The sequence below is a fragment of the Cervus elaphus genome, chromosome X (genome assembly GCF_910594005.1).
Source record: "Cervus elaphus chromosome X, mCerEla1.1, whole genome shotgun sequence".
Classification (NCBI taxonomy): Eukaryota; Metazoa; Chordata; class Mammalia; order Artiodactyla; family Cervidae; genus Cervus; species Cervus elaphus.
The window spans coordinates 58617340-58689238 of NC_057848.1; the positions used below are offsets into that span (position 1 = coordinate 58617340).

The window sequence follows — 71899 nt, forward strand, 5'->3', positions numbered from 1 at the left end:
GCACTGATGTAAAGGTGAGCTTTGTGTCCAAATGGAATAAGGATTCATATACCAGCAGTAACATCCTGAAATTTAAAGGGTAATTGTATACTGTAAATAATTAGTACAACATTTTTCATTAATTTACAGGAATCCAGACATAACATTCTGCTCACTTGCTTTGGAAATCAACTTGTTAGTGCAAATGCTCCCCTACTTTACCTTATATCAAAGACACGAGCACTGATTGACATAAAATAAATGTGTGTTCAAATCCCTTCACATTGAGGATTCAATTTAAGCCACATTTCTTCATCTGTAAAGTGAAGATCATAATTGCTCCCATCCCAGAGTTTGTCAAGAAAATGTTGATAGTAAAGGATATCACTTCAGTGTTAATGTTTGCTGACAGATTTCAAGCCCTGCTACTACCCCTTCCCCTTCTTCCTACATGTGTGGGCAAGCTGATAAGAGTACCTGAGTATTCCCTCCTTTTTTATGTGTCTATTTTTTATTAGTTATTATTTAGCATTTTGTGTACATGGATTATGCATTCATTGTGGAGTATATTTCCCAATTCCTCCCTCTTATTACAAATTTTTTTAATACATATCAATTCTTTTTCAAATTCTTTCCCCATTTAGGTTGTAACATAATATCGGACAGTTTCCTGTGCTATACAGTAGGTCCTTGTTGGTTATCTATTTTAAATATAGCAGTGTGTACATGTCCATCCAAAACTCCCAGTCTCTCTCTCCCCTATCCTTCCCCCTTGGTAAGCATAAATTCATTCTTTAAGTCTGTGAGTCTGTTTCTGTTTTGTAAATAAGTTCATTTGTATCATTTTTTTAAGATTCTGCATATAAGCAATATACAATATTTGTCTTTCTCTTTCTGACTTACTTCACTCAGTATGACAATCTCTAGGTCCATCCATATTGCTGTAAGTGGCATTATTTCATTATTTTTTATTGCTGAGTAATATTCCATTGTATATATGGACCATATCATCTTAAAGAAGATTTGGGACACATATTCCCTCCTTTGATGCAAGCCAGAAGCTCAAACCATGCCAGCCTCATCCAGTGGTAGCAAAATCCCTCACCCCAGCTCCATCTCCTAGGCCCAATAAAGCCCCAAAGTCAATTTTCTTTCCATGTTCACTCACGCCATTTTCAGATCTGCCTACGGAGCCTGCCCTACTCTCTCAAGAAAGCTTCAATATGTGAGTAGTAATCCTGTTACTAGTGCTTTAATGCATGTATGGCATCATCAGGCTTGAGATCTAAACCAAATTTGGGGTTGATCAGGATAGAGTGGACCCTGGAAGTATCCAGTAGCTATTCAAAAAACAAAACATTGGATGGTGAGGACAAAAAATTAAAATAGAGGTCCATAGTTTTAACCAATTTGAAATCTAAAATTTACTAAAAGAATTTTTATTCAACAAAAGATTAAATTATACTAATTGGCTTTTGTACCTCTACAATATAGGTTCTAAATTAACTTTAGGATCTGTTCATATGCACCAATTGGCAAAGCTTCATAGCCTTAATCAGCACCAGGCTTAGGAAACAAACACAGTTATACCTGGGTGTCTTCACTAAATTTTAAAAAGGAACCTATTAAAAATAATAATAATAATAATAAAAAATAAAAAGGAACCTATTATACTCTTAGGAGAGAGTTACCAAACACAAAAATAGAGGACAAAAACTATGCCTCACTGTAACCATCAGAACTGTTGCCTTGCATAAATTCCCCCATAGCCCATTACCCTAAAATATGCTCTGATTTAATGAAAAATAAAGTCTTTGACACAATTGGCTCTATAAAATGGAAGACCTTGAACCTTCAATCCCACATAAATAGTTAATACAGTCCAATACAAATTAAAACAGGGTGTTAGGGGTTGAATTCCACCCCCCACCAAAATATGTGGAAATGCTGACCCTCTGTGTCTGTAATTTCCTGCCAGTTGTATACAGCCAGGTGCAAATTATAAGTTAAATGTACAAGGACATAAGTGTACCTTGCCCTGGGATCATCCTCACACACAGTTACTAGAATGAGCCATTATGCAGACCCGGAGCTCCTAGAATGCCAGGGCGACCTGAGGAAAGGACCTTTTATAGCTTTTGTGAAGCCTCCTAGTGGTCTGCCCCCAAATTCAACTGAGTACATTGACTAGCAACCGTGCCATGAAAGGGAAGACAGAAGCAAAAGTTTCAGAGACTGATTAGTACTAGGTGTGACCCAACAATGATGACTGGAATTAATCAGTTTGATCACATTAATTCCTTTTTAAGTAAAAGTCTAAATCCATATTTAACACAGAGGAAAATATTAATGTTCCTTTGGTAAGTATAATCGAGTCTAATATTTCTTAAAATATTAGTTATAACTTAAAATTTTAGAACAAGCTTATTTAGTATTGGAGAGATGTTGTTGCAAATGAAAGCACTAACCAAATCAGTACCATTCAGTCATTACAGGATATACCTTTTGGAGATGCTTTCCAGGCATAGTAAATATTACATATGATCAAGTAATTAATATGCAATTAGAAGCTTCTTACCTATTACCTTTTTCTTCTCTGCCTTCTTTACAATTGGTCTTATAGTGGATTTCACAAGGCCTGGAATATGGCCCACCCAGATCTACCTGATGTTTATCTACTTAAAATCTGCATTTTTAAACAGACCTTAATCATCAAAGTAATTCCTTCTTTGATTATGCAAACTATTTGTGTTCATAGATTGAAAGATTTATTGATAGAATGACAATACTACACAAAGCAATCTATAAACTCAGTATGATCTCTATCAAAATTTCAACAGTCCTTTTTGCAGAAACAGAAAAGCCAACCCTAAAATTCCTATGGAATTGCAAGACATGCCGATAATCAAAACAACATGGAAAAGGAGGAACAATGTTGGAGGACCCCCACTTTCTGATTTTTTCAAAATTTGTCATAAAGCTATAGTAATCAAATCAGTATGAAACAGATCTCCAGTCCAGGTTGGATGCATGAGACAAGTGCTCAGGGCTGGTACACTGGGATGACCCAGAGGGATGGGATGGGGAGGGAGGTGGGAGGGGGGTTCAGGATGGGGAACACATGTAAATCCATGGCTGATTCATGTCAATGTATGGCAAAAACCACTACAATATTGTAAAGTAATTAGCCTCCAACTAATATAAATAAATGAAAAAAAATCAGTATGGTACTGGCATAAAGACAGACATATAGACAAATGAAATAAAATTGAGAGTTCAGAAACAAGCCCATACATCTACTGTCAAATGATTCTTGACAAGGGTGTCAGAATCATTCGATGAGGAAAAATAGGCTCTTCAAAAAATAGTGTTGGGACAATTGTATATCCACATGAAAAAGTCTGAAGTTGGTCCCCTACCTTACAATACAACCAAAAATTAACTCCAAGTGGATCAAAGACCTAAATGTTAGAGCTAAAACATAAAAATTCTGAGGAAAACATAGGTCAAATCTTCATGACCTTGTGTTTGACAATGGTTTTTAGATATAGCACCAAAATTATAAGCAATTAAAGAAAAAAATAGGACTTCATGAAAGTAAAAGCTTTTGTGCAAGAAAGTGATGCATTTCTCCAGAATGGGAAAAAATATTTGCAAATCACATATAGGATAAGGTTCAAGCATCCAGAATATATAAATAACTATTATTTATTATATATAGACTATATAAAAATAACTATTACATATAATAACAGAATATATAAATAATAAATAATAAACAGAATATATAAATAACAAACTGCAAAAAGGCAAACAACCCAATTAAAAATTGGCAAATGGCTCAAACAGACATTTCTTCAAAGAATATATACATATGGCCAACAAACACATGAAAAGATGCTCAATCATTAGTCATTGGGGAAATCTAATCAAAACCACAATAATATGTACTACCTCACATCCACTAGAATGGCCATAATGAAAAACAAATGGACATTAACAAGACTTGGTGAAGATGTGGAGAAATTGGAACCCTTGTATTTGGATGGTGAGAATGTAAAATGGTGCATATGCTGTGGAGTTTGCTCAAAAAGTTAAAAATACAACTACCATGTGGCCAAGGAATTCTCTTCTTAGGTACATACCTAAAAGAATTGGTATTTTCAATTATTTTGAGGAGTCTGCCAGCCTCCTCTGTCCATGGGATTCTCCAGGCAAGAATATTGGAGTGGGTAGCCATTCCTTTCTCCAGGGGATTTTCCCGACCCAGGGATCGAACCCGGGTCTCCTTCATTGTAAGCTGATTCTTTACCATCTGAGCCACTAGGGAATCCCTATTTTGAAAAGAGGCATCCAGACAAATACGTGTACATGAATCTTCCTATGGTACTATTCACAATAGCCAAAAGATCAAAATACCCCTAATGTCCTTCAGTGAAAGAATGGATACAAAATATGCCTGTCTATTCAATGGATTCCAACAGCACTAATAAAGAGGCTTCTTTGGCTCCTCAAACACTTTTCACTCTGGGGTGGGGTACCATGGTGAGGTCAGGGCAGGGGAGGGTGGTTGGAGGCTTGAGGAGAAGGGAAGGTGGGAACGGAATACTGTCCTTTGGGTCTCCCCAGATAAGTTTTAGGAAGAAAAAGATATGAAACTAAGGATTTGGAAATAGATTCTTTATTTATTTTTGGCCGCACTAGGTGAAATCTTAGTTCCCTATTCAGGGATCAAATCCTCACACCCTGCATTAGGAGTGCAGAGTCTTGACCACTGGACCACCAAGGAGGCCCCAGAAATAGATTCCTTTAAAACTATCTGTGCCCCAGTCTCCCTTGGGCAGTCTGTGGGTGCCCCCCAGGCATAGTGAACGTTGGTTTGAAGCCTGTTGGACTAAAGGACTCATCAGAGGTAGCTCCTCAGACAGCATCTCCAAGAGGCCTCCCTGGGCCTCGAGTACCCAGGCTTCTGCTGACTGGCAGGGGCTAGGGAACTGCAGCACCCCCAACTTCCAGAGAGTGCTCTCCTTTATCAGAGGATTTTGGACCTGCCTGTGCAAGGATATTGTTGCTCTTTAGTCACTGAGCTGTGTCCGAGTCTTTGTAACCCCATGGGTTGTAACCCACCAGGCTCCTTTGTCCATGGGATTTCCCAGGCAATAATACTGAAGTGGGTTTCCATGCCCTCCTCCAGGGGATCTTCCTGACCCAGGGATCGAACCTGTGTCTCTTATGTCTCCTGCATTGGCAGGCAAATTCTTTACCACTGAGCCACCTGGGAAGCAACAACAAAACAGACCATCGCTAAAAACGAATTCTTAGTCTCATGGGAGATAGCCAAGAGATCACCTTTTGAAAGTGATGACACTTCCTGAGATGCCACTGCCAGGGTGAAGGTACTGTGATGTGTGGAGAGAGGGACCTTAGGCTCAAGGCTTGGGGCTTGGGAGACTCTATTCCAATCCCCCCTCTGCCTCAAAACCCTGGAAAGGAAACCACCTAAGCTCCAGTTGCCTATTCTGTAAAACCAGGGGAATGGTTTCCCTGGGTTTTCCAAGGGCCCTTCAGCCCTAATGCACTACAAGACTTGAGGAGTCAGGGACACAGCTTTAAGTAACTGCAGCAGTAATTGTGCCTAAAGGCTCAGGGGTCACGAAGACTTTCAATAACCCCAAAAAGTTACCGCCTAGCTTCTCAGAGAAATACTCACATACTCAGAATTTTGAAAGTCCTTTGAACTCATCCATGGACCACAGATAAAGAAGCCTTGATTCCCAGACTTGTCAAAGACCACTGAAGGGAAGATATATTGTTTTCGTGCTGATCTATCCCGCGGGGATGCCGGCTCCCAGAGAGGCCCTGGCCAGCACAATGGGCAGAAAGGCTTTGGCAAGGGAGGGGCGGGTCTTTGTACAAGGACCATTAGGAGCCTGGGCCTGAGTAGGCCTGTGTCCACTGAGCCTGAAGACCTGAGAATTTTCTCCATTGTTGTGAATTTTCAGAAAGGTTTCACCCGCTGTGTCAGGATCTGTGGGAGTTAAGGGCTGGACAAAGCAGAATATGATCCACATAGACTGCCCCCTGCTGTTACATTTCTCTCAGCTCACATTCCTGCTTACCTGTTTTAAGAAGGGCCTTTTTTGAACTTTTGTCTTGGGGTATAGCCAATGAACATTGTTGTGATAGTTTCAGGTGCATAGCCCAGGGACTCAGCCATACGTATGCACATGTATCCATTCTCCCCCAAACTCCCCTGCCATCCAGGCTGCCACACCGCATTGAGTAGAGTTCCCGGTGCTCTACAGTAGGTCCTTGTTGGTTATCCATTTTAAATACAGCAGTGTGTACATGTCCATCCAAAACTCCCTAACTATTCCTTAAAAGCAAACAATCGAGTTAAGATGGCTATTTTTCAGTCTTGGTAAGGAATTAGATGTTTCCCTTTAGGTTTACTTTTTACATACACACACACAAAATGCGCAGATAGTTTGTGCCTGTACCACCTCAACTTTATGTGAGAACCTGCACTGGCTCCAGCATGGGGAATGCCCAAAAAGTATGGTGCTGATACTTCAGTGAATGGGGCATAAGGTTAAGAAGAAAACCCAGAATAACACCCGTTACGGAAGCTAAAGGGCCTCCCCAAGAGAGGCCTGGGGGTGGCAGACATATGGGTACTACCTGAAGAGAACACTGTCAGCCATGAGATCTGTCACCAAACTCAAGTTCCTCTGAGGTGTCTGCAGCCCAGGGTTTGGAGTCAGTTCTTTCCTGTCGCCCCCGGTCACACATCAGAGCCTAAGGATGGATGAGGGAAACCTCTCTTGGCATTTCCTGGCTCTTTCTCTCCACTTCACCTGAAATGCCAACCCTGGAGCAGAACTGCTTCCCAGAGCTTGCCTGGCCTCCTCCCTCCCTCCTTCCCCCAGGTGATCTGGAAGATCAAGAGGTGACAGGTGCTCACCACCGCTCCTTTCCTCCTCATGTGCTCATGACTGTTGATCCTCAGGAGGATGGCCCTTTCTCCCCTTCACTTTGTCCACAGCTGCATCCCTCACCTGGCCCATGATGGTAGGAAGGAGCAGGTGGCACAGAGGGAGGGAAGAAGGCAAAGACAGTGACAGGAATGGATGGCCTTCACCACTACTATGTCTGGCCACCCAGCCTGGGACAGGCTTTTGTAGGGAGTCCCCTCCTTCAAATTAGGAATAGCTTCCCTCCATCCCACCCCAACAGGGTCATCATGGTGACCAACAACCTAACATCTCATGTTTTTAAAAAACTGGAGAGAAGAGGTAGCAAAGAGAGCATTTGAATCTGACAACGACAAGACCATAATTTCATTTTTCTTTTCTCCCTGCCCATTCTCAGTCGCTGTGCCCATTCCTCTGGGGACAGAGGGACAGTTTACATTCACAATTGGTGGTGGCTGAAGCAGGCGTGGCCATGGCCAAGACAGCAAGGCAGTGATGGAGGAAGAGGCTGCTGGAATGGGAGAAGGGCTGGAAAGGACCCCCCACAGGCTCTTTGGTAGCAGCCACGTCACTGTTTTCTGGGCAGAAGTTGAAGAGACATGTCTTGCATGAACTGGCCTGCACATGAGGACAGGTCCTGGTACCTTGGTCACAGCGGGCAGTGGCACTCTGCTCCCTGAGCCCTTGACTCCCAACCTCAGGCATCACAAATACAGAGATTGGAGGGCAAAAGACCACTGCCTGCTGCTATCCTGGCTCCATTCTCAGCCCATCTTTTCCCTGACATCCCTCACTTGCTATGAGTCAGAGCACAGTGGTGGAAATGGGAGCCCACAGCCCTCACCCCTGGGTCTGGTCATCTTTCATCTCTTCAGTGCCGTCTCTGCCTGTGGGATCTTAAGTGGCCTCTCCATTTTGTCCCCTGAATGAATATCCAGCCTGCATCTCCAGTGCCCTGGATTTTGTATGTCTCCATTGTCCTCAGAAAAGCATCGGAGTGCTCGCCTCTTTAGCCACATGCCAGGGAGGTGGCTAGTGAGTATGAAGCAGAATGACATCTCTCCTTCATTCCATCCTGCCATTTCTTCCCTTAGCGCCCACTTCTTTTTCTGAGATGGTGAGGGCTGATATGAGTGGTCAAGATGCATGGGGAAGGGGGCCCTGCAAGGCCATGGCAGAGGGTTGAAAGGCAAGAATACGTACTAATGAGACAGCCAGGAGACCCAACTTCTACATTCTGTTCCACTAGGACAAGAACGTCCTTTCTTCCTGGAGCAGTGGGGTATCTGAACTGGGAACCAGGAATCCCCAATCCTCTTCCTGTTTCTATTTACATCTAAAAGGTCTTCCTGCCATTTATGCCTTAAAAAAAAAAAAAGACTGACCTCTATAGCAGGTGAGAAGTTGCTATATAACACAGAGCCCAGCCAGGTGCTCTGTGATAACCTAGAGGGGAGGGGTGGGGGAGGGGAGGGAGGCTCAAGAGGGAGGTGAAATATGTACACTTATGTCTGATTTGCATTGTTGTACAGCAGAATCCAATAGAACATTGTAAAGTGATTTTCCTCCAATTAAAAAAAAAATAACCTCTAAAAGAAGACCCATGTTTCCTGTTTTTAACCTCTCCTGGGAATGTCAGTATAGACGAAAACCTGCAATAGGAACTCTGAAGCTGCAAGTGTTGTGAGTGGGGACAGCAGCTTTGGGAAGATAGAGTGCCCTTTTGCCAACCTGTTCTCAGGAACTTTGGTGAATGGGCAAAAACTGCTGGCTCCATCCACACAGTACTTCCTTCAATTTTTGAGTCCATCTCTTCTTTCTAAACGCTACACATGGACTCTCCTGGCTGTCCAGTGGTTAGGACGCCACGCTTCCACTGCAGGGGACACAGGTTTGATCCCTGGTCCGGGAACTAAAATCCCAACATGAACAAACCAGTTTCTGTCTGACCTGGCTTTCAGTGAGCCATCACTTTTAAGTCACAGGCCTCACCCTGCTCTGACTGGACATCCCCTCCTAGCATCCAATGTTCACGAAGGCTACAAGACCATGAGGCCACAGGGTTCTCCTTACCATTCTGAATAAATCAGTTTGCAAAATCTCCAGATCTTCCTGCAAAGCATCCACACGTATGAAGCAATGCCTCAACAGGCATACAAGTTGGCCTCCTGTTAGGTCCTGGAGCAGGGTGGCATCAACTTGAAAGTCTTCAGTCCATATAATGAAAGTTAAAAAAAAAGAAGGCCACTCACATGGCCTATGCCTTCTACAGAGACAAGTACTTGGATGAGATTCCAGGCTGCCCCCTTCATCATTTCAGTCTAAATACCTCAGTGTTGAAGGCTCAGCAGGAAGAAAGGTATCAAGTGCTTCCAAGGCCCCTAGGCCTTTGCTTAATGCTAGAATTCCTTGACAGAAAACACTGCAGTAGTGGGTGCTCAGGGGAGAGGCAACTAGAATGGGGGTACTTCTCCCAGGGCAAACACTGAAACTTCTCTGTTTCAGGATACAGTTTCCTGAACCCTGGGCTTAGGTTATTCATGTAGATAGGATGATAGCCACGGATACTGCCTCAAACTTAGTAATTCATTCTGAGCTCCCTTCAGAGAAACTGAATACTCTTATGATCCATCTTTCCTGTGAAAGAATGGGAGTAGGATTCCCCGCCATCATTATTTGCTGAGTGCCTGATACCTGAAGAATTTAGATCATGGAGGATGGGGAGGCTGAGTAACCAGACAGATACAAACAGGTAACTTCAGATATACAAGAATGATTCCATTCTTTTATTTATAAAGAGTTTTCCAGGTATTGGTGGTAGGCACTGAAGATACAATGCTGCATAAAAGAGAGAGTTTAGATTCCTTTTTGTGAAACATCCCGTATGCCCCTCCTAAAAACATTGTTGATGACAGATTCCTATCATTGGCTACCTCAACATTATGCATTCTTTCATCACATCCAGGATCTAGCTCTAAATGGTGACTTTCCTCAGACTGGAGACACTGGACATGATTCCCTTTTCCCATGGAGTTTCTGGTGTCTAAGAAGGCTTGACCGCCTGCTAAAATTTCTCCTGCATATGCTACAAGTATAAGGCTGCTCACCTGTATGGGTTCTCTGGTGTTTAATAAGGTGGGAGTTCTGAATGAATCTTTTCCCACATTCATAACATTTAAAGGGCTTCTCTCCAGTGTGAATTCTTAGGTGTGTGTGTAGATTTGTGTTATGACTAAAGCTTTTTCCACACCATGAGCATCTATATGGTTTAATTCCTTGGTGTGCCAATAAGTGCTTATTAAGATCTGAACTCCATCTAAACCGCTTATCACATTGTTGACATTTATAGGGCTTCTCTTCAGTGTGAATTCTCTGATGTTTAATAAGGTCAGAGCTAACTCTAAAGCTTTTTCCACATTCCTGACATTTAAAAGGTTTCTCTCCCGCATAGCCCTTCCCATGAAGATCCACAGGTTTTGGAAGCTCTTGTTTACAAGTTTTAAGTTTCTTTCTTTTCCTCCCTGGAAAAGCACGATGTCGTTTCCGTACCCTGCATGTACCACCGTGATTTTCATTGCCCTCTGTTGTCTGAGCAACTTTCATTCTGGCCTTTCTTAATACTTTGCATCCTGATGGTTGTATTTCTGATGTAGAGAGAGATACAGGTTGGTCATTTCCAGTGTCATTTTTGAGCTTTAACCCTGTTGGAATAAACAGAAGAATCAGCCATCTCTTCCCCAGAATAAGAAAACTGTAGACATGGAAAGAAAAATCAATGCTGACAGCTTTTAAAAAATACAGGAACAAGGGATTTTTGGTCAAATCTGGACAAAATGACACAGACCCATTTCTCCCTGGTCCTCCTTGCTGGGCACAACAACAAATCCATTCAAGAATGCAAGATACAATGAACAGAGAATTCTAAAAAGTGGTAAGAGGAAGGCAAAATGGTTTGGGACCCCAGGACTAGAAGAGTAACACAGTAGGTATCTTACATCCCCACATCCAAAAATGTAGGCAACCCAGATCTAGTGTTTTCTAAATCTCAACTGAGCAACAGAACGCTACCTGAATAGGCTTACTCCATCCCCAATCTGAAATGGGAAACCTTCTGACAACATCAGAACTCCAGTCAGAGACATCAGATTTGTCATGCAGAACTAGCAAGACAGACCTCGCTAACCAGCCACTAGCAGCCTGCCCCAGGAAGCTTCTTCATCCCTATGAGTCAGAGATTCCCACTGAGAGACACTCTAGCCTAAGTAAAGATCTTCCTCATTCCTCACTCTTGGTGGCAACATGAGCAGGAGCACATGGGAATCCCAGCAGTACCACACAAATCAAGGAGACCAAAATAATACCATAAAAGCTCTGAAAATTAAGCTGTCACAAGACAAATATTCTACAAAGTAGGAAAGAACTTACATGCTAAACTAAAACAGAGTGACTGCCCATTAAAACATTTAAATAGGACCCAGACTCTAACATAATAGACAAAATGATCAGGATACAAAAAAATAAGTCACACAGCACACCTACAACCAAAAAAAAAAATCACAACTTGAGTGAGCAAAGACAATCTGACAAAAATGGAATCAGATTGGTAATCAAAACCAGAAAGACAATAGAAAAATCTAAAATATATGGAAACAAATGGAAATATACTTCTAAATAATCCATGATTCAAAGAGAAAGTCTCAAGGGAAATGTAAAAATACATAATTAAATGAAAATGAAATTATAATATATCAAAATATGTGGAATGCAGCTATAGGAATGCTCAGAGGAAAATATATAATCCTAAAGGCATACAACAGAAAAGAGGAAAGCTCTCAAATAAATAATCTAAGTTTCTACCTCAAAAAACTAGAAAAAAAGGAAAATAAAAGTTGAAGAAAGGAATAATAAAGATCACAGCAGAAATTAAACAAAAAACTTGCCCCTCAAAAAATTAATGAAATTGATAAACCTGTATTAACTTAGGCAAAAATGAAAGAAGATGCAAACCATCCATATCAGGAAGGAAATTGGGTCTATCACTACACATTCTGCAGCAATTAAAGAGATAATAAGGGAATACTATAACCAACTTATGTTCACAAAGTTTAAAAGTTAGGGGAAAATGGGTGAATTTCTCAAAATCTACAAACTACCAGAATTCAACCAGTGTGAAATAGATAATCTGAATAGCACTCTGAAAATTAAAAATTGAATTCATAATTAAAAAGCTGCCAAAACAGACATCTCCAGGTTCATATAGTGTTACTGGAGGATTCTACAAAATATCTATACAATTAACACTACTTTTGTATCATCTCTTCCAGAAAAGAAAAAGTAATATTACCCAAATCATTTCATAAGGCCAGTAATTACCCTGATAACAAAATCACACAAAGACAGTACTAAAAAAGAAAACTACAGACTAACATCTCCCATGAACTTCAACACAAAAATCCTCAACAAAATATTGGCAATCTGAATGTAACAATATGTAAGCATTATATACCATGATCACATAGGATTTCGATATTTGAAATCAATCAACATAATCCACCATATATCAACAAGCTTTGAAAGATCATAATCCCATTAACTGACACAGAAAAGTATTTGACAAACCCTACATCCATTAATGATAAAAAAAAAAACTCAAGAGGGACTTCCCTGGTGGACCAGTGGCTAAGACTCCACATTCCCAATACAAGGGGCCCAGGTTCAATTTCTGGTCAGGGAACTAGATTCTGAAATGACACTAAGAATTTGCATGCCACAACTAAGAGTTCACATGCTTCAACTAAAGATCCCGAGTGCTTCAACGAAGACCCAGCACAGCCAAAAATAAATAAAAACACTAGGAAAGTTAGGAATTATATCAACTTGATAAAGTATCAATAAAAACCCTGCACTACATCCCGATGTTCATCGCAGCACTGTTTATAATAGCCAGGACATGGAAGCATCCTAGATGCCCATCAGCAGACGAATGGATAAGGAAGCTGTGGTACATATACACCATGGAATACTACTCAGCCATTAAAAAGAATTCATTTGAATCAGTTCTAATGAGATGGATGAAACTAGAGCCCATTATACAGAGTGAAGTAAGCCAGAAAGATAAAGACCATTACAGTATACTAACACATATATATGGAATTTAGAAAGATGGTAATGATAACCCTATACGCAAAACAGAAAAAGAGACACAAATGTACAGAACAGAATTTTGCACTCTATGGGAGAAGGTGAGGGTGGGATGTTTCAAGAGAACAGCATCAAAACATGTATATTATCTAGGGTGAAACAGATCACCAGCCCAGGTTGGATGCATGAGACAAGTGCTCGGGCCTGGTGCACTGGGAAGACCCAGAGGGAGCGGGTAGAGAGGGAGGTGGGAGGGGGGATCGGGATGGGGAATACATGTAAATCCATGGCTAATTCAAGTCAATGTATGACAAAAACCACTACAATATTGTTAAGTAATTAGCCTCCAACTAATAAAAATAAATGGAAAAAAAAAAAAAACCCTGCACTAACATCACATGTAATAGTGAAAGACGTAACGTTTCCATGATAAAATTGGGAAGAAGGCAAGGATGTTTGCTCTCACGATTCCTATTCAACACTGTACCAGAAGTTGGAGCTATTGCAACAAGGTAAAAAAATAAATAAATAAAAAGCACTATAGATTATGTGACTATGTATAATAATCCCAAGAAATTTACCAAAAAAAAAACCTTCTTAGAACTAATAAGCAAGTTCAGTAGGGTCACAGGATAAAATAAAACATAAAATTAGAGGCATACCTATACAAAAACAGTGAACATTTGTTTTAACATAAATTTAAAATAATACCATTTACAGTTGTGCCAATGAAAATTAAATGCTTCTGCATATACTTGGCAAACATGCAGAGGATCCGCACACTGAAAATTATAAAAAGTAGATGAACAACTATACTCCAACAAAAACATAAATAAAATAAATTTTTTTCTCTATCAAAAAGTTGGTGATGGGACTTCCCTGGTGGTCCAGTGGTTAAGAATCCACCTTCCAATGCAGGGAACTCAGGTTTGATCCCTGGTTGGGGAACTAAAATCCCACATGCCCCTGGGCAATGAAGCTAGTAGCTGCAACTAGAGCCCTCGAGCTGTAACTGGAGAAGCCTGCACACCACAATAAAGACCCAGTGCAGCCAAAATAAATAAATAAATAAAATTTTTTAAATGATGAAAGAAATCAAAGAAAACTTGAACAAACATACTGTGTTCATTGTTTGGAAAAATCAACACAGTAAAGGTATCAATCCTCCTCAAATTAACATATAGTTTAATGTAATTTCTAGCAAAATTCCAAAAAAGTTTCTTATAGGTAAGCTTATTCTAAAATTTACATGGAAAGGGAGAGGCCCTAGCATAGCTTAAAATAAAATTTATCTTGACAAAAGAATAAAGTAGGAAAAAAGACTCTGATTTAGGCTTTCTATATTGTATAGCTACAGTAATCAAGACAGTGTGATATTGGCAGAGGGACAGACACATAACTCGATGGAACAAAACAGATATACAAGTATGCCCAACTGATTTTGACAAAAGTGCAAAAGCAATTCAATGGAGGAAGGCCAGCTTTTTCAATAAACAAGGCTGAAGCAACTGGACCTACACAGGCAAAAAAACAAATGAGCTTCAACCTAAATTTCGTATCTTATATAGAATCGACTCAGTATGAATCACGGACTTAAATGCAAATTTAAAAAACTTTTAGGAAAAACATAGAAAATTTTAGGAATCTATGGCTAGCCCTGATACCAAAAATAACATCGGTAAAAAAACAAATGAAAAATTGGGCATCAAAATAAAAAACTTTGTGGAAACCCATGGGAAGAGGATAAAAAGAAAAATATACAGACTTGGGGAAACTACTTGCAAACCATATATCCAAGAAAGCACTACAATCTATAAAAGAACTCTCAAAATTCAACAGTTAAAAAACAACCTAATGAAAACCATGGCAAAGGCCGTTTCACTGAAGATAATATAAAGATGGCAAATAAGCACATGAAAAACTACAATATCATTAGCTATTAGCGAAATGCTAGTCCAAGCCACAATGAGATAACATTACACACTTAACAGAAGGCCAAAAAAAAATTTTAATGGTAATAATATTAAACAATGGCAAGAATGTAGAGAAACTGGATCACATCCATTGCTGGCTAGGAAGGTAAAATGATGCAGTCACTCTGAAAAACAGTTTAGCATTAAACATCTAATTACCATATGAAACAGCAATTTCACTCTTTCACTCTCTATCCCAGAGGAATGAAAATTTACTGTCTCTACACAAAATTCTGTACAGGATTCATGGCAGCTTTATTTGCAATAGCCCAAGACTGAAGACAGCAAAAATATCTTTCAATGGATGAATGGTTAAACAAATTGTGGTTTATCAATATTATGGAACACTTCTCAGCAGTAAAAATGAATGAACTACTGATACACACAATAACTTAGATGAATTTCCAGGGAATTACTGTGAAGGAGAAAAGTTAATCTCCCAAAGCTACGTGACTCTAATCATATATTTCTGAAATGGAAAAATTTAAAAACTGTAAGCAGATCAGTGGTTGGCATAGGTTGGTGATGAGGTAGGGTGTGGGAGGGAAGTGTGTGTTGTTATATTGATAAAAGGGCAACAGGAAGGATCCTTGTGGTAATGTATCTTGATTGGTGTGGTGAATATACAAACCTCCACATGTGATAAAACCTTATAGAACTAAATACATACACACTCACAAATGAATACAAGGAAAAATGGAAATATGAATAAAGTCAGTGGACTGTACCCATTTTATTATCCTGGTTGTGACATTATATACTTTTGCAAAAGTTATCATTGAGGGAAAATGGGTAAAGTGTATATGGGTTCTTTGTATTACATTTTAAATATGCATGTGAATCTACAAATAACTCAATAAAGAGGTTAATTTTTAAAAATATATAGGAACAAAATCTTAAAAATGTTAAGCCCTTATAAAGGCTCCTATTAAGGAATTTTCTCCTCTTCCTATATGTACATTTACCTCAAAGAGACTCTCCAAGAATGTCCTTGAACTCTTAGGGACGTTGGGTCTATGGTTCTTGCCCTTGTGCTAAACATATCACTTTAAGTTTAGGGTGCAATGATAATGCTCTGAGAATAAAACTTGGAGGTCATGGACTGCCATCTAAATTCCAGACTAGTTTCAGAAAAAGCGAATAACTCTTTATACTTTTATTTACTCCAAACATTTAAATGGGTGGAATCTTAAACTCAGTTATCTTCTTTATATTCTACTATGGCTGTGGGTGGATGTGCAATGAGGAAACTAGGAACTAAACTTAAGGACACATGGAAATGTCGTGGGACTAGGAGTCCTGTGGTATTCCAGCAGACCTAGTTAGAGATGAGGCAGCTGAGACCAGGATGTAAGAGCAGAAGAGGTTGAGACATGGTTGTATTCAGGACCTATTTTGAAGACAGAGCTAAGAGTACTTGCTGACTGATTGGCTGGGGGCGGGGGGGATGGGTAGGGTATAACAAAAGGCCTGGAAAAAAGGATAACTGAGAGGTTTGGGGCCTGAACAACTGGGTAACGTGTGCTTTCTACTGACATGGAAAAGATCTGGAAAGAGTGGGCTTGCAGGGTAGGGCAAGAGTATGATAGATCAAGCAGTCTACTTAGGAGAAAGATGTGTATTTGTAAAAAGCTCTCCAGGTGATCTGCATCTGCCTTCCCTTTCCCTCACACCATCAAGCTGAGAACCAACCCACTGCTGGGACACTGGGACACTCTCACAGGGGTGCATTTTCCATGAACTGAGGATGTAACAGATTGCTCAATTGCTATACAAAGGAAAAGAAGACTCTTTACCTAGAGAGGTGACAGTCTTATAGATTTCCTGCATTACATCAATGTAGAGGGTCTTCTGATTAGGGTCCATTATTTGCCATTCTTCCTTGGAAAAAGACAAGGCCACATCTTCAAATGTCAACTGCGTCTAAAGAAGAGAGTAAGTTATAGTTCAGTACTCGCTACAACAGAAGCCGTCCTATCACTCATCTCTGAATTACATGGGAGGCCAGTTACCAAAAAAGTTAAGAGAAGATTCAAGGGAAAAAAAGTGAGATGACAGAAAAGGTGCCAAAGAGATCAGTACACAGCTTGGGAGGTGCCCCAATCCCACAGCGCCAATCCTAGCTGCCTAAGGAACATCTGGGGCTAATGTGCCTCAGAGCACCTGCTGTGCAAGGTAGGATCATGGGCAGCAGAGAAAAGCAGACAAGGCCACATTCAGGCTGCCTGAAAAAGCTTGTAAAGTACAGCTCACCTGAGACTCAGGCAAGGTGAGCTCAGATGCCGTCTTCCAGCTTGGGGTGCTTTTCTGCTCACAAAAGGTTAGACTCTCTTCAGCAGGCACAGCTGTGGGAGAGAAAGAGCCAGAAAAAAAATATATATTTTCTGTTTATGAATACCCCAAAACAACTTCTACAGTTTAGGACTCCTTCAGTAAAGACAGCTCACCTTCACATGTGTGTGTGCGCACGCATGAGCGCACACTCGCACATGTACACCAAAAGTGGCCTTCTCCTTGTAAATTAGAACCAAAAAGCCACCACTCCATAGAATTGGTTTCCAGTTTTCATTAAATTAAATAGGGCTTCCCTGCTGGCTCAGAGGTTAAAGCGTTTGCCTGCAATGTGGGAGACCTGGGTTCGATCCCTGGGTTGGGAAGATCCCCTGGAGAAGGAAATGGCAACCCACTCCAGTATTCTTGCCTGGAGAATCCCATGGACGGAGGAGCCTGCTGGGTCCATGGGGTCGCAAACAGTCGGACATGACTGAGCGACTTCACTTTCACTGCTTCCATTAAATAAAAGGAAATCCATTGTTTTTCCTGTCATTAAAGAAACTGTTGACTGAGCTGGGCAAGCATTAGGGGTGTTTGAAAATTAAAACCTCGGGTCCTCCAGTGTATGGTGGGAAACATGGGAGATTTCATTACTTTTTTCCTGGTGTATAATTCTCTTCCCATTCTGCCATTGACAGCCCATTTCTGATCCCAATTTCTCCTCTAACTTCTAACGGTGAGATGACCCCGCTTGTCCCTGCTCTACCTTCTTCTCTCTTCTCATATTTCTATAGAGAAAGGTCCACATTATGAATACCAGCGTTCTGTGGTTTGGATGCTTCTGTACCCCAGAAGGACCTTCACCTTCACCCACCACTGACCTACTGTACTCCCACTAGAAAGATATCCTAACTGAAAGCATGACTGGGCACCTGGAAAATTCCCATGACATGCTACCTGAACCAATTACTATCACAGCTCCCAAGAGAAGATAATTACGATGAAACTCCTTACCTCTTTCATACACAGGCTGGGTTTCTTTGTGAGTATTCCAGCCCGGATCTTGCAGTATCTGGTATATATTCCAACATTCTTTCTGAAACAAACCCGTTGGTTGGGGCTCTGCTGGCTTCCACTTAAAGCCTGGGGCCACTGCTGTTTCTTCCAAGAGCTCTGTGTCCTTTCCCAGTTCATGGGCTGTGACCTAGAAATAATCCCCATCCTCATTAGCAAAGAACTTTTGGTTTTGGGGTGGTGATGGAAGAACAAACAAGAGTAGAGTCCAGGTTTGGGGAGTGTGTAAGGAAGTAATTTTTAAAAATGAAGAGATATTGTGCCATGATTTTCTCACAAGGAACTGTACACATGATCGGGGAAAATCAGATTAAAATGAGAGAAGCTATGATTGTTGCTGGCCTCTACACCTCCTCGGACAGCCACGGCTCACGCCAAGAGCAGGGTAGGGGCAGGCTGCCTGTTCTCTCACTGCCTCCACTCTCTTGCTTTCTAGACCTGGATCCTTGATTTAGGGGGCTTTTATTTTCTAGTTTTCTCTAAAGAATAGGAAAATGAATTAAAAAGGGTTTTCTGTCAGTTAGATTTTCCAATCCTCCCACGTCAAGTGAACAATTTCATGGAGAAAGGGGATGCAGCAGAGGAAAAAAATGGGGGAAGAGCTGGATTCAACTTTCCTCCATACACTTCAGGTGTATAAGACACTTGTGCTCCTCAAGGTGGGCTCTCAAGGAGACAAAGTATGCTGCCACCTCCCCAGGGCAGACCTGGTTACCCACTCACCAGCAAGGCCAAGGCAAAGCATGAAGGAAGGCCATGGAGGCTCTTTTCTCCTGGCCCTTAGATGTGTGTTCCCAGCCCAGAGAGCACCACCCCTCAGCATTCAGATTTTCTCCATTTCTCTGTTAGCTTTTTTCTTCTTTCCGACCCTTGTTTCCCTTTTCTCTTTCCATTTCTTCTCTTTCTTTGCAGTCTCCCCAGAAAGGTTTGATCTATACTTTGGCTGCTACCCTCTCCTGCCTTTGACCTTTAGAACCCTGCATTCAAAGTTTTTTTCCTCCCTTCCTAGCATTATCTTGCCTTTTATTTCTTGGCTGCTAAGTCCTGTCTCCTTGGCCATGCTAGGCCAGGCCCACCACCTTCAATTCACCCTGGCCCTAAAGAGGGCAAAATGCATTTTTTTTCTAGGGCCAGGAAAAGACTCTCCGGAACTCCCAAACCTGGAAGCTGTCACTGCAAGTCTGTGATTTCAGACTGCACTTAGTTATTCTAAAGGAACAACAGTAGAGTGACTTAATCCATCTCATTCTCCAATTACTGCCCCCCACTTTCACCCTCTTTCACAGTGTACATGTAAGGAATCTTTCTGCTCACCTCATTGCTTATTCCACCAGATTCTCTCTGAAAGCGGTCTACCAGGGCCACAGCCTCTTTGACGCTCTGTGGATGATACTTCTGCACCCAGTTCTGGATATGACTGGGCAGAACGTCCAGGAACTGCTCCAGCACCAGCAATTCCAAGATTTGCTCTTTTGAGTGGATCTCTGGCCTCAGCCACTGACAGCATAATTCCTGCAGTTGGCTGACAGCCTCACACGGTCCAGGTGCATCATGATAACAGAAGCTCCGGAAGTGCTGGCGAGCACTCTCAGGACTAAGACTGCCCATCTGTGGGCTGGATTTCTTACTCTGACTGGAACTCTCTTTCACAGACCTCTTAGTCCCCTGCAAAACCTCCACATGTGGGTACAAGCATGCATTCGCCTTCACATGGCTCATCATTATTTGCTCTAGGAACTGTTTTTCTCCTACGTGTGACATCCTCTTGGGGCCACCTGATAACTGAGGCCTTGTCAGGCTTGGTACAAAACCAATGAGTGGATCTTCTCCCCAAGGGCACTGAGAGAGGGGAGGAAAAAAAAAGTACACATCAAGAAGAAAGCCACATGACACACATTTACTATTTATAGTTATCAGAGAAGGAGGAACAGAAAGTTATCAGAAAAGAAGGAACAGAAAGCAACTGTTCTGCCTCCTCTTTAAAATTAACTGCCACTTCTGAAGACTCAAGACTCAGGACATGTCTTCACCCTTTCCTTTGTTACCCAACTTTGAAACAAATTTACAGCTCTGGAAAGACAAATGTTAGTTCATCACTTTTTCTTTAAGGTTGATGGATGAAAAAACTTGCATGCATTTGCTAAAAGAAGCTTTGATGTTATCCAATACTTAATCCGTGTACTTCCTGTCCCACCTTTACAAACAGGGGTATTTTACTTTCTCTACATTTTAATAGATCATTCCAGTTTCTTATCTTCCATGAGATGAGGGACAACTTCTCTGTCCCTTCATCTTCTTATGCAGACTGATTCCTTTGCTTTATGGAACATCTATATTCTGTTTTCCATCATATTAATACTGGAAGGGAAACTGAGACACCCAGATCAGAAAAGAATTAGAGAAAAAGTAACCTTATTCCTTTCAGCAAGTTTCCCCCCACTAAGCTATCAGATGGCATCAACATTGCTTCTTTGGCACCTCCTGGGAACACTTATAATGGTCACTGTGCCCCTTTCTACCTATGTATGAAAATTTCTGCTCACTTTACTAGAAAAACTGACAGCTGGCTTTGTTTACAAGATATCCAAACGTCACACTGTTTAAAAAAAAAAAGGAGAAATAGTGACGATTAAGGTTCTTCAGAGACAAGAAAGGTCCTAGAAAAGGTAACCCTTGTCTTGACTTTACATTTCCTCAGGGTCATAGAGATTTTTAAGCAAGGCTGATGATGGCCTTGAGAGTCTGATTTTCTCAGAGGTTACCCAAGAAAAACAACAACAAAGCTCTTTCAAGGAAGCCACAGGTATTCAAACAAATGGTTGGTTCCTGCTGCCTATCTAGGCTCAGGAGGTACAGGGACACTTCCTGCATTTCTCTGTCAGCAGAAACTAATGTCTTGGAGGCTGAAATGACCCCTTTCTCGGAGCTTCCCTGATAGCTCAGTTAGTAAAGAATCCGCCTGCAATGCAGGAGACCCCAGTTCGATTCCTAGGCCGGGAAGATCTGCTGGAGAAGGGAAACGCTACCCACTCCAGTATTCTGGCCTGAAGAATTCCATGGGCTGTATTCGAAAAGAGTTGGACACAACTGAGCGACTTTCACTTTCACCAGTAATATGCTCATAAGCCAGCAGAAACGGGCAAGTTTCGCTGGGTGCACTGGTAGGCCTTATTGCCCTATGCCCCACCTACACCTTCTCGGTCGAAAGTACCAAAAGCTCTCAACACACCAGCAGCTTCCGAGTCTACTTCAGCAGCATCCCTGGGTTTTATTTGCACACACTGTACAAAAGTTTGCTTCCGGAGGTTAGATGTGGCTGTAGGTGGCCTTGAGTACCGGCCTCCTCAAGAACAGGTCCCGCCGGTTCTCAGACCGACCCGCCGCCCGGCAAAGAAGCCACAGCGAAAACGAAAAGGCTGCGCCCCGGCTAACTTCCGCCCTTCCCCCCATCCTCGCTCACCGCAACGCAGCTGGCACGTGAGGTATTTCTAAGGGTATCTCTCGGTATCTCTCGGGGGTCTCCTGACCAAACCCAGAAGGAAAATCAGGTTCTCGATTACCTCCACCCAGCTCTGGCTTCCGTGGACACCACTTCCCTCTTTCTGGGCTCGGCTATGAAGTCACCACACCTCACGCCGTCGCGGGGAAGAAGGCAGGTCCGGATTCCCGCGCCCCCGGGGATGATGTCGGGAAGGCGCCAGGCCCCGGGAGCGCACGGGCCTTGGAAGTTCAGTTCCCGGCGCGATGCCTCTAGCGCCTTGAGACCGTGCCCCGGCTCGCCATTTTGGGGTCTCGTGCTGTGGGCCGGGCGCCGGCCGGAAAAGGAAGAATGCGCTTCCGGTGGCTACGTGACAGCCACGCCCATCACCGCCCTCCCTCCACCTGCGGAGTCGCAGACGCGCGAGTCCGGAACTGTCTCGCAGGTCCGCCCCATCCTGGGTTCAGCCCCGGATGCAAAAAAAAAAAAAAAGACAGTTCAGATCACCGAGTCTCGGGTTCACCGGAGTCCTAGCGGTGCCGTAAAGGAGGCTGTCTCCTGCGAGCGTTGTTGCCGGCTGACGCCCAGCGCCGTAATCTCGGACCCCCCGACTTACTGCGTATCTTATGTCCAGATTACTACTACATCACGTTCCAACCGCCGGTGGCCTTTTCTACCGGGAAGTTCCCCTGGTTAGGACCCCTATCTCCGAAAGTCGTCACTAGGCTTGTCCCAGGACTCGAGTTAAGAGGCTTTTGGTCCTCCTGGCCAGACCCCTCGCTGGATCAGGAGCCTCAGTCCCTGATATTTTAAAAATCCTTTTCTGGTTTGCAGGCACGTGCTTCCCAACTGTTATTATTTATTCTTGTTAGGTAGGTTTTAACCTCATGGTGTCCCTTCCATTTATATTTCTCTTCGACATATAAAGAAATTCAGGTATAGGACGTGGCGTCTGCAGAGTCACGTGGATTACAGGTGGCAGATTTTAGACTGGTTTAGGTCTCCTGTTGTCATACCCCATGCTTTGGCTACTATATTGTGCTTCCCTGAAGGACAGGAATCTTGTTTCATCTTATACTTACAGGATCTTACACATCCTGTAGTGCTTAGCATAGTTCTTTGGAGAAGGCATCTTTCTAAGAACCCGGATATCTCGGGTTTCAGTGTCTCCAAATTTTCGTTGTTTACCTAGTATTGAGTCATTTGGACAAAGGTTATCTATAAGAATCGAAGAGGAGAAACTATGTGTAGCTCAGTTGTACAGTGGAGATAAAACTGACGTCAGTGTGAAAAATCAGTGTGAGAAACTACCCTTGCAAGGATACCAGAGATCTGCATGACAAAGAGGAAAATAAACAAGGAGCGCGTGTCCGCCTTTTAACTTGCAAACTAAGATTACGCTCAAAAGACAAGGTTAATCCTTATTTGCAGAGCAAAGCTGCCCAAAAGTGTGAGAGGACACAGTGCATTATCTGTGATTGTAAAAGTAGTAAAGATGTTTGCTTCACCAGGGAGTCGTTTTCAGAGTGATTCTTTCAAAGCTGTGTTCCTGAGGTCAGGCGTTTTCAACCGAATGTTTTATGACAATGGAAAAGAAATCAGAGTATTGTTGCTTCTGGATAATTCCCAGGGTTACCTTTCAGCTGAGTCAATAACCAATGAGGATGGTCAGAGAAAGGCATTTTCTTTTTCTCTTCTTTTTCCTCTTTGTTAAATAGTAAGATTTTTAAACCATGTGAAATTTAATATTAATCTGCACAAAGTTATTCCTTATAATTGTCTTCAATAGAAATTCGATTATACAGTTAGCCATTTAGAATGAATATGGAAATAAGTATAATGATCTCTTCAGTTTTCCTTATAACCTACTATGGCTTATATGCTTCAAAGAAAAGAAAAAAAAAATTTTAAATGACTATAAACTGCAGGAAGACAGGTTTTAATTCACTTAAATTTCATTATATATTATTAATATGATTAGTGGTTTAAGCATACATTGACCCATGTTTTCTGTTATAAAACTCTACATAATTAAAGGTTTATAATTTACTTATAATTTAAATCCATAACACCCAGATCCCATCCATAGTTATGTTTTGGCTAATACATTTGAAACACTAAGTGAAAAAAGAGAAACTATGTAAAATCTGTGTAAAAATGATTTTCTTTCCTCTAAACACTTCAACTTTCAGTCATCCAAGGAATCAAGATTCAATCCTGAGCAGCAAACAACTTTATAGGTGGAAGCAAGAATACTGGAGTGGGTTACCATGTCCTCTTCCAGGGGATCTTCCTGACCCAGGGATGGAACCCGTGTGTCTTACATCTCCTGCATTGGCAGACGGGTTCTTTACCACTAGTGAAAGCTTACCAGAAGGGGGGCTGAATTGGGGACTAGGTGAAGACCCCTGTTGGAATGCCTTTTTAGTGCCTAAGAGCAATTATATGGGCCTCCTCTTTGCTCCAGCTTGAAGGGAAACATTCCAAGTAGGAGCAACATCAGTTTGGTGACATCACAAGATCTGTATGGGGGCTATTACAGTGGCTGCAGTGGGGAGAGGGTACATGCTTCTGAGACTCACCATTCACATCAATTACCATCTTACCCAGAGAGAACAGCATGCTCACTAGTTCCAGTTTTGTTCCCTGTGACTTCTGCACTGATGTTCTGCAGAACCGTGCTGGTCACCCTAACTTTGCCTCACTCTAGCAGGAACTGCCCAACACCCCCACAGTATCTGAACATGTATTGTGGCCCTCATGTAGTAGGCAAAAGGAACACTTCACGTAGGAAGGTGTCAGATTACCTACCACCTTTCTTACCTTAACAAGGGGAGAACTTCAATTCCAGCCTGGAGACCCCTCCCCCTGTCACCCACCACCTCTCATCAATGCCCAGATTACTGAGCCCAGAGTCCCACTCGGTACCTGGTGTGATGCCCACGCAGAGCCACATCTTCACCCATCGTGCTTGTAGTCATCACAAATAATAACATCTGCAAGTGGGACCTTTTTCAACATACATATCTTACTGAAAAACATAATTATTTTACAAATTCCTCTACCAACTGGGTTTGTCTCCTCCAAGACACTTGGGAAAGGGCTTGCATGTATCTTTTCAAGCTAGCATTTTTCTTTTTCTTTTTTGATATGTTCCCAGGAGTGGAATTGCTGGATCGTATGGTAACTCTATTTTTTTGTTTATTTCTGAGGAACATCCATATTGTTTTCCATAGTGACTGCACCAATTACATTTCCACCAGTGGTGTGGGAAGGTTCATATTTCTTCACATTTCTGTCAATACTTGCTATAGCTCATCTTTTTCATAATGGCCATTCTAACAAGTGTGAGGTGATATCACATTATCATTTTGGTTTACATTTCCCTGATGGTTAACAGCATAGTGCATTTTTTTCCTTTTTATTTATGTTTTAATTAAAAGATAACTGCTTTACAGAATTTTGTTGTTTTCTGTCAAACCTCAAAATGAATCAGCCATAGGTATATATATGTCCCCTACTTCTTGAACCTCCCTCCTATCTCCCTCCCCATCCCATCCCTCTAGGCTGTGGGTCTCAAACAGAGAGCCTGTTTGATTTCCCTGAAACATACAGCAAATTCCCATTGGATATCTATTTTACATATGGTACTTTAAGTTTCCATGTTACTCTCTCCATACATTTCAGCCTCTCCTCCCCTTTCCCTGTGTCCATTAGTCTGTTCTCTGTCTGTTTCTCCACTGCTGTCCTGCAAATAAATTCTTTGTTACCATCGTTCTAGATTTCATTTATATGCATTCAGTTCAATTGCTCAGTCGTGTCCGACTCTTTGCGATCCCATGGACTACAGCACGCCAGGCTTCCCTGTCCATCATCAAATCCTGGAGCTTACTCAAATTCGTGTCCATCGAGTCGGTGATGCCATCCAACTATCTCATCCTCTGTCATCCCCTTCTCCTCCCACCTTCAATCTTTCCCAGCATCAGGGTGTTTTCCAATGAGTCAGTTTTTGCACTGGGTGGACAAAGTATTGGAGTTTCAGCTTCAGCATCAGGCAATGAATATTCAGGACTGACTTCCTTTAGGATGGACTGGTTGAATCTCCTTCCAGTCCAAGAGACTCTGAAGAGTCTCCTCCAACACCACAGTTTAAAAGCATCAATTCTTCAGTGCTCAGCTTTCTTTATAGTCCAACTCTCACATCCATACATGACTACTGGAAAAACAATAGCCTTGACTAGACAGACCTTTGTTGGCAAAGGAATGTCTCTGCTTTTTAATATGCTGTCTAGGTTGGTCATAGCTTTTCTTCCAAGGACCAAGTGTCTTTTAATTTCATGGCTGCAGTCACCATCTGCAGTGATTTTGGAGCCCAAGAAAATAAAGTCTGTCACTGTGTCCATTGTTTCCCCATCTATTTGCCATGAAGTGATGGGACCAGATGCCATGAGCTTGGTTTCCTGAATGTTGAGTTTTAAGCCAGCTTTTTCACTCTCCTCTTTCACTTTTATCAAGAGGCTCTTTAGTTCTTCCTCGCCCTCTGCCATAAGGGTGGTGTCATCTGCATATCTAAGGTTATTGATATTTCTCCCAGCAATCTTGATTCCAGCTTGTGCTTCATCCAGCCTGGCATTTCTCATGATGTACTCTGCATATAAGTTAAATAAGCAAGGTGACAATATACAGCCTTGACATACTCCTTTCCTCATTTGGAACCAGTCTATTATTCCATGTACAGTTCTAACTGTTGCTTCTTGACCTTGACATTTTTGATATATGTGTTAGTGTATGACATTTATCTTTCTTTTTCTACTTACTTCACTCTGATAGGCTCTAGTTTCATCCACCTCTTTAGAACTAACTAAAATGCATACCTTTTATGGCTGAGTAATATTCCATTGTGTATATATACCACAACTTCTTTATCCATTCATCTGTCAATGGACATCTAGGTTTATTACGTGTTCTAGCTATTGTAAATAGTGCTGCAATGAACAGTGGGGTACATGTGTCTTTTTCAATTTTGGTTTCCTCAGGGTGTATGCCTATGAGTGGGATTGCTTGGTCATATGGTGGTTTTATTCCTAGTTTTTTAAGTAATCTCCATAACATCTTCCATAGTGGCTGTATCAATTTACATTCCCACCAACAGCACAAGAGGGTTCCTTTTTCTCCACATTTATTGTTTGTAGACTTTTTGATGATGGCCATTCTGACTGGTGTGAGGTGATATCTCATTGTAGTTTTGATGTGCATTTCTCTAATAATAAGCAATAGTGAGCATCTTCTCATGTGTTTATTAGCCATCTGTATATCTTTGGAGAAATGTCTGTTTAGGTCTTTTCCCCACTTTTTGATTGGGGTGTTTATTTTTCTGGCATTGAGTTGTATGAGCTGCTTGTATATTTTGGAAATTAATCCTCTGCCAGTTGTTTCATTTGCTATTATTTTCTCCCATTCTGAGGGTTTTCTTTTCACCTTGCTTATAGTTTCCTTTGCTGTGCAAAAGCTTTCAAGTTTAATTAGGTCTCACTTGTTTACTTTTGTTTTTATTTCTATTACTCTAGGAGGTGGATCATAGTAGATCTTGCTTTGATTTATGTCATCAAGTGTTCTGCCTATGATTTCCTCTAAGAGTTTTATAGTTTCTGATCTTACATGTAGGTCTTTAATCCTTTTTGAGTTTATCTTTGTGTATGGTGTTAGGAAGTGTTCTAATTTCATTCTTTTACATGTAGCTGTCCAGTTTTCCCAGCACTGTTTACTGAAGAGGCTATCTTTGCCCCATTGTATATTTTTACCTGCTTTGTCAAAAATAAGGTATGGATAGATGCATGAGTTTATTTCTGGACTTTCTGTCTTTTTCCATTGGTCTATATTTCTGTTTTTGTGCCAGTACCATGCTGTCTTGATGACTGTAACTTTGTAGTATTGTCTGAAGTCAGGAAGGTTGATTCCTACTGCTCCATTTTTCTTTCTCAAGACTGCTTTGGGTTTTCAGGGTCATTTGTGTTTCCATATAAACTGTGAAATTTTTGTTCTAGTTCTGTGAAAAATGCCATTAGTAATTTGATAGGGATCACATTGAATATGTTATATTGCATTTGGTAGTATAATCATTTTCACAATATTGATTATTCCTACCCAGGAACATGGAATATCTCTCCATCTGTTTTTTATCTTTGATTTCTTTCATCAGTGTCTTATAATTTTCTGTATACAGGATACAGTTCTTTTGTCTCCTTAGGTAGGTTTATTCCTATATATTTTATTCTTTTTGTTGCAATGGTGAATAGGATTGATTCCTTAATTTCTTTTCCTGATTTTTCATTGTTAGTGTATAGAGATGCAAGTGATTTCTGTGTATTGATTTTGCATCCTGCAACTTTGCTAAATTCACAGATTAGCTCTAGTAATTTTCTGATAGTATCTTTAGGGTTTTCTATGTATAGTATGTCATCTGCAAACAGTGAGAGCTTTACTTCTTCTTATCCAATCTGGATTCCTTTTATTTCTTTTTCTTCTCTGATTGCTGTAGCTAGGACTTCCAAAACTATCTTGAATAATAGTGGTGAGAGCATCTTTTAATGTACCTGTTGGCCATCTGGGTTTCCCTGGTGGCTCAGAAGTAAAGAATCTGCCTGCAATGTGGGAGACCTGGGTTTGATCCTTAGGTTGGGAAGATCTGCTGGAGAAGGGAATGGCAACCCACTCCAGTATTCTTGCCTGGAGAAGTCCATGGACAGAGAAGCCTGGCCAGCTACAGTGCATGGAGTCTGCAAAGAGTCAGACACAACTGAGCAACTAACACTGGTCATCTGTATGTCTTTGGGAAAATTTCTATTCAAATCCTCTGCCCAGTTTTAATGGCACTATTCACTTTTCTGCTCTTGAGTTGTATGAGGTTTTTATATATTCTATTTCTTCCTTCAGGTGATCTTCCTTACCCAGGGGTCAAACCTGGGTCTCCTGAGTTGCAGGCAGATTCTTTACCATCTGAGCCACCAGGGAAGTTCATATATATATATATGGATATTAGCCCCTTATCAGATATATGACATGCAAGTATTTTCACCCATTTAGTAGTTGCCTTTTCATTTCATTGATGGTTTCCTTTGCTGGGCAGAGGCCTTTTAGTTTAATATAGCCTCACTTGCTTATTTTTTGCTTTTGTTCCTTTACTTTTAGTGTCAGAACCTCCTGACTTCTTCTGTGACCATGCATAGGACCATACCAATCACTCTAATTCTGCCTTACCTTAGCAGGGTCAGGAGATTTCCTTAAACATTCTTATAGTCCTCAAATATGTATGTGTGGCTTTTGTGTTGTGGCCCAAAGGATAATTTCTCATAGGGATCTATTTATTTACCTTCTATTTATTTACCTAATCTCTTTCTTTCCTTAATGAATTGTTAAGCCTCAGAAATCACCAGTTATGCAGGGCAGCTTGAGAGACCTGGTATCTCACAGTGGGGCATTTAGTCTTCTAGTATCAGGGAGGCAATAAAAAGATGAAGAGAGCATGCACTTCCTCTAGTATATGCCAGGAAGACTCTCATCTATTGACTTGACATAGGCTTCTTACAGCCACCTGATATGCAATATAGCACCATCATGCACCACACCACATGGCCTAGTACACTCACTTGCATCAGCTGGAGTCACCCGCAAAGGTTTCTTTTCCTATAGGGTTGTGATTATTCATGGACCTTGAAACTCAAAACATTATTCCTGCATGTGGGATGTCTGAATTATCTCACAAGCTGATAAAATGGATGAATACAACAGATCCAAAAATTGCTTATTTAGTGTTATTCATAAGGCTTTCCAGTTCACCTTTTGAAAGCAATTTCCTGTACATACTCATATAGGATATATAGGATTGATTTTGAATTAATTGCATGGTGGTAGGAAAGAGAAAGGGGCAGAGATCAATTCTGATTGACTATGGGTTGATACTTTTTTTTTTTTAAATATTTATTCATTTATTTGGCTGCACCAGGTCTTAGCTGCAGCATGTGGGGTCTAGTTCCCTGATCAGGGATCGAACCTGGGCCCCTTGCATTGGGAGCTCAGAGTCCTAACCACTGGGCCAGCAGGGAAGTCCCCTATGGGTTGATACTTATTGCTCATAGATGATGAGAATATGCAGTTTCTCTGTATTATTTTTCAACTTCCATGTGTTTTGATCATTGTCATGAAGTTTGTGAAATGCAATCTGTTTGGTGAGAAACAGCAAGTTCAGGCCCTTCTGCACATGAAGTGCTCTTTTAAGCTCATTATTCTCCAGAGAGCAAGAAAACAAACCTCACAGTGCACAATGTGCATCAGCGAGAAGGGGTCAGAGGTGCTCTGGAGATGCAGTTTAATCCTAAACTTGGAGATTTGTTCAAAGATATTGAGAGAAGAATGGAATGGCTATATTTATGGTTTCCTTGAAGCACATTATCTAGGAGAAGGAGGGTGAACACTGGCATTGGTTGGGGTGGGGCTGAAAACCTGGGAATGGGTAGACAGTGACAGGAAACTTGTAGAGAGTCAACAGCAAAATAAGTTGTATCTAAACCAAAGCAAGGCTGATAGGGGGATGGATTCAAGAAACAACAGGAAGTAGAGTCTTACTAACAGGATGCATGGGGGAGAAGGACACAGCCAATTCAGAGACGACTCCTGATTTTGGATACCACACAAGATAGGGAACCAAAAAAGAAAAGAAGGGTATTTTGGGTTTTTAGAAAAGACAAATTCAACTTGGAACAGTTTGACTATGAACACTTGAGTGTGCCAAAAGCAGCTAGATCTCTGATTAGAATCTGCTTGGTTACCACTAAGGGTTGGTTCTTGATATTGCAGGGTAATGAACTCATTTTTGCAAGAGTCAAAAATTAAGATATACTCACCAGAGACTGATATACAAGCTAGAATGCCAATCAGCTTTCACGATGAGAACTACAGTGGGAACTATAATGGCCAGGGTAAAATACCAACATGAATTAGAAAGCAGAAGATATTCTTGAGGGAAAGTGATGCTAGAACAGATGTATTTTAACTGGGGACCTCAGAAGCCCCAGGTGAAAAATAATAGTCTACAGTTCCATAAATTTTCCAGAGGAAAACAATGTGGCTGACTTTGCAGGTTTAAGTCCTCTGTGGCATAAAAGGCTGAGAAAATCCGTATGCTCCATGGAACACACAGGTGATGGAAAAGCATAGATAGAGATTGGTGGAGGCAGAGGGCAGAACCGAGTGAGGGCAGGAATCTAGCGGAGCTCTCAGCCTTCAGTTATTCTTCCAGCGGCCCCCCTCCCCGCACCCGGGAGGAGACGCAATAGTACCAACTGGCTTGCTCCTGTGGCTGCGGGAGGCCAAAGGTTCAGGTACACCAAAGAGGCAGCAGGGGAAGGCTGTGAGGAGGGTTTCAGCTGTAGTACACCCTGAAAGTCACAGGGTGGCTTTGTCTTTTCCAAATCCAGGGAAAGGTTGATGAATAGAATCCCTTCCATTTCCTGTGTTCTTTATTTTCTTCCTTTGGATCTCGGCTATCCACTCTGTGCAGCTGAGGGCAGGCAGATGAGAATTGGGTGAAGGAGCTACAGATGAGGCGGAAGGAGTGAGTTGTTTCCGGATGGTGCGCAGTGGAGGCGCCCTCGCAGCCGGGTTCACACAGAAGCCGCCACCCACCGAACCCGTCCCAGGATGAGCCAGGCCCTTACCCACGCTCGCGGCCGCATTGGACCCACGACAGTCGCCAGGTGGGTGCTATCCACGCCAATTTGACCAGTCACGAAGCTGCGGCTCAGAGAGGCCGAGTGGCCTGCCCTGGTTAAGTGGTGGAGCTGCTGTGTCTAAATAGAGTTTATGCCCTTGACCCTGACTGGGTGCTGCGTTTTGACGTCCTGAGACTAAGAAGCTCTTCTGACCAGCTCAGAATCAAGCCGATCACTAACGAAGACGGGTCCTCATGGATAGACCGCTTCTGCGTGTCAGCCACTGTGCTCAAGTGTCCACTGATGGATGTGATGTGGATTGCCAACACAACACCCCCAGGGTTTTCTGATGTAATTCAAAGAATTCACCAGTAGACGGCGCAGCTCCACTGGGTTTTCGAGTTATACGAGGCTCTGCACCCTCACGTTGACATATATTCCTCCCACTCCCTTCGTGTGTCCCAAGGCCTCTCTTCTCTTTCTTACCTTGCCCTTATCAAAACTGGTTGTGCAGGGATGACTGTCCCTGTCGCTGAGGGCCTTGGCAACACACCTTTAGGGCTTTCTGATGTAGTTCAAGGAATCAACCAGCAGATGGCGCTGTTCCACTCAAAAAATCGGAAGAATGTAATCGGTTCCTAGGTTATTTTGGCTGTGCTGGGTCTTTTCTCTGGCTACAGCGAGCCAGGGCTACTCTTGGTAGCAGTACGCGGGCTTTTCATTGCCGTGGCTTCTCTTGTTTAGGAGCACAGGCTCTAGAGCCAGAAGGCTTCAATAGTTGTGGCTCCCTGGCTTCGTTGCTCTGTGGCAAGTGGGATCTTCCTGACCAGAGATGGAAGCCTTGTGCAGTGAACTGGCAGGCTGATTCTCAACCACTGAACCATCAAGGGAGCCCTGGAAGGTGAAATCTTAACTACTGGATCACCAAGGAAGTCTCACAAGTCATGGATTTAGATGCAAGGACATATGACAGGGGCTAAGTTGCAGAAACAAGGCATGAACCAGTCCTCTGGGATCATAGGGGAATCTGCCACAGGGTGCAACTGATCACAATAGTGCAGAAAAGCCTGAGCTGAAAGTCAGGAAACCTGGATGCTAATCTTGACTCTCACACCCATTAGTTTTTTGGTTTTGGGTACATCACTGTAAGTCTTTTTTTAGTTCATTTAAAATACAGTTTACTTATGTCAACCTCTCAACTCTCAAGATACCAGGGAGTAGTGCTTTTCAAACTCTAATGTGCGCTGGAATCACCAGTTATTATGAAAGTGTAAGTCCTAATTCAATAGGTCTGTGGTGGAGGCCTCAGAGTGACAAGTTCCCAGGTGATACTGATGCTGCTGGTCCCTGGACCACACTTTGAGTAGCAGGCTAGCGTACACTACAGAAGTGGCTCAAGGGCTCTCACTGCTGCTATGGATGGAAGTCCAGAGGCAGGACTCTAGTCACCAGCCCCTCCCCAGCTTCAGCAAGAACAGCTTGTCTTTTGATGTCCTGAGACTGAGCAGCTCTTCTGACCAGCTCTGAATCAAGCTGATCACTAACCAAGACGGGGTCTTGTGTACAGACCACTTCCACGAGTCAGTCACCGTGCTCAGTGTTCAGTGATTGATGTGTTTTGGTTCACATGTTCCTCAGAGAACCACAGAATTACTCACCATCTCACAGATGAAGTGAATGACAGAGAATCTGAATGTGCTCAGTCGCTGAGTCCTGTCTGACTCTTTATGACCCCATGGACCATAGCCTGCCAGGCTCCTCTGTCCATGAAATTCTCCAGGCAAGAATACTGGAGTGGGTAGTCATTCCCTTCTCCAGGGGATTTTCCTGACCCAGGGATTGAACCCGCCTCTCAAGTGGGTTTCAAGCAGATTTTTTACCACTCAGCCACCAGGGAAGCCCAGAGAGTCTGAAGAACCTGGACAAAGTGACTCCGCTCAAGAGTCTGGGTTCAAACCCAGCTAGTTTCCCCTCCCAAGTCTGCTCCAAGCACCATGTGCCTGGTGTACAAAAGGTACTGACAATTCCCAGTACTGCTGGTGTTCTGAAAAGTCCCTGGTGACTTAAGGGGGTACCCTGTGTCCCAGATGTATTTGCAAATTTTGTGGTATGCATAGAAATCTGAAGCACATAGTCAGTTCATACATTCTTATTTGCTCAAGATCTTGCACCTCCTATAACTCGAAAACCTGTATATCTTATCCTCATGGTTTGTTCATTACAGAAAGCAAATTCTGCCAAAACTTGGTGAAGACTTCATGCTCCAGTCCAAGGCTGGCTGGTGTTGGTGGATCCCTTGAACTATATCAGAAAACCCTGTGGGAACTGTGTGACCAAGAACTTCATTGACAGAAGCAGTCATCCATATGCAGTCAGTTTTGCTTTTTAAATTGATTCATGGTATTTTAATTGATTGTACAGCTGATTTACAATATTGTGTTAGTTTTAGGAGAGCACAGCAAAGTGATTTGGTTTTATATATGTATATTCTTTTTAAAATTTTTCTAAGTCATTAGAAAATAGTGAATATAGTTCCCTATGCTTTACAGTAAATCCTTGTTTATTTTATATATAGTAGTGGGTATATGTTAATACCATACTCCTAATTTATCAAAGGTTTAATTTCCAAAATATACAAATAAATCAGGAAACTCAATATAAAAAAAAATGAAAAAATGGGCAGAAGAGCTAAACAGACATTTCTCAAAAAAAAAAAAAAAAAAAAAGGACATACAGATGGCCAACAGGCACATGCTAAGGGGATGAGAAGAGAGGTCTTGGGGCACAGAAAGTGAGTGGGAGGAATGGGTGTCAAAATGAGGTTGTAGAGCCTCTGCTTTAGCCATATCACTGGGATTCCCAGGGTGACAGAGACTGGCTTTCTGTTAAATTTGACCTTGTGGAAAGGGCACCCAGCAGGGCAAGGTCAAACTGCAGTATTTTGCAGGTGGCATATAAATGGAGAGTTGCCATCATCATCATGAAGTCATAGAAAATAAGAAAACAGAAACATAGAGAAAATAGTCTACTGGTCTCAAAACATCAAAAAGAATTGAGATGTTACTTCCTTGGGGCCTGCACTACTGTGCCTGTAGGCCAGGAAACAGGTGCAGTGAGGCACAGTGCCACACGCACATCCCCATAGCTGGTGATCTATAGAGCTGGAACCCCACCTGGCCTTTGATTCCTGGGCTGGGGCTCTGCCCTCTGTACTCCTGGGTGCAAAATCCTGTTGTAGAGAGAGGTAGGAAAAGCAGGATGGAGAACACTCTACAGGGTCTGGGTTAAGGATGTGCACAATATCTGAATAAGAAATGCTTTAAAAAGTGCTCAGATCTGCCATGGGATTCACCTGGAAACAACTTTAGATAAGACTTTCCAGAAAAATTGCCTCGGGAACATCGATGGAATTATCTTCCAGTTGTGTCTGGTGCATTCATTGGAATTCCTGCCACATGTGTCCTGACATTTATTTTTAATGTACACCATGTAAAAACGCAATCTTTGGCTGCCAGTCTCTGGGAACTGGGAAGGTCACCTATGGCTCTGCTGGTCTGGGTGGCCAGGCTGCTCTGAGTTAACCTTGGACCTGGAGCTGGTCATAGCAACGACACCCCAGATTACTTTCTGGGTACATGAGGGGTCGCATTCCTCCTGACTGAACCCTCCCATGAGTCCTGCACCTATTCTGCTCTCACATGGTCTGTGTGGGCTCCTCTGACTGGTCCATGGGTTTGGTGCTCAGGGCCTACTTTGGGGTCAGGCATGGAGAGGAGCCGAGGAAATATGTCTTGCCAAATGAGCAGCTGAGGGTCTCTGAAGAATCGCCTTCCCTGAGGCCCTCTGGGTGCCACTGTGACCCCATTATCAGGATGAATGTTAATGAGCTACAGGGGATGTGTGGCATAAATTGGGATGTGGGAGGCAGGGGAAGGAGGGGTTCCTGAGGAGACCTTTGATTTCTGGGTAAGGGGTGTTGTGGGTGGATGAGCAGTGGCGGTTGCTGCAGATGGACCCTGTGGTGGCCACAGAGAGGGAGGGCTGTCATGGCAGCCACTGAGGGAAGGCTCGAGAAAGGCTTGGTGACCAGGCAAGGGAGAAGCTTGACTGAGGTAGCCTTGGGGACTGCTCTGCAGAAGAGGCAGAGGCTCCCAGGTTCAGCCTGGTTCCCAGTGCTGAGGTGGAACACAGCCTCAAGATAGTCAGGAGCTTCTGCCACTGTCAGCGGAGCAGTGGGGAGTGAGATTGTCTCTGAGTGCGCAGGGTTGGGGGGATACCCAGTGCCTTGGTGGGGAGCTGTGGCCCATGGAGGTCTACTGTTTGTGGAGGTTGGGAAGCTCAGTCGTAGGCCCCAGGAGGCTCTCTGGCCAGAGGGGAAGCCCCACCATGCTGGCTTCCATGGTTAGGCACTGGCTGGGCATCTTCCTCCTGCCTGGTTAGGTGTGGGGGGCAGCAGAAGGGCTGGAATGGGCCTCCCTGGAGGGTCTGGGCAAGTGGGTGCAGGGAGCTGAGAGCTGGATGGGGTGCAGGGTACAGGCTCAGAAGCAGTCTCAGGCCCAGGACAATCATGGCTGCCAAGAAGGAGACCCAGAGGCAGCGAGAACACTGGACCGGAAGTCACAGGCTGTGCCTGGGCCCAGATGCTGAGTGAGCCCTTAGCCCAGGGTGGTGGAAGTGAAGGAGCAGAGCAGGAGGCAGCATGAAAGACACAGCCGGAGAGGTCTGGCTGAGGCTAAGGAGGGAGAGCAGACGGAATCATCTCTTGGGGAGCCGAGGGTGCCCAGATCAGGGTTGGGGAGGCTGTGTGCTCTTCCTCCCTGCCTGGGTAGGTGGGTGCAGGTGTGGAGGTGGGGTCTGAGCTGGATCCTGGTCTAAGGGTGGGCAGAGTCAGGAGACAGACAGGGAGGATGGGAAGCAGAGAATGAGTCCCTCCAGTGGGGTGACAGGACCCTCAGGGAATGTCGGGGCCAGGCCTTAAGATCTGCCAGTAGCTCAGAGCCTTGGTCCTGTCGTGGGACTCTCTGCTTAAGCACAGGTCTCAGCCACCCCACGACCTGACGTTTCTGTTTCTGTGAGCAGAAGAGGGCCCTACCTTCCTTCCTCTGAGGTGGGTGCTGAGCTCCTCTGCAGGCCTCCCTCCCCCAGCCTCTGACCACCACCCCTCCTCCCTCTGCAGCAGTCTCAGAGCCTCCACCCCGGGCCCTGTGACAGGACAGCTTGAGCCTAAAGTGGAGGGAAGGGAAGCTGGTTTCTGGTCCCCAAGGTTGATCTTCTCCAAAACTGGGCACCAACCTGGCTGTCAGGGAAGTGATGGGTCCCTGCCACCTGCTGCTGCAGAGGGGCCTCCGGGTGACACAAAAGGATCTGCAGATGGTCCATTTCACCTCACCTACCCCACCCCATCCTTGGGGTTCAACTGAATTAAGTGGTTTCTAACACCAGGCTTTAAAATAAAGGAAACGCTTAGCTGTCTGGTTATTCAAATAGTTTGTGAATGGGACAAACTGGGACAATTGCCACATCGTAGGCCAGGCCTATGCTGCTGACTTCTCATCATGGAGGCAGCGCTCTAAGTCAAGTCCTGTCTCAGAGCACCTTCTGAACAGGCCACCATCCCTGCCATGACCTCACCCACTTATAGCCCTCAGGACGCTCACCTCCCCCAGCTTCTGGCCACCAGAGTACAGTGAGCTCACCACCAGCCCCTCTCCTCCAAAGGGGCACCACACCAGAAACAGGAGGGCTCCAGTTTTTAGTTTATTCAATTCAAGGGATTTTTTTATTAACTTAGACACAAGATTTGACAACACTGGAAACAAGAACATTTCTCTGACCAGACTGCGCTTACTGGTGCAGAGTTCATCACACACAGAAAAGGAAAAGTTGTCTTATTCAAGTCAGTGATTGTATAGAAGCTCCACTGCCTGAAAAACAGACTGCAAATAAAGTGCATAGAGAATAGCAAGGGCTCAGTCGGGAGATGAGGAAGAGGTGGGAGAGCAGAAGCAACAAACTACTCAAGATCAAAATGGTAAGAAAAGCAGTTGCAGGAACACGTGCTGAGGACGTGTCCCTGACCTTCCCACAGCCAATGTCTTTGGGGGCAGACAGCCCCCAGCCAGAGCCCCACAAGGAGGGGGGGATTCTCTGCAGGTGGCAAGGGGTCTCTGAGCCCAAGGCCCCTGAATCTCCAACATACTTTCTCCACTTTGGGAAGCAGCCTCCCAGGGCCCAGGCAGCTCCAACAGAGCTGCAAGCCCGGGAAGGACAGGGAGCCCATCCTGCACTGCACACCTGCTAAATAGTTCTGCACGCTCTGCAGCGCGTGGTCACTCGTGTGTGCACAAGCAATTACACACTTGTGCACAGACACACACCCATTCACAAATGCACACTGATACATGTATTCACACTCACACACACCCCCGCACATTCACACATAAACATCTGTGCATTCATGCATCTGCACTCATACCCACACACTCATCCACACACACACCCACACACTCACACACTCAAGCCCTCATGCATGTGCATACACATTCGCACATACATCCCCACACACATCCCACACTCACACATGCACTCACATGGGCACTCACACACACATTCACACACTGGCACACACATAGTAAGTAAAGACCCTCCCTAGTGCCCTCCCCAGGTCCTCTCAGGCTGGCCCAGGAGGCTGCGGCTGGGGATCCAATCACCGAAACTTGAAAAGGGCACATTTATGCATCAGCCCCAAGGAGGCCCCTGGTCCTCCGCTCCTCTCCTCCCCTGCAGCCCCATGTCACAGTCTCTCAGAGGCTGTCCCCAGAGCTCCAGGGATGCAGTCCGAAGGCTGGCAGGCTCCTGGAAGTGGTCCTGGAGAGACACAGTTGGGGTGGAGGAGGAGCCACCAGGACCAGGGGTTTCCAGGCAACTTGGCACAAGGGAGGAAGCCATCAGGACCCTTCCATCTGTGGGAATCTGCGGGGGGCATGTGGTAGCCTGGGTGCAGCCTCAGGCTTCGGGGTGAGGCAGGCAGAGATCTTCAGCCGGGACCCGGGTGGTTGAGGAGGGCACATGGTGTGAGGCTCTGCCCCTCTGTCCCGGAGGCAACCATGCTGCTGTGGTTCTTAGTCCCGGGAACTGAGGACCAGGACCCCGAGCAATCAGTGAGGGAGCAGATGTGGATCTGGGATGAGGGGTGAGGGCCAGGGCCTCTCCCGGCTCCCCTCAGTGCCACTCCTGGTGCACCAGTCAGCAGCACAGCCAGGACCGCTGCAGGCCCATCCAGAGCAGCTGCTCCTGGGTGATCCTAGCAGGAGGGGCAGCCTGGGGACAGAGACATGGGGTCACACGTGGATCTCAGCTCCACTCCACCCACATGTATCCCTTCCCTCCGATTACACTCGGCCCCAGGAGCCAGCCAACACCCCCACCCAAATTGAGAGGCCTATGCCACTCAACACCAAGGAACTCCTGGTTAAGCCTTGGGTGGGGCTTGGATTGGGGTGGGGAGGCCTGACCGTGTGTGAGGGCCTTGCTCCCCAAGGGGTTCTGGGACTCATCTCTCCTGTGACCATCTCAGCTCAGACTGCCCCCCGGTTCTTCCCTGTGACTTGCCATACACCCCCCCTTCCCTACCACGGGCCTTTCTCTCTAGGTCCCTTGGGAGCCTGTGCTCCCCTCCCCCATCCCACTGTGCCAGGTCTCCCAGAGACTGGGGGGCAGGTGGGGAATGCAGGCCCAGAGGCAGGTTCAGCTCCCCCACTTCTGATCTATGTGACAAGGGCAAATGTCTCCCTTCCCAGAGCCCAGCAGGTGGGGAGAACAGAGCTCCCCCAGAGTGTCTCTAGCTCCATCCTTCCTTCCTCATGCCAGTACTGGATCACCAGGCCACCCCTCCCCTCAGACTCTCTGCCTGGAAGGCCCTTCCTCTCCTCGGGGTGTCAGGCCCTTCTCTTGGCTGCTCCCCAGGCAGCTCTAGGGTCAGGGGTGCCCCAGGCAGGGATTTGACTCTCTCAACAAGACCACAGAAGGGGCAGTTCACCTTCTATAACACCAGTTCCTGCAAGAAAAACATGGGGACTTGAGAGTTGCCTCCTCACCCAGAGACGTCCCCATCTCCCCAACTGTCGCCTACCCTACAAGCCTCTTCTCCAACTGCTCTCCCAACCCAGCCTGACAGCTGCCCTCCACTCAAGGAGACCCCCACTTTCCCAAATCTTCTGGGACACAGGGGCTGCTGGAGGCTGTCCAGGACTGGAGCAGCGCATTCTGTGGCACCAGGAGGGCACTGGTAGGAGGTGGAGGGAGTGTGGCTGAGACGGGGCAGGGCTGGGAGGAACACGTCTTTCCCACTCTTCCCTGTCCCCTGATGCAAAGCTTTGGAGGATGGAGAGGAGCAACAGAGACAGCAGGAGCAGGCAGAGAGCAGTCCCAGAGACCCACCAGGAGGAAGTCTTGTGAAGGGCTGAGAAAGAGACAAACCTGGGCTTGGGCCAAGAACACAACCAGCCTTCCAGGCTGCCTCTTGAGGGGTGGAGGACAAGTGGGCCAGCATGCGCTCTATTCTAGGGCTTTTTCCGGGCCTCTCCGGGGCCATTTCCCTCCATCCCCCCGTGTTCAGGTGACACTACCAGGGCCATGGGCCGAGGTGATAGGCTGACCCTTGGAGATGCCCAGGCAGCCGCCCCTCATCCCCATCTTGGATATATGACAAGGGAGTCCAGAGGGCCTGCATGCACCCTGTCTTGCCTGCTCTCGGCTCAGCAACTTTCCAGGCTGGCTTCCTCAGGTCCCTTCCTCGTCCATCCCAAACCGCCCGGCAGCCTGGACATCTAGATGTCATGGCCACCGCCTCCCTCCAGCCCACAAGTCCAACCTCTGGCCTCCTACCTTTTCGGTCGGGGTCAGTCATTCATGTCCCTACTGAAGAATTTCTTCCTTCTGCTCCCCTCTTCGGCCAAAGTGAGGCAACAGGTCGGCTGCATTCAGATAATTTTCTCGAGTTCGATGGAAAGGACCCGTTTTGAGAGTTTCAGTGCAGTTCGTCACCGGCCGCGACATGGCTGGCCAGAGCCGGGGCTCGGTGGCTGCGTCCTCCGTGGAGGTCTAGGGCCCGGAGGCCTGATTCGCCCCTTCCGCGTCCCCCGGAGCGTCCCGGCGGCCCCCAGACCCGTGATCCTTCATGCTGATGCCCCCGCCGTCGCGACCGGGCGGAGGTGGTAGCCGGCGTTCACTCGATCCTCACCTGCAGGCGCACGTTGAGCATCACCGAGGCCACGATGTAGAAATAGGGGAAGTTCATGCGCAGACGCCAGGCCAGGTCGAAGAAGGTGATCAACGTGCGTGTGAGCCCCTTGCAGAAGGCACCGTACGAGCCGCGAATCGCGGCTGAGCGCGCCAGCCGCACTGCCACGCCCGACAGGGCCGCTGCTGCCGCCGCGGCAGACAGAGCCCCCGACGCCGCCATGGACCCAGGCCCGCGTGGGCCCCGCCGACCGACCTCAGCACGAGCTGGAGGACAGGTGGACGCGAGGCCTGGAGCTGCTGGCCAACAGCAGTCGCGTCCCACTCCGCCCTGTCCTGCCGCGCCCCGCCTTCGGTCTCCCCTCAGGGGCTTGGCTCCCGATGACTCCTCCGCCACAGCCAAGGCCCCACCTGAGCTGCCCAGGGACAGCTCCGCCCCCTCGCCGGCACGCACATTGGCTACCGCCTGCGCAGCTCCGCCCCTAGTATGGCCCTGCCCCTTTTCGGGTACCAGAAAGCTGCTGCCAATGACTTAGCCCCACCCCCGGTAACCGCCCCTCCGAGAAGCCCCGCCTACTCCCGGACTCCCAAGAGAACCCGAGGGCTTGAATGCTTTCTTTGGAAGGTGCTGCCTTCCTGGGATCCTTTTGCAGAATACGCTATTCTGCAAGGAAGGTCCCCCCGGAGCGCTTTACCCATTTACACCATACCTTTTTCCCTCACTGTCTCCGCAGAAAATCTGGCCAGCTAGCCACTATACTTTTTTTTTCTCCCCCCGCCCCCCGCCTACTATACTTTTAATTCATGTTTTTTCTGGTAACTCTGCACTGTGGAGTTTCACCAAACCTACATGCTCATTTTCCCCCCTTTCATGTGTATTTCGTGAATGTGTCTTTACCCCATTGTCCTTACCTTTCATCCCATAGTGATTTCTATGCACTCCTCTTAGTCCTTCTTTGCCCTGGATGCTGCTCAAGGTCTTCTCAGGTATACATTTTCCCTCATTCATTGCTTTTTACCTGCTGTTGAGTTTTAAAGCCCTTTCTTGGTTTCAATCTAATCTTTTTCTAAACCAAATCCAATTTAAACCCCATGACATTTTCAGAATTATTGAAATGTGCATGCTTCATTGTAGTCAGGACTTTTAAAAAGCCATCTGCAAAAGTTGATTCATGAAGATTTCATCCCAGTTTTCACAAGGAGGGCTGGCCTGAGTTAATACCTTACTAATTCCTCTCAGAATGCCTGTTCACAGTCATACTGAATATCTCTGTGACATCTTTATAAATGCTTAAGGAACTCAGCAGATTCATATACACTGATTGAGCAGTTGTCCTACCTACCTGATCAGGGGAGAAGAGAGAGTTTGAGAGGCACTAGGTTATTGGATCACAACAATATAACCATGCATGAATATGAATGCATAAAAAACATCAGGGTAGATAAATGTCACATTATTGAACATCATTTACTCTAGTTAAGGAAGTAGGAAGAAAGACATACTTTTTGTTTTCCATGTATATGTATGTATATCCATTTGTGTATCTGTAACTATTACTTGTATAATTCAACAAAATATTTGAAAAAGAAGGGGCCATATGAATATAGACTTAAGCTACATAGAAACCTTTTTTTCCCTAGACTGGATCCTGCCTCATTCATGTGCAGAGCCTGTTCCCTCCAATCATTTCTGAAACCTCTCCTTGGCCACATCTCATTTATTTTTAGCATTTTATTTTGAAATAATTATAGACTCAGGGATGTTGCAGAAATAGCACAAAAAAGGCCTTGTGCCTTTTACCCAGGTTCCCCACTAGTGACATTTTCTATAGATGCAGTATAATATTAAAACTAGAAAACTGACACTGGTATATTACTCTTGACTAGACTATAGGCCCAATTCAGATTTCTCCATTTTTCTAACCTGCATTAATTTGTGTGTATGTGTGCCTGTGTCGCTCTAGCAATTTTATCCCATGTCAGGATTCATGCAACCACCACTATGATCAAGATATAAAAATATTCCAAACAGCACAAAAGAACTGATTTGGGCCACCTCTTTGTACTTACTCAGCAACCCTATACATATTTGGTTAGAGTGTCATCTATTTCATTTCCTTTAAAGTGGCTGTAAATGGTACTGTGTGTTTAATTTTGGTTTCCACATGTTCACTTTTCATATACAGAGTGCAACTGATATTTAAAATTTATTTATTTGGCTGCACCGAGGTCTTAGTTGTGGCACACAGGATCTTCCATCTTTGTTGTGGCATGTGGGATCTAATTCCCTGCCCAGGGATAGAACCTGAGCCCCCTGCACTGGGAGATCAGAGTCTTAGCTACTGGACCACCAGGGAAGTCCCTGCAATTGAATTTTTAATGAAACTTTTTATTTTGAGATAACTGTAGATTTACATACAGTTGTAAGAAAAAAATAGATCCCATGTACATTTTACCCAGTTTTCCACATCTTTCAAAACTGCAATATGGTGCAATATCAAAATCAGGATATTGACACAATCTGCCTATCTGGTTCAGATTTCCCCAATTTACTTTTTCGTTTGTATGTCTGTTTGTGAATTGTTCTATGCAATTTTATCACATATGTGGATTCATGCATCCAACATCACAGCCAAGATACAGAACAGTTTCATAACTATAAGGATTCCTCATGTTGCCCTTTTTTGACCACACCCACTTCTCTCCTGTTCTCCTTCCTTAATGCTTCACAACCACTAATCTGCTGTCCATTTCTATAATTTAGTCTTTTTGAGAATGTTGTAAAAATGGAATCTTATAGGATGTAACTTTTTGGGATTGGTTTTTATTTTTTACTTTGGAGATTGGCTTTTTCACTTAATCTGGGATTTTTTTTTTTTTATTCTTCTTTGGAGAGTCATCCAAGTTGCTGGAAATGTCAAATGTCAATAGTTCACTGCTTTTATTGCTAAGTTAGTATTCCTTGGCATGGTTGCACCAGAATTTGTATACCCCTACCCAAGAAGGACACCAGGGTTTCCAGTTTGGAACTATTAGGGATAAAGCTGTTGTGAATATTTGTTCACTGATTATTGTGTGAACAAGATTTTCTCTTTATCTGGGATAAATGCCCAACAGTGCAACTTCTAAGCTGTATGGTAAGTGCGTGTTTAGTTTCATAAGACTCAGTTAAAATTTCCAATGTGGCTGTAACATTTTACACTCCCAGTCAACAATTTCTGAATATATTGTTTCTCTACATCCTTGTCAGCCTTTGACATTATCACTATTTTTTAAAATTTTAGCCATTATGATAGGTGTATTGTGATATCTTATTGTGGTTTTAATTTATATTGGGGTTAGCCAAAATGTTCATTGAAACCTTTTGGCCAACCCAATATTTCCCTTATGGCTAATAATGGTGAAAATCTTTTCATGTGCTTATTTTCTATCTGTATGTTGTCTTTGTGCATGCATGCTAAGTCGCTTCAGTTGTGTCTGACTCTTTACAACCCTATGGACTGTAGCCTGCCAGGCTCCTCTGTCCATGGGATTCTCCTGGAAAGAATACTGGAGTGGGTTGCCATGCCTTCCTCCAGGGAATCTTCCCTACTCATGGATCAAACCCGCATCTCTTATGTCTCCTCCATTGGCAAGTGGGTTCTTTACCAAGAGTGCCACCTGGGAAACTGCATGTATCCTTTTTAGCTAAATGTCTTGTCATGTTCTAATTGAACTGCTTGTTTTTATTATTAAGTTTTGTGAGTTCTATATAATATATTCTAGATATGCCTCTTTTGTTGGATAGATGGTTTGCAAATATTTTTCCACCCAATCTGTAGCTTGTATTTTCATTCTGTTAACAAGGGCTTTCTCACAGCAAAATATGTAATTTGATGAAGTCCAATTTATTTATGGATCATGGCTCTGGTATTATACGTCAGAACTTTTTACCAGGCCTTAGGTCTCAAAGATATTATCCTATGTTTTCTTTTAAATTTTTTAAAGTTTTACTTCACATTTAAGTCTGTGGTCCATTTTAAGTTAATATTTATGTATGGTTTGGAGGTTTAAATCCAAGTTCAATTTTTGACTAAAAATGCCCAATTGGTAGAGCACAGTTTGTTTAAAAAGGCTATCCTTCCTCCCTTGAGTTTTTTTTCTTTCATCTTTGTCAAAAACCAGTGGAGCATATTTCTGTGGGTCTATTTTGATGTTCTCTCTTCTGTTGCTTTGGCCTATGTGTCTATCCATCCTCTCTCCAATATCACACTATTTTGATTACTATAGCTATAGAGTATATGTTACTATTGGTTAGAGTAATTCCTCACACTTTATTTTTCTTCTTCAACATTTATTTAGCTATTCTAGGGCTGGTGCTCATCTGTACAAATTTTAGGATAAACTTGTCTATGGGTACAAAATGCTTGCTAGAAAGTATTAAACTTACAGATCGGTTTGGGTGAGAATTGACATCATTTATATGTTTAATCTTCCAGTCCATGAACACAGTTGTTATTGTTGCTGTTCAGTCGCTAAGTCATGTCCAGCTCTTTGCAACTCCATTAACTGCAGCAGGCCAGGTTCCCTGTCCTTCACCATCTCCCAGAGTTTTTTCAAACTCAAGTCTATCGCGTTGGTGATGCCATCCAACCATCTTGTCCTCTGTCATCCTCTTCTCCTCCTGCCTTAAATCTTTTCAAGTATCAGGGTCTTTTCCAAATAAGTCAGCTCTTCGCATCAGGTAGTCAAAGTATTGGAGCTTCAGCTTCAGCATCAGTCCTTCCAATGAATATTCAGGATTGATTTCCTTTAGGATTGACTTGTTTGATATGCCTGCAGTCCAAGGGACTCTCAAGAGTCTTCTCCAGAATCACAGTTCGAAAGCATCAGTTCTTTGGCTCTCAGCCTTTTTTATGGTCCAACTCTCACATCCATACATAACTACTGAAAAACCACAGCTTTGGCTATATGGACCTCTGTCAGCAAAGCAATGTCTCTGCTTTTTAGTACGTTGTTTAGGTTTGTCAATAGCTTTTCTTCCAAGGAGCAAGCATCTTTTAATTTTGTGTCTGCAGTCACTGTTTGCAGTGATTTGGAATCCAATAAAATAAAACCTATTATTGTTGCAATTTTTTTTCCCCATCTATTTGTCATGAAGTGATGGGACCAGATGCCATGATCTTGGTTTTTTGAATGTTGAGTTTTAAACCGGCTTTTTCATTCTCCTCGTTGACCTTCATCAAGAGGCTCTTTAGTTCCTCATTGCTTTCTGCCATTAGGGTGGTGTCATCTGCATATCTGAGGTTGTTGATATTTCTTCTGGCAATCTTGATTCCAGTTTATGACTCATTTGGCATTTCCCATGAGTATATCTCTTTATTTATTTATTTAGATCTTTGATTTCTTACACCAAAATTTGTATAATTTTCTGCATTCAGATCCTGTACATGTTTAATAAATATGTTCTTAGGTATTCATTTTCTTTGAAGCAATTATAAATTTCATATATATATATATATATATATTAGTTTCCATTTTCACATGCTCATTGTTACCATGTAGAAATTATGGAGAATTAATTAGAAGTGTGTTTTTTTTCCAACACATTTGGAGACTTTCTTGCTATCTTTCTGTTATTAATTTCTAGTTTGATCCCATTGTGGTCAGAAATTAAACTCTGTAAACTTTCAATTCTTTTAAATACTTAAAGATTTGTTTTATGACTTTAAGAAAAGCATTCTTAAAAAAAAAAAAAAAGAAAAGCATTCTTCTGGAGTGTTTCCAGAGGAAGGCAATGTGGGTGATAAAAGAGCTGGATCCATATCTTGTGATGAATGGATGAAAGAAACATTTGTAGTTTAGAGCAGCAGTCCCCAACCTTTTTGGCACCAGGGACTGGTTCTGTGGAAGACAATTTTTCCATGGAACAGTGTTGGGGGGTGGTGGTGGTTTCAGGATGATTCAAATGCATTACATTTATTGTGCACTTTATTCCTATTATTATCACATCAGCTCCACCTCAGATCATTAAGCATTAGATCCTGGAGGTGGGGGACGCCTGGTTTAGAGAACAAAGACTTGAAAAGGAGATATGACAGCATGTTCAAATACTTGAAAGTTTACCAGGCCTAAGAGGAATGAAATTGCCACTGTACTATTGCATGGTTTAGAATTAAGACCAAAGGGCTGCAACTGTCTTTGATCAACCTAGGGAATGGATAGACTTGAGGAGTAATGAGACTACTGCCATCTTAAGTATACTAGCATCACCTAGAAATTAATTGTTGGTCTAGGATATTGTTAAACTAAGTTTTCCATGATGAGGCCATTAAACTAGATGGCGCAAAAGATCCTTCACAGTTCCAGGCTTGGTTGCTTTCAAGTTCACTATTGTTTATGTTCATTATAAAATAAAGTAATTTTATTTTGTAATTTATTTAGAAAACATGTTTTGTGTGTGTGTGTGTGTGTAAGAAGCATAAAACTATGCTTAGAATGAATAAATCTTTAAAACAACATGAAAATTTGAAATGAGGTTCTTGTGTACAGCATAGAATTTGGTGGTGGTTTTTATTTTTTTATTTTTATTTTTTTTAAATAAAAAGTTTTATTGGAGAAAAATAGAACCACCATGTATACAGGGAAAAGAGCACAAAAATTCAACTGATATAGAACTGAAAGTCACAACTATCCAATGTTGTTTGCGATTACTTTTCAATTTCTTAAATGGCTTCCCTCAATTTTTTAAATAGCCTTGCCAATTTTCAACTGAAATAGAATCAAGTTTTCAAATAATTAAGAGCCTCAGCGAAGGGACCAGCTTTTAAGATAACAAGGGTGACACCAAGAGTCTCCTAATAGGACCAGTTCTACCGAAAAATTCCTGAAGCACATAACTGCTGAGTCTGGTAGAACAGTAGCTCAGAGACCATCAGGGATTAGTTAAAACACTGACTCAGACAGTCCAGTATGCAGAGAGGGCAAACAAAAAAGCTGCATTTCCCTGTCAGATGAGTTCACATAAGAAAACCAAGGAGGTGCTAAGAAAATCCAGGCAATGGCTGCTCAAAATAATTAAGAAGGCATTATAAATACCACATATTAGACAACAGTGTGTAAAGTGATGCAATTAGAAAACAGGCAACTTAAAAAAAATATGGTCACTGGTCTTTGAGAACTCAAGAAAACAGTCAATATCAAACACAAGAGCTGAAAGTCTTCTCAGCTGAGGGTTGAAAGTGAAAGTGAAAGTGAAGTCGCTCAGTCATATCGGACTCTTTGCCACCCTGTGGACTGTAGCCCAACAGGCTCCTCTGTCCATGGTATTCTCCAGGCAAGAATACTGGAGTGGGTTGCCATTTCCTTCTCCATTGGTGATGTTTTTTAAAAATCTACTCTGCTAATTTCTTTTAATTGTTATTCCTACACCATTTACATTTAAAGTAATTATGTCATATTAAAGCTTAAGTCTGCTGTTTTATTTCTTGTTTTCTGTTTGTTCATCTTGCTTCTCATTCCTCTGTCTTCCTTTTCTTGCTTTCCTGTAGGACACCTGAGCATTTTTTAGAAATTCCATTTTTATTTATTTATAGTGCTTTTGAATATAGCTCTTCATATAGTTTGTTTTATTGTTTTATTTTATAGTTTTCAATGCAATATACATGTGTACATATCCCAGTTTACTGGTATCATCATTTCAATCACTTCATCAAGTAGAAAAATTTTTCTTCCATTTTGGTTCCTCTATCCTCCTGCTTTTAAATAGAAATAGCTTAAGTATTTCCTCTGTGCACACTGAACTCACATCACATGATGGTACAGTTTTTGCTTTAACCATGAAACATGATCTTAAAAATTCATGAGGAGATGGTTACCTTAACTTTTACTCACTTTATCACTCTTCTTTCCTAAAGGCCCATCCTTGTTGTGTTATAATTTCCTCTCTGGTTAATGAATTTCCTTTAGCCATTCTTTAAAGGTAGGTTTGTTGGCAACCAATTCTCTTAGATTTCCTTCATCTGAGAATATCTTTATTTCACTTTCATTCCTGAAGGTTGTATTTGCTAGATACAGGATTGGCAGTTGACATAAAAAGGAATAAAATGTGCTATTTGAAGAAACATGGATGGATCTAGACACTGTCATACAGAGTGAAGCAAGTCAGAAAGAGGAAAACAAATATTGTATATCACTTATATGTGGAATCTAGAAAACTGATGCAGATGAACTTATTTGCAAAGCAGAAATAGAGACACAGACATAGAGAACAAACACATGGATACAGAGGGGAAGGGGGTGGGATGAATTGGGAGATTGAGATTGGCATATATACTCTACTATGTATAAAATAGATAACTAATGAGAACCTACTTATATAGCACAGGGGACTCTACTCAATGCTCTGGTAACCTAAATGGGGAGGAAACCCAAATCCAAAAAGGGGGGTTATATGTATATGTATTGGAGATGGAAATGGCAACCCACTCTAGTATCCTTGCCTGGGAAATCCCATGGACAGAGGAGCTAGGCAGGCTACAGTCCATGGGGTTGCAAAAGAGTTGGACATGAATTGGGGACTAAACAACAGCAACATTTATATGTACAGCTGATTCATTTTGCTGTACAGTGAGAAACTAACAAAACATTGTAAAGCAACCGTACTCCAATAAAAATTAATTTAAAACTTAATTAAAAAATAAAAGCTAAAAACTAATAATAATTGGCTACTGACAGTGGGTAGAAAAGCAAAGGGTTGATTAGTCCTGCCCTCTTATTTCCACGAGGAGGTTGAAGTGGGGATTGAAGACCAGCTCCCACCCAGCCCTGCTGAAACTGCAGAAAAGAGACTTGGAGGAAGGTGACTATTGTCAAAAAGGTGCCCTGCTCTGTTAGGACACCTTTTCCCAGTCCCTTGGCTAAGGGGAACAGCTTTTCTTGGGGCTTTTCTTTGTTGATGGTTCTGAATTGCAGGCTCCTCCAGTGCCCTGTGGGGATATGTGAGAGGCAAAAAGAACACCCAGGGAGTTCACTGCCAGGTCTTTCCTTAAGCCCCAGGGTCCTGATGGAGTCCTTACTTCCACCTTTCAGAGTTTTCCTGTGTTTGAGGCATAATTAACATACAATGAAATGCAACCCTAATAAGAACACATTTTGATGAGTTCTGTTAAAAGTATTCATTCCTCTGTGTAGCTATTGCCACAATCAAGATACCAAATATTTCCATCACAGCAGAAAGTTCCTTTCTACCCCTTCCAGACAATGCTTTCCCTTCATGCCCAGTCCACCCTTGATCTGTTTTCTGTCATTCTACATTTGTTTTTACTATTATAGATTTGTTATTCTGTTTCACATAGATGGAATCATACACTATGAAATCTAGCCTCCTGTGCTAAGCATATTATTTTTGTTGTTTTGTTTTTTAATCTTTTTAAATTTTTATATTGCAGTATAGCTGATTTACAATGTTATGTTAGTTTCAGGTGTACAGCAAAGTGATTCAGTTATACACACACATGTATTTTTTCCCAAATTCTTTTCCCATTTAGGCTGTTATGTAATATTGAGCAGAATTCTCTGTACTATACTATAGGTCCTTGTTTTCTTACCCATTTTAAATATAGTAGTGTGCATATAAGTATATTATTTTTGAGATTCATCCTTGTTGTTGCAAATAAATATTTAATTCCTTTTTATTGCTAAGTAGTTTTCTATTGTATGGATATATCACTAATCACTGAGCAATTCACTTATGGCAATCAGCCTTTAAGACTGCACACAGTGATTCCAGCTGCTTGGTATTCACTCCCTTGGACAACTGCAGTCTTGAATGTAGACTTGACTTACTGACATACATTAAATAGCAACCCTTGGCAGTTTGATTCTTTTTTAAAAATTAATTTATTTGTTTTAATTGGGGGCTAATTACTTTACAATATTGTGGTGGTTTTTACTATACATTGACATGAATCAGCCACGAGTGTACATGTGTCCCCCATCCTGAACCCCCTCCCACTTCCCTCCCCAGCCCGTCTGAAGTGAAAAGTCGCTCGGTTGTGTCCAGCTCTTTGTGACCTCCTAGACTATACAGTCCATGAAATTCTCCAGGCCAGATTATTGAGGTGGGTAGCCTTTCCCTTCTCCAGCAGATCTTCCCAACCCAGGGACTGAACCCAGGTCTCCCACACTGCAGGCAGATTCTTTACCAGCTGAGCCACAAGGGAAGCCCAAGAATACTGGAGAGGGTAGCCTATCCCTTCTCCAGCGGATCTTCCTGACTCAAAAATCGAACCAGGTCTCCTGCATTGCAGGTGGATTCTTTACCAACTGAACTATCAGGCAAGTCCTTACATATGGTAATATACATGTTTCAATGCTGTTCTCTCAAATCATCCCACCCTCGTGTACTGATATTTCACTGTGGATTTCTTTTGCATTTCCCTTATAGCTAATGATGTTGAGTATCTTTTCATGTGCATGCTTGCCATTCAGTATCTATTTTCTTTAGTGTATCCATTCAAATCTTTTACTCCTTTAACAAATTAGCTTGTTTATTTATTATTGAGTTGTAAGAGGGCTTTATGGGTTCCACTGGTGGCTCAGTGGTAAAGAATCTGCCTGCCAGTGCAGGAGATGTGGGTTTGATCCCTGGGTCAGGAAGATTCCCTGAAGGAAGGCATGGCAACCCACTCCAGTATTCTTGCCTGGGAAATCTAATGGACAGAGGAGCCTGGCAGGCTATAGTCTGTGAGTTAGCAAAAGAATCGGTCGTGACTTAGCAACTAAACAACAACAATAAGAGGGCTTTATATTGATATATTCTAGATATCAAGCATTTGGGGGATATATGTTTTGAAAGTATTTTTTCCCACTCTGTGGCTTGCCTTTTAAGTATCACAAAGTATTTCAAAGATGACTTTTCTTTCAAATTTTGGTGAAATTTATCAGTGTTTTCTTTATGGTTCATGGTTTTTGATGCTATATAAGAAATCTGTGCATGTTACAAAGTTGCCAAGACCTCCTAAGCCTTGTTTTTGAGTTCTTTCAGTTTTGCATTTTGATCTGTTACACATTTCAAAATAACTTTTGGTTTTCCCCTGCCCTGCTGCAGTGGTGGCTGGGCACTTCTCACTCATGGTGCAAAGGACTGCCAAGAGAGTAGGCAGGTGGGCCCACTGGAGTTGTCTGCACACAGGAGAGAATTTGCCTGGTCTGGCTAAAAAATGTGTGCCTATGGCATGAGATAAGAGAGAATGTTCATTTTATTTTTTAGACACTTTTATTGAAATAAAATTGACTTACAATATAAGGAATATATTTAAAGTATATGATTTAATAACTATTTAAGTATGTATGCCCACTTGAAACTATCAATACTATCAAGTGAATGTATCCATCACCCACAGGTCTCCTCAGGCCCCTTTGTAATTTCTTCCTTCTGTCCTTTCCTGCCTCCCACTTCTCATCAACCACCGATCTAGTTTCTGTCACTACAGATTCATAGAGGAAGGGCCACTCACCAGCAGCCACAATTGTGAAGGGACACAGCCATTGCCAGAGACACAATGGAACTGAGTAGGACCCTATGGGGCCATACCCCTCCCCCATATCCTTTACTTTAGTTTCTCTCTGAAGTACTTAGATAATTCTATGCGATGCAAGTTTCCTGAGTTTTTCAGATGTTAAACCCACCAAAATCAAATGGAAGAAATTAACTACTTGAGGATCATAAGCACCAGCCCCTAGACCTTCTGGTGCCTAAGAATTGATCACCACCAGCCAAGCAGAGAATTGTGCACAAGCTGATCACAGGCCCTGACACATGCCTCCCTCACTTGGCCTTTAAAAATGCTATGCTGCAACCTTCTGGGGAATTCAGGGTTTTAAAGTAGGAGGCACTTGTTATCCCTGTATTGGAACCTTTAGAAAAAATGCTGCATTTTCCTTTACCACAAACTGGTGTTAGTATACTGGCTTGACTGCCTGTGGACGAATGGACCCAAGTTTGGTCTGGTGACAATAATGACAATTCAGGATTGTGGTAGAGATTAAACACTTTGGCCTCTCCCCTCCCCCATCCTTGGAATCCATGAAGTTGCTTACTGTTGACCAAACCCAACCACCAGCCAGAGACTGAGGGAACCCAGTCTATGAGTTTCAGTCTTCTAGTACACATAGCATACAGAGATAGTTATGTGTACATAGCATGTGCAATAGTCAATTTTTCAGGACCTGTTGTTGGAAAAATTCAATACTGGTTAGCCTAGGGACTTGTGAAGAAAGTGGAGCCAGAACTAATTGTCAAGACCAGCCAGAAAAGTAGTACTTCTCTATTTAGGGAGGTGGGGTACTGGTAGAGGCAGCAATTTCCCCTATTCTCTGTGCCATCACTAAAGTTGGTGTTGAAATCCATTCCCTGGGTCTCTAGAGACAGGAATTAACAGTAGTGGCAGGGTCACTCCAGGGCATTGCTGATTTGCTCCACGGTAGAGACAACCTACTCCTTTCACTGGTCAGTAGCATCTTTTCCCAGTCTATATTTGTGTTCCTCTGTTCATTGTGGGTGCTGCTGTAACAAACAGATTGAGTTTATTAGATGGTTCTCATTTAAAATAAATCTAACTTTGACCTTCTAAGCACCAAAGTTCTGGTCTTTATTTTTATGATTTATTTAAAATATGCCTTATCTTACTTGAGATACATGTTCCAAGTGGGGTTATCAGAATGTCTTTCATCTCCCTGGTATTGATTAGCCAGTATGTAGCAGGGCTCTGGTAACTGGATCTGAGGACTTGGTTTTGCATTTTTAATCCTCTCAGCTTTGAATCTGTTCAGTTACTACTCAGTTCGTGGTTTGGGAGGAAATATAATTAAGAGAGCTAGCTAGCTATTCAATTTAAAAAGACACAACCCATGTGGTGTGTCATCATCTTATAATCAGTAATCCCATGTGGGGAAAACTATTTACACCCCTTGCATGTAAAAAATAATTTAACCTTTAATGTTAAAACACGTGGCATAACACAGAAAGCATCTGCAATGAATGAAAGATACTTTCAATAAAATTTAATTTACACAAAAAAAGAAAGCCTCACCATAGTAGGAAGCAGCAGGAAGATGGACCAGACAGTGTACAATAGGAGTACTCCTCTGGTGCCTTTGAGGAAGCTCACAGGTTGCTCAGTGGTAAAGAATCTGCCTACTGTGTAGGAGATGCAGTTTCGATCCCTGGGTGAAGAAAATCCCTTGGAGGAGGAAGTGGCAACCCACTCCAGTATTCTTGCCTGGGAAATTCCATGGACAGAGGAGCCTTGGGTCTACAGTCCATGGGGTCACAAAGGGTTGGACAAGACTGACTGAATGTGCATGGTTCAGGTGCCTTTGTCCCAGGGGTGAGAATGTAGATCTAAATGTTATTTATTTTATGAATTTTTTGAGGCGGGAAGGTCCCAAGGTGGCAGAGGAATAGAACGGGGAGACCACTTTCTCCCCCACAAATTCATCAAAAGATCATTTGAATGTTGAGCAACTTCCACAAAACAACTTCTGAACGCTGGTGGAGGACACCAGGCACCTGGAAAGGCAGCCCAATCTCTTCCAAAAGAGGTAGGACAAAATATAAAAGACAAAAACAGAGACAGAGGATTTAGGGACAGAGACCCATCCTTGGGGAGGGAGTGGTGAAGAAGGAGAAGTTTACACACAACAGAAAACCCTCTCATGGGCATGTCAGTGGTGAGTTTTGGGATCTCAGAGGGCAACATAACTGAAAAAAAAAACAACATAGAATACGTGCCTAACCACAAATATTTGGGGAAAAGCAGCTCAGATGTTCACATCTGGCGGCAGTGAGTGGGGCCTGGGCAGGGAGGCATGGGCTGATTCATGGGTCCTTAGGGTAAGGACCAGACTTGAATGCCCTGAGGACAATCTGAGGGAGTTAATGTGACATAGCAACCCAAACCTAGGGATCGCCAATGAGACAAAAACAAAATAAAACAAAAAAAGGGACCTTTCCCATGAAAGGCTCTGATGCCATATGGTGACCCCTGGCATGCTCACAGAACAAAGGGTTGTGCCCTAGAGAACAAGGAGAACAAGCCAGTTGCTGTTTAGGGCCCTCCCTCCCCAGAGCCAGAGAGGCAGGTGTGTGACAGCCAGAGTCGGAGGGCAAGGGGCTGCTGCAGTCTTGGCCCCAGAGACTGCATCTTCCGCCAAACTATGAGTAGGCTCCCAGTTGCTAACCATGTCTTCCTGGGATCCTGGACAGTTCACATCTGCCAGGAGTGTCACGGCCTGAGATCAGCTCCCCAGAGGAGTCACACAGCACACCTGGGACTGTACCCTCGCAGTGCACCTGGGAAACCAAGCAGCCAGACCAGGGAGGGGCATAAAATTCATGGCCCACCTGGGACACTGTGCTCACCAAGCACCCAGTCACCTGAGTGGATTGGACCAGGGAAGGGCACAAACGCATAGCCCATCTGGGTCTGTGGAGCACCTGAGAACCTGAGCGGCTTAGACCTGGGAAGTGCATGAAACACATGGCCCACTTGGGATAGTGCCCTTGCAGAGCACCCTGGAGTCTGAGCAGGGTGGACCCGGGAAGTACATGCTGCCTTGGGCTGTGGCAAACCCAGTGTGATCCATCCACTGCAAGCACTCCCCACACATGCCAGTGGTATTTGTTTGCAGTGTCCCTCCCTCCCCACAACACAACTGAACAAGTGAGCCTAAATAAGGGCAAAAATTAGACATGGAAGAGACTTGCTAACAGTGGAAGCCAAAATAAACAAAGGGGGAACCGCTCTGGAAGTGACAGGTACAACAGATTAAAACCCTGCAGTTAATGCTGAGAGTGTGCACTTGAGAGGCACCTACAGACATTTTGAGAACAAGTACAAGCCAGAATAAGGGATTATTTGACACTGAACTGGCCCCACACTGCCCACAACAACTCTAGAGAAATACCTAGATATATTTTTACTATTATAATTTTTTGAGTTTTAAAAAATTTTGATTCTTTATTACTCCTTTAACTTTCATTTTATAGCCTATAACCTTTCTTTAAAAAAAACCCTATTTTAAAAAATCAATTCCATATATATTTTTCACTTTTGTGATTGATTTTGTTTCATATTTTTTATATTGTATTTTTGAGAGTCTAACTTCTATTCTATGTTTTTAATCTTTGCTTTTTGATATTTGTTATCAATTTTTAACCTTTAAGAATCTAATCTTCAGTATCCATTTTCACTTAGGGATATCATTACTGGCTTGATTGCTCTCTCCACTTTTGACTCTCCCTTTTCTCCTCATGATCACTTCTGTCTCCCTCCTCCCTCTTCTCTTCTCTATATAACTCTGTGAATCTCTCTGGGTATTCCTGGCTGTGGAGTTGTTTCACCATTAACTTAGGGGTTTAATCTTCTGTGCTGTATGGATGGAGATGTTTTGAGGCTACTGTAAGAGGAGGACCAAAACCCAGAGGCAGGAGGCCCAACTCCGGAACTTTAGAACATCAGAGAACTCCTGACTCCAGGGAACATTAATAAACAAGAGCCCACCCAAAAGTCTCCATACCTACACTGAAACCAAGCTCCACTCAAGAGCCAACAAGTTCCAGTGCAAGACACACTGCCGGGGTCCAGCCCCAGCAGGATCCAGGGGTACCCTCAGGATGAACGGCATCAGCGAGTGCGAGAGAGAGAGAGAGAGAGAGAGAGAGAGAGAGAGAGAGAGAGAGAGAGAGAGAGAGAGAGAGAGAGAGACGAGAGACCAGACCAGGATGTGCAGCACAGTCTGGCAGCGTTTTATTGTTCACCATAGCTTTTATACCCTAAGTTAGTACATTTTTAAGGGGAGGTGAAAGATAAGCATACAAAGTTTAGTTTAACATTAAGTCAGTTTTGTCCTTCACAAAACCAGGGTGTTTTCTGCATACTTCTTTGTTCATGAGAGTCTTTTTTCATAGTGGATCTTTGTACATTATCTTCTGGCCTTGGGGGCCTATTAACATTTTATGACCTAGGTGAAGGCAAAGCTGTTTTCCATAGTCTATTCTTTATTGTTCTATTTTGCCTTGAGTTTAGCAGAAAACAGAAAAGTTGCAGTCTCACGGTACAGAGATTGCAACATAGTAGAAATACAATGTTGTTAATGCAGATGTCAGCCTTTTTGCAAAAGTTCTCAGCTAAATTTATCTAAAAAGTTTACCACACAAAGACTCTGTGGCTCTGGTGAGGCAGCCTCTGTTTCAGCACTCTTGATTAAAATTAACAATTATCTTATTGTTTCCACACTAGTGCTTAACTCTTATTTCTCTAAATCCTTAACTATATTAACAATAGTTTTTACTGCACAACCTCAGCACAATAACAGCAATCAAATGTTGATCCAATAACCACTTTTAGAATAATATTTTTGTGTTCTCTAATAGGGCTTTCTCAGTCCCCGAAGGGCTCTGTGCCTATCAGGGCCTTTTGTGATCAGGTTCTTTATGCTGTTTATGATTAAGGTGTTGTGAGCAGTCATGTGCATTAGTACGCATTTGCCAACAAGCCAGAGTGCCAGCAAAAGGGGTTTTACTTGAAACATTTCCTTCATTCCCGGCCCCTTCATAGGGAACCAGCGTCCAAGAGATTTATTAATTAGGGTTCTATGTTGGTCTTTATTGAGTGAAAGAGGAGCAGGAGAGCTCTCGGCAGGCAACACAAAGATCCGCAACAGGACGAACAAGGACAACAGCAAGAGGGGGAGGCTACGGGGGGTTAGAGGCCGGGGTCAACCTGGAGGGTCCCTTCTAGCCTGAACAGCCTTGCGTTTCAGGTCTTCTCCTCATGACCTTGTCATGGGTGGGATCTCCCATAATGGCTCCCGACAACACACCAGGTTAATTCTCCAGCAAAACAGGAACATGACCCTGAACATTAATTGATGGCCTGCCCAAAACATACCAAACCCATAGACACCCCCAAACTCACTACTGGACACTTCATTGCACCCCAGAGAGAAGAGATCCAACTCCACCCACCTGAACTACAGCAAAATGCTCTGGAGTTGTTGTGTTGGCAAGGCCTTCAGTCACCGGGACAGTCATCCTTCACAGACAGTTTTGATAAGAGCAAGAGGAGAAAGAGAAGAGGGGTTTTGGCACAGGGAGGGAGTGGGAAGAATAGATGTCAACCTTAGGCTGGAGCCTCATAGAACTTAAAAACTGAGTGGAGCACTGCCATCTGCTGGTAGATAAATTCTACATCAGAGAGCAGTTGGAGTGTTGTGTTTCTAAGTCTTTAAGTAAAAGGGCCAGTCTTCCGTGCACAACCAGATTTTATAAAGGCAAGAAAAGAAAGAGAAGAGAGGTCTTGGGTCACAGGAAGGGACTGGGGGAAGTAGATGTCAATAGTTTCTTGTAGAGTCTTATGTAACTGAAAAACCTAGTGATATTTCACCATCAGCTTGTGGATACTTTGAAGTACATCATAAAGACATGGGTTATTTTGGTGCTATGGCCTGCAGTGGCATGAAATATCACCTCTGCACAGCCAGTTTTGATAAAGACAAGAGAGGAAAACAAAGACATGTCTTGGGGCACAGGAAGCCAGTGAGGGGAGTAGATGTCAATGAGAATTTGTAGAGCCTCGTATAACTTGCAAACCTGGTGGAGCAGCCCCATATGCTGTTGGATTTCTTGGTATACATCAGAGAGCTATGGGGGTGTTTTGTTGTTAAGGCCTTCAGCGACAGAGACCACCACGTACACAGCCCATTTTGAGAAGGGCAAGAGAAGACAGATAAGAGAGTTCTTTGTGCAGAGGAAGGTTGTGGGTAGACGAGATGTCAATGTGAGGTTATAGCGCATCATATCACTGGAAAATGTAATGGAGCAGTGCTATCTACTGGTTGATTCCTTGAAAGACAGCAGAAATCCCTGGGAAGATGTGTTTTCAAGGCACTCAGCGGCAGGGACAATCATCTATGCACAGTCCGTTTTGATACGGACAAGAAAAGAAAAAGAAGAGAGATGTTGGGGCACAGGAAGGGAGTGGTAGGGATAGATGTCAATATGATGCTTTAGAGCCTCATATAACTCGAGAACTTAGTGGAGCTGTGCCATTTGCTGGTGGATGCCTCGAGCTATATATGAAAGCCTGGTGGGTGTTGTGTTTCCAAAGCCTTCAGCGACCGGGTCTGACTCCCCTGCACAGCCAGTTTTGATAAGGGCTAAAGAAGAAATAGAAGAGAGATCTTGGGCACAGGAAGGGAGTGGGTAGAAGATGTCAGTGTGAGGCTGTGCAGCCTCATATTATTAGAAAACCTAATGGAACAATACTATGTATGGGTAGATTCCTTGAACTCTATCAGGAAGTCCAGGGAGAGATGTTTTGCCTAGGCCTCCAGCGACATGAACAGTCACCCAAGCATAGCTAGATTTGTTATGTGCAACGAAGAAAGAGAAGGGTAGTCTTGGGCCATAGAAAGAGGTTGAGGGGAGTAGATGTCAATGTGAGGCTGTAAAGCTGCATATAACTCGAAAACCTAGAGTAGCAGCATCATCGGCTGGTACATCTGCTGGTACCTTGAACCACACCACAAAGACAAGAGTATTGTGTTGCTAAGGCATTCAATGACAAGGACAGTCATCTGTGTACAGCCAGTTTTGATAGAAGCAAGGAAGAAAGAGAACAGAGGTCTTGGGGCACAGAAGGGAGTGGGTCGGGTAGATGTCAGTGCGAGGTGGTTGAGCCTCCTATGACTCCAAAGCCTAGTTGACCAGTGCAATCTGCTGGTGGATTTCTCAAACTACAGCAGAAAATCTTGTGGTTGCTGTGTTACCAAGACCTTCAGCCACTGGGACAGCCAACCAGCATGGACAGTTTTGATAAGCACAAGAGAAGAAAGGGAAGATACATGTTGGGTGCAGGAAAGAAGTGGGAGAAAAGACAACAAAGTTAAGTTGCTCAGTCGTGTCTGACTCTTTGCGACCCCATGGACTGTGGCCTACCAGGCTCCTCCATCCATGGGATTGTCCAGGCAAGAGTAGATGTCAATGGGAGGGTGTAGAGCATCGTATAATTAGAAAATCCAGTTAAGGAGCTCCATCTTCTGGTAGATTCCTTGATCTACATCAGAAAGCTCTGCAGGTGTGCTCTCAGATCTTCTGCTACAGGGAGAGTCATTTGGTACAGACAGGTTTGATAAGGGCAAGAGAAGAAATAAAACACAGATCTTGGGCAAAGGAAGGGTTGGGAGGACAAGATGTCAATGTGAGGCTGTAGAGCCTCATAGAACTCGAAAATCTAGTGGAACAGCACCATTTGCTGGTGGATTACTTCTACTGTATCAGAAAGCAATGGAGATGTTTGCCATATATTTTAGCAACAGGAAGAGTAACCTGTGCACAGCCAGTTATCATAAGGGCAACGGAAGAAAAATAAGAGAGTTTTGGGGGCACATGAAGGGAGTGGGTAGATTAGATGTCAAAGTGAGGCTGTAGAGTCTTGTATAACTGGAATACATGGTGGAGCAGCGCCATATGCTGTTGAATTTCTTGGTGTATATCAGAGAGCAGTGGAAGTGTTTTGATTTGAAAAAGTCTTCAGCAACATGGACAGTCACCCAAGCCCAGCTAACTTTGTTAAGGGAAAGATAAAAAAGAGAAGGGATATCTTGGGGGCACATAAAGTGATTTGGGTAGCAGATGTCAATGGGAGAGTGTAGAACCTTGTGTAACTCATAATTTAGTGGAACAGCTCTATCTATCAGTGGATTTCTTGAACAATGACAGAAACCTCTGTGGAAGATGTCTTGCAAGGCCTTAAGTGACAGGGACAATCATCCGTGCACAGCCAGCATTGATATGGACAAGAAAAGAAAAAGAAGAGAGGTCTCGGGACACAGGAAGGGTGTGGGAGGATCATATGTCAATGTGAGGCTGTAAAGTCTCATACAACTTGAGATCCTAGTGGAGCAGCTCCATTTGCTGGTGGATTCCACAAACTACATCAGAAAGCTCTGTGGGTGTTGTATTGCCAAGACCTTCAGTGACAGGAACCCTCAACTCTTCACAGCCAGTTCTGATAAGGGCAAGAGAAAAAATAGGAGAGAGGTCTTCCGGCACAGGAAGGGAGTGGATAGAATATATGTCAATGTGAGGCTGTGCAGCCTTATATCACTGGAAAACCTAATGGAGCAGTGTCATCTACTGGTGGATTCCTTGAACTACATCAGAAAGCCTGGGGGAGATGTGTTGCCACAGCCTCCAGAGGCACGGACAGTCCCCCAAGCATAGCCAGTTTTGTTATGTGCAAGAGAAGAAAGAGAATAGAGGTCTTGGGGCAAAGAAATGGATTGAGGGGTGGAGGTGTCAATGTGATGCTATAGAGCCTTGTATTAATCAGAACCCTAGTGGAGCAGGGACTTCTGGTGAACACCTTGCAGTATATCAGAAAGCCCTGAGAGTACTGTGTTGGCTAGAGCTTCAGTCACAGGTACAGCCATCTGGCACAGCTTTGATAAAGGCAAGAAGGAAAGGAAAACGAGGTCTTGGGCAACAGGAAATGAGTAGGTAGACAAGAATGTCAGTGTAAGACTGTGAAAGAAAGTGAAGTTGCTCAGTCGTGTCCAACTCTTGCGACCCCATGGACTGTAGCATGCCAGGCTCCTTTGTCCATGGGATTCTCCGGGCAAGAATACTGGAGTGGGTTGCCATTTCCTTCTCCAGGGGATCTTCCTGACCCAGGAATTGAACCTGGTCTCCTGCATTGCAGGCAGATTCTTTACGGACTGAGCTAGGAGGGAAGTCCATGACATTGGGGCTCAGAGTAATGCCTAATTACCAGAGGGAGAAGAAATATTTGAACATTATATAAGCCAGTACACTCTGATATGGTCCATACAAGTGGAATTTCAGCCTTGAATAAATATATGTAATAGGTATTTGGAAACTGTAATGTTGGATAGAGTTTATTGCAGGGCCCTTTCCAGTAAACACAGACAGCTTTCGGTGACAGGATGTAAGGTGTCCAATATGTCACAGGCATCTATTCTGATATTTTCTCCTCCTCCTCCACCACACGATCCCCCTATCCCACCAATAGGACATATTCAGGGTCCAATAGGTTCTGTGTCCTATGACCCTGGTGTTTTTCTCACGTTTTTCTTTCTTACTTGAAGGACCCGCATCCTCTTTTCTGCTTGATTGAATCTTCTGCACTCAGCTCGAGGTCACAGCTCAAACTCCCATCATTGACTTTTCTTTGCCTGTTTCAGGCCAGAAGCATTCCCCTGCTCCTGTGAGGTGCAGTGCTCATTATTCACACTCACTTGACAATTATCAAGACTACAACACAATATCTTTGCTTTTTTATATGTGTATCTAGTCCTGGGTCAAGTCTTAACTTTGAGCAAACTCTGGGAGATAGTGAAGGACAGGGAAGCCTGGCGTGCTGCTGTCCATGGGGACACAGAGTCAGGCACGACTTAGCGACTGAACAACCACAAGTCTTAAGGTCCTTGAAGGCAGAGGTCACAGGTCATTCTTCTTTCTTCCTTGCATGGCCATATTTCCATATATATTTGCCAAACATCTGCCATATGAGGGCTGAGGGTACAGTGGTTAACCAGCAAAGGGCCCTGATCTCCTGTAATCCTTGGTTGTCAACCTTATTGTTTTTATTTATTTATTTAATTTTTTTTAACCTTATTGTTTTTAATGTGAGTAAGCTTATTCAGTTCTTGCAAGTCTTAGGCAAAGAAAGGGGCCCTGCATCCTACTGATAAAGAGTAAAATCACTGGCTGCCCTTTGCTGAAGACAGACTGATCTGGGATGTGAAGGTTCATAGCCATCTGGACGTTAGGGCTCTTTTGGAAGAGTCTCGCTGCCAGGGCTCCACTATTCCTGCCTCCTGGAATGGTGTGAACAATGATTCACACCACAGTAGGCCTTTAGGCTTTACCAAGCACATTCACGACATGCATCAGCTTTCAGGGAAGGTCGGGTTCCAATTTGTTTACAGAGAATCACCTCCAGGTCACCAGATTTGCATCTATTTTGCCCAGCACCTATCATAATGAACAAAAGTTTTAGACTTTAATGATGAAATGTACCAAAGAGTGGACAGTGTGGGGGCAATTCTAGTTCAGTGGTGTTTGACTTGTAGCAGAATACAGAGCTTACCTAATTTTGAAGTTCTTGGGTGAAAACTCTTTCGTGGAATAGTGATTACGATTTGGGGCCAGGCTGTGAAAGTGAAAGAAAGTGAAGTCGCTCAGTCGTGTTCGACTCTTTGCGACCCCATGGGCTGTAGCCCACCACGCGCCTCCGTCCATGGGATTTTCCAGGCCAGAATACTGGAGTGAGTTGCCATTTCCTTCTCCAGAGGATCTTCCCAACCCAGGGATCTCCCGCATTGTAGGCAGACGCTTTACCGTCTGAGCCACCAGGGAAGACCAATGGACAGCGGCAGGCTGTGAAGGGGAAAAAAAAAAACACTTTGTGGGCCCAGGTGGGGTGGTGGTGTTCCCCACTTCCTAGGTCACTTGGTTGAAATTCAAGTCAAGCCCAATATACAGGAAAAGGGGATGAGGCCGGACTTTTCAGCCTAAAGGGATGGGCCTGGCAGTGGAGTGGGTTTGGTGGTGGATTCTGGGAATTCTGCACCTGCGGAAGAGAAGTTGCTCAAGGTTCAGAGAGTGGCTGCCTGGGCCCTCAGGTCTGAAGCAACGAGGGCAGTGCCGGGCAGCGCTGGGTGGTGTGTGGCCAGGCCAAGCGGGGCCGAGGTGGGGCGGGGCGGGGCCGGAAGGGCGGGGGCCGGAAGGGCGGGGCGTGAGGGGCGTGACCGGGAGGCGGTGGGCCGGGTGCACCCGGGCGTGGCAGGGAGGCGCACGGGGCTGAACCTCGCAGAAGCGGCGGCGCGCGCCATTGCAAAGCGGCTGGCAGCGCACCCCGCGCCCGAGCCGGTGTCGCGCCCTCTTGCTGCCTGGCGAAGGCGCGAACGGCCCGTGGAGGCGAGCGCGGGGATGAGGCGCCGGCGCTACAGCCGCCGTCAGGGCACGAGGACTGCCGTGGGCTCCGTCAAGATGCCTCCGCCATGCGAGAGCCGGGCCCTGGCCGCGGTGGAAGGCGCCCTGCGTCACAGCCCTAGCGCGCGCGAGTCGGGGCTCGAGCAGCTGCCAGTGCCTTCGCGCCCACGCCTGCGGGACCTGCTGGCCCTGCTGCGGAGCGGGCTCACACTGGGGAGGAAGTGCGGCGCCGCTGTGGGCCCGGTGAGTGGCCGGAGTGGGCATGGGAGGCGCGCGCGTGGAGCCCGCGCCCACCCCCCGGGGAGGCCGAGGGGGGCATCTGGAAGTTGGGGAGGTGTCGGGGGTGGAGCCCTAGGCAGAAGAGAGGCGCCGGAAGGCGGTGTCGTGGGGTGCCCTCGTGGAGCGGCGGTTTCCCTCTCCCCTAGATGCACCTGACTTAGCCCAAGTGCGCCTGGATTCTTGGGGCGGGACCCTGAGCATCGCCCGAAGACGGGCTGTTCGCCTGTCCCCAGATGGGGAGCTACACGTGTCTGGTGCCTAATGGCGGGCCCTGCTCCGACAAGGAACCCAAGGCCGCACATGCGGGACCTCAGTTTGCAGGAGGCAGGAGACGTGTGCACTGCTGTCGGATGCCTCTTTGCAACTTTGAGCACCGACACTGGCTCTGGCCGCCGCCATGGCCGAGGGACAGACGCCGGAGTTGGAAGTTCTGGGGCGAGCTCTAGCTCCTGGGCTCCCCAGTCGCCAGCACTTTGTTCTCGGCGACGCCCCGAGAATCTTAAATATTGACTTCCTGCTGGTGTGTTCCGCAGGATTTCATGGCGGAGGAGTGTCCCTCGTTGGGTTCTAAGTACATCTAATGGCCCGAGCCAGGCAGACATGTTTTAAGAAAAGCGGGACGGCCTGGGATCTCTAAGTCACTCAGCAGGCCCTGCTGACTTGTTCCGTGTTCCTGCTCAACAGGGCCTTGGGCACCTTTGAGGGGTTTTACTTAGCTTTTAAAAATCTTGCAGCATTAAGGAAACTTTATCGAGAAGGTACCAAAAGGCCGATATTTTGGTCTATAATTTTAAAGAGAAGTCTTAGTTGTCTGCCTTAAAACATCTTGCTGGGGGACTTTCAGCTCTTGAAAGATAGGTTTGTGAAACTTGAGGGTTAGGGAGAAACACTGGGTTTGGTATGGCTTCCTTTGGGCTGGAAAGGGTCTGAACTGACCATTGAGTCTTTGGCCTTTCTAGGCTGTGTTCCTCCTTCCCTGAGAATTCTTCCCACATAGAGGTGACTGTACGTGATCTATCTCAGAAGGATGAGCTGAGCAGTAATGGGACATCTTTAGGTCAAATGACTGGGGGAGTTTAGGAATTACTTGCAAATGACCTTACCGTGTGGGGTACGGGATTGCCTGCAAAGCAAGCAAGGAAATGTGTCCCAAAAATATGATAGCTAAATAAACAGAAAAATCAGAGTTAGAGACTTTCCAGGAGTCCAGGGGAAAGTAGGTCAAATTGTATTCCTGTTCTACTCGACAGTTAACTTTTTCACTGCACAGAATGCTGACACCATGAGGGCAGCCAGGCAGTCTGTGAGGAGGATTGCCCAGGGTTTCTGTATAAATAGATCTGGAGTGTTCATCTGCATAGAGGCGTGTGTTTCCCCGTGACTGGGATGACGTTGTGGTGTACCTTGCCAAAATACATATTTGCTCTAATCAATTACCGAATGTGGTTACTTCAAATAAGGTGTACTTTATTCGCCCTTCTTTGATTCTAATACTGCATTAGCTCTCCTTGCGACATTCCAAACACATTTCATAAGTGCATGGCTAGTTTTTTTTTTTTAATTGGGGAAAGATTGTCAAATTTTCCAACATTGGAAAAATCCATAATTTTCAACTGTTTTCCCCCCTTTGGCTCTGGAACCACCTTTGTGATTGTGGAACCTTCCCATCAAAGGAATTGGAAAGGGTTTGAAAGAGAAAAATAGGTGAAATGTGTATTAGTTTGTTCAGGCTACCATAACAAAATACCATAGACCTGGTGGCTTACACAACAGAAATGTATTTTCTCACAGTTTTAGAGGCTGAGAAGTGCAAGATCAAGGTGCCAGCATATTTCGTTTCTGGTGAGAACTCTCTTCCTGGCTGGTAGACAGTCACCTTCCCTCTATGTCCTGACGTGACCATTCCTCAGTGCCTGTGGAGGAAAAGAGATCTCCCTCTCTCTCTCTCTTTTTTTTTTTAAACTGAAATATAGATGACATAAACATGGTGTTAGTTTCAGGTGTACCACCTACTGATTGGTATTTGCATACATTGGAAAATAACTGTAAGTCTAGTTATCATCTGTTCCTATATGAAGTTATTACAGTATTCATTGACCATATTCCTTATGCTGTGTATGACATCCTCATGGCTTATTTATTTTATAATTGGAGGCTTATACCTCTTAATCTTGTTCACCTGTTTTGTGCCACCTCCATCACTTGTTTATTCTCTGTATCTTTGTCTACTTTCATTTTGACTTGGTTTTTAGATTCCACATGTAAGTGAGGTCATTCAGTATGTCTTTCTCTAACTTATTTCACTTAACATAATATGCTCTGGACCCATCCATGTTGTCACCAATGGTAAGAATTCATTTTTTTTCAATGGCTGAGTAATCTTTCATTATATGTATATACCCCATTTTCTTGATCCATTCATCTATCAGTGGACAGTTCACTTACTTCCATATCTTGGCTATTGTAAATAGCATGGCAGTGAACATAGGGGTGCATATATCTTTTCCAATTAGGGCTTTTGTTTATTTTGGATAAATACCCACATGTGAAATTCCTGGATCATATGGTAGTTCTATTTTTAATTTTTTGAGGGATCTCTATACTGTTTTCCATAGTGGCTGTGCCAATTATAACCTTAACCAACAGTACAGGAGGATTCCCTTTTCTCTGTATCCTCACCAGCACTTGTTGTTTGTTGTCTTTTTGATGATAGTCATTCTGACAGGTGTGAGGTGACATCTCATTGTGGTTTTGAATTGCATTTTCCTGATGATTAGTGATGTTGAGCATCTTTTCATGTGCTTGTTGGTCATCTGCATTCTTTGGAAAAATGTCCCTTCGGGTCCTCTGCCCGTTTTTTTTTAATGGGGTTTTTTTTGTTTTCGACGTTGAGCTGTCTGAGTTCTTTGAATATTTTAGATTGGCTCCTTGTTGGGTATATCATGTGCAAATCATTTACATACTCCCATTCAGTAATCTGCCTTTTCGTTTTCTTGATGGATTGTTTCACTGTAAAAAAGCCTTTTAGGTTGATGTAGTCCCTTCTGTTTATTTTTTCTTTTGTTTCCCTTGCCTAAGGAGACAGAGCCAAAAAAGTATTGCTAAGACTGATAGCAGAGTGTACTGCCTATGTTTTCTTCTAGGAGTTTTATGGTTTCAGATCTTATGTTTGTAAGTCCTTAATCTGTTTTGAGTTTGTTTTGTATATGGTATGAGAAAGTGGTCCAGTTTGATTCTTTTAGTTGTAGCTTTCCCCTGTTGTATATTCCTCCTTTGTCATAGATTAATGCACCATATAAGCATGGGTTTATTTCTGAGTTCTCTATTTTGTTTTTGTGCCAGTACCATACTGTTTTGATTACTGTAACTTTGAAATATAAATTATTTGAAATCAGGATGTGTGATACCTGTAGCTTTGTCCTCTCTCTTAAAACTGCTTTGACTATTTGGAGTCTTTTGTGTTTTCACATAAATTTTAGAATTTTTTTGTTCTGATTCTTCAATCTCTCTCCCTTTTCTTATAAGGCCACTAATTCCTTCATGGAGACACCACCCTCATGACCTATTCTCACCCTTAGTACCTCCCACAGGCCCTCCAAATACCATCATCTTGGGGCTTATGGCTTCAGCATATTAATTTTGGGGAAACACAAATATTCAGTCCATAACAGAAGTGTTTGAAGGAAAGAGGAAAACACAAGCAGTGTGTATCAAACCAGTGGGTGACTTGTAAATACCTGGGGTCATGTGGTTAGCCCCTTGGTTAGGACAGTGATACCAACGCAAGTAAATCATGGTTTAGCTATTTCTGTGGGCCTTCAGTTTTTTATGTCATGAACTGTACTTCCAGATTACAGCTGAGTGATTATAGGGACAAGTTAGCACAGATTCTTCCAATCCCAAAGAAAGGCAGTCCCAAAGAATGCTCAAACTACCACACAATTGCATTCATCTCACACGCTAGTGAAGTAATGCTCAAAATTCTCCAAGCCAGGCTTTAGCAATATGTGAACCATGAACTTCCAGATGTTCAAGCTGGTTTTAGAAAAGGCAGAGAAACCAGAGATCAAATGCCAACATCTGCTGGATCATTGATAAAGCAAGAGAGTTCCAGAAAAACATCTATTTCTGCTTTATTGACTATGTCAAAGCCTTTGACTGTGTGGATCACAATCAACTGTGGAAAATTCTGAAAGAAGTGGGAATACCAGACCACCTGACCTGCCTCCTGAGAAACGTGTATGCAGGTCAGGAAGCAACAGTTAGAATTGGACATGGGACAACAGACTGGTTCCAAATAGGAAAAGGAGTATGTCAAGGCTGTGTATTGTCATCCTGTGTATTTAACTTATATGCAGAGTACATCATCAGAAACGCTGGGCTGGAAGAACAAGTTGGAATCAAGATTGCTGGGAGAAATATCAGTAACCTCAAATATGCAGGTGACACCACCCTTGTGGCAGAAAGTGAAGAAGAACTGAAAAGCCTCTTGATGAAAGTCAAAGAGGAGAGTGAAAAAGTTGGCTTAAAGCTCAACATTCAGAAAACAAAGATCGTGGCATCTGGTCCCATCACTTCATGGCAAATAGATGGGGAAACAGTGGAAATAGTGACTGATTATTTTCTGGGCTCCAAAATCACTGCAGATGGTGATTGCAGCCTTGAAATTAAAAGACGCTTACTCCTTGGAAGGAAAGTTATGACCAACCTAGATAGCACATTAAAAAGCAGAGACATTACTTTGCCAACAAAGGTCGGTCTAGTCAAGGCTATGGTTTTTCCAGTGCTCATGTATGGATGTGAGAGTTGGATTGTGAAGAAACTGAGCGCCAAAGAATTGATGCTTTTGAACTGTGGTGTTGGAGAAGACACTTGAGAGCCCGTTGGACTGCAAGGAGATCCAACCAGTCCATCCTAAAGGAGATCAGTCCTGGGTGTTCATTGGAAAGACTGATGTTGAAGCTGAAACTCCAATACTTTGGCCACCTGATGCGAAGAGCTGACTCACTGGAAAGGACCCTGATGCTGGGAAAGATTGAGGTCAGGAGGAGAAGGGGACGACAGTGGATGAGATGGTTGGATGGCATCACCAACACAATGGACATGGGTTTGGGTGGACTCTGGGAGTTGGTGATAGACAGGGAGGCCTGGCGTCCTGCAGTTCATGGGGTCGCAGAGTTGGACATGACTGAGCAACTGAACTGAACTGAACTAGCACAGATTCATTATCGCTAGTGAGAATGTAGCTTTGTGCATTACACAAGTTGGTAGGAAAGCTTGCAACTTCTGTACTGACCAGGATCTGATTTAGGAAATTTGTGTGGCCCTTGCCGCCTTGGGCTGTCACAGATCTTAACCATCTGACATCAACTGTCATCAGATAAGCTGTTTGTGGGTTGTGTTGCCCAACCCAGGTGCCTTGAAGGCTGTCTCTTACTGGGAAAAAGTAAGCTGACATTTGGTTTTTACTATAGAACTCCTGATTCCTTGGTTCAGTCACTTACTGTCATATTGAATTCAGAATGCAAGCTGATGAAGACTCTTTGCATGTCTTTAGGCTAAGTAGAATGACTAGATTTTTCTTTAGAGGAGGACCTTAACTACCTCCTAAAAAAATCACTGGTAAGATAAGGCACAGATTGAATTTACACCAAAACCATTTAATTGTTTGTTTTCTTTTAAACTTTGTGTTGTGGACATTATGAGAGAATAATATAATTACTTCCTACCTTTAGCAGCTATTAATATTTTACCAATTTTGTTTAACTTATTTCTCTTTTCCCCACTTTTCTTTTGTGGGGGACTGGTATATTTTAAAACAAAATCCTAAATATTATGTCATCTCACTCATTAGTGTTTCAGTTGACTTCTCTGATAAGGACTTGGTTCCTTAAAAAAAAGTTGTGTGCCATTCTTGCCTAAAATTTTTAATTATAATTCCTTAACGTAATTCCCATATTTAATTTTTCTCAGAGACGTCTTTTCACTCATAATTGGTTGCAACCAGGAATTAGGGTCCACACATTGTGTTTGGTTGTTAGGTTTTCAAATCTATTTTATTTTATAACAACCTCTTCCCCCTGCTTTCTTTTTTCATGCCTTTGATGTGACGGAGATAGCAGATCATTTGTCAGGAAGAATGTCCACTTCTGGGGTGACTTCTTTCTTGTGATGTCTGATTTGTTCATTTATTTTCCATGTTTCCTATAATCTGGCAGTGAGATGTAGCAGCTTGATTAGATTCAGACTTAAGAGGGAGCATTCTTTGTAGGTGTTACTGTGTATAATCGGTTGCATCACATTACTAGAGATATGATGCCTGACTGTGTCCATCTTTGAGATACCAAGAGTGATTAGGGGGTTCAGGTGGGGTCAAGTTACCTTTCTACCTTTCACCTAATGAAATCACCTAATGATTGTAGCATCCTTGATAGTTGTAACCTAGGTCCATTTCATTAGAGGTCGCAAAATGATGATCTAAATCTATCATTACTCTTTCATTTACCAGTTGGAATCCTGTCATAGAGAATTTCCTCTCAGAAAGAAAAAAAATGTACCCTCATGAACTATTTAGTTTTCTGAAAAAAGATTGTATAGGAAGGACAGGGGAAAGGCTTTATTTTTTCCCTTTTGTCAATTTTCTGAGTTATGATTTAATGCCCTATTAATTCATAGGGCAGTGAGTTTTTTTTTTTTCAAGTATCAGTAAAATCTTGTAGATCTTAATATATTTGTTTCAATCCATTGAAGGCAGTATTTTTTTGAAGCTCAGTTTATATTTATCTCCTGCATACTTCTTAAAAGGCCCTAGTAGTCTCTGATAACTTTCTTGCTTTCCAGAGCAAGTTGTCCTAAGCGTATCTTATTCGATTTCCTGCTCCAGGCTCCAAATCAGCCATTTTCCCAAGGAGTACTGATTTTTTTTTTTTTTTCTGAAAACCAGTCATGTTCCCCAACTTTTGCCTTTCTTAGTGGTTGAATTTTTTTAACCTTCTTTTTAATCCTTTTATCTTAAGTTTTTGTTTCATTTAAAATTCTTCTCATTAGGCTGTTTCTAAGACTCTCATTTTCTCCCTCTAATGAAATAACTGGCAGCTACATTCCCTCTTTCCATATTTACTGTCGGAGTACTGGGGCTGCCTTATTTTGGGCTTTGGCTGCTGGGATATTTTCTTCAGCGTTCCACCACTTTATTCATCTCCTTGAAATCTGTTTCAATTCCCGCAGTCAGAGTGATTGACTGGTTGTGCCAGTTTGACTGTTCACCCAAGTCTTCCTGTGATCCTCAGGCTTTGGATCAGTCTTCTCTGCCTTGATCTCTTCCTTTCAGCCACCCTTCACTCAGGCAGGGTCTCATTGGCTTTTTAGACTTGAGAAACTGGAAGTTCATTCTTTTTCAGTTACACTCTGTACCTTGATGCATGCGTGTGTGATCAGTCAAGTCCCGACTCTTTGCGACCCCATGGAGTCTGCCAGGCTCCTCTTTCCATGGGATTTCCCAGGCAGGAATACCAGACTGGTTATTTGCCATTACCTTCTCCAGGGGATCATCCCAACCTAGGGATCGAATCCCACCCTGGTGACTCCCTCTCACAGAAGAACAAGTCTGCCCATTTCCTTTGTCTGAGCTGTAATACTTCAGGCCTGGCTTAACACTCTCCTCTGCTGGAAATAAGACTGTTGATTGAGAAACACGTTCTGCTCCAAGTTAGACCAGTATGGCCAACGTATAGTCATTTTATACACATATCTCATAGGCAAAACACATAATTTGTTCC

General features: G+C 43.6%; 2 protein-coding genes across 4 annotated transcripts; both read right to left on the reverse strand.

Annotated features, from left to right (window-relative positions):
• Positions 1–9710: 9710 nt before the first annotated feature.
• Positions 9711–22242, reverse strand: ZNF75D (zinc finger protein 75D). Of its 3 annotated transcripts, none has more exons than XM_043896711.1 (6): positions 21976–22242; positions 19730–20254; positions 18356–18545; positions 17321–17412; positions 16864–16990; positions 9711–10654 (listed from the first exon to the last, which is right to left on the reverse strand). In XM_043896711.1, the coding sequence occupies exons 2-6, from the start codon at positions 20174–20176 to the stop codon at positions 9945–9947; spliced, it is 1566 nt and encodes a 521-aa protein (XP_043752646.1). In that variant the 5' UTR covers positions 20177–20254; positions 21976–22242; the 3' UTR covers positions 9711–9944. The 3 variants fall into 3 exon arrangements, with proteins under 3 accessions (XP_043752646.1, XP_043752647.1, XP_043752648.1); XM_043896712.1 differs by having other exon boundaries at positions 21876–22218; XM_043896713.1 differs by lacking the exon at positions 19730–20254 and having other exon boundaries at positions 21976–22215.
• Positions 22243–37344: 15102 nt separating this feature from the next.
• Positions 37345–41272, reverse strand: SMIM10L2B (small integral membrane protein 10 like 2B). The gene is made up of 2 exons (XM_043897364.1): positions 40487–41272; positions 37345–38920 (listed from the first exon to the last, which is right to left on the reverse strand). The coding sequence occupies exon 1, from the start codon at positions 41061–41063 to the stop codon at positions 40827–40829; it is 237 nt and encodes a 78-aa protein (XP_043753299.1). The 5' UTR covers positions 41064–41272; the 3' UTR covers positions 37345–38920; positions 40487–40826.
• Between the last annotated feature and the right edge of the window lie 30627 nt (positions 41273–71899).

Bases quoted from the DNA above. Each gene is read 5' to 3' on its own strand.
- ZNF75D (XM_043896711.1), bottom strand. From the start codon at position 20,176: ATGTCACACGTAGGAGAAAAACAGTTCCTAGAGCAAATAATGATGAGC. The intron at 18,546-19,729 runs GTGAGCAGAAAG...GATTATTTCTAG, and splicing joins CTGGTGGAATAAGCAATGAG to GTCACAGCCCATGAACTGGG. The intron at 10,655-16,863 runs GTAAAGAGTCTT...TTATTCCAACAG, and splicing joins TAAGACTGTCACCTCTCTAG to GGTTAAAGCTCAAAAATGAC.
- SMIM10L2B (XM_043897364.1), bottom strand. From the start codon at position 41,063: ATGGCGGCGTCGGGGGCTCTGTCTGCCGCGGCGGCAGCAGCGGCCCTG.